Source organism: Silene latifolia, chromosome Y, assembly GCF_048544455.1.
Source record: "Silene latifolia isolate original U9 population chromosome Y, ASM4854445v1, whole genome shotgun sequence".
Taxonomy (NCBI): Eukaryota; Viridiplantae; Streptophyta; class Magnoliopsida; order Caryophyllales; family Caryophyllaceae; genus Silene; species Silene latifolia.
This window is the reverse complement of record NC_133538.1, coordinates 263,434,319-263,506,407: the sequence shown is the minus strand read 5'-3', so window position 1 is coordinate 263,506,407 and position 72,089 is coordinate 263,434,319.

Below are 72,089 nucleotides of genomic sequence, written 5' to 3'. Positions count from 1 at the left end.
ATTCCGGAGTTTCTTCAAGACGGTGCCATTCGGAAAGGCGTTCCGACGAAGACGGTGTTCTTGGGAGGCGTGCCACTTGAAGATTCAAGGGACCAAAGGAGTTGGTTTCCGAATTTGTAATAAATTATTTGATTTTCTATTTTAGGAAGGCTATACTAGAAATTTATTATTTGCTTTGCATTTCTTTTAATATGTTGCATGCATTGCCAAATCGCTATAACAACACATGCATATCATATCGAGTCTTTGACCGTGTCAATTATAATTATCGATAATTTGACTTTTAGCTCACTTAAAATTGATAGATGATAAATTGACAAGACCTTTGTAAAATATTGAGACTTAGCCTTACCAAATAGTAGGAGCCCGTGAATCTCAATTTCATAAGGGGTACAATACTTTTTTTCGGGGTGCTTCTATTGACGTTGGGTAAGTAGGGTAATAAGTAGTTATTACACTTCGAAAGTTTGGTTGATCTCAACAAAGGTATTTTGCGACCGTAGCCGCAATAGGTTCGGGCTAAAGACGAACTTAATGTAAATTCATCGACCGAGAGTTCTAATTGTAGAATCGGTTAAGCGGGTTATGTTAGAAATCTATATCTCATAATACTCAACATATTCTTATATGTTCCATTTAATTTAGTCATAAAATTAATTAGATATTATGCATGCAAATATAAGTAAATATAGTGAAGAAATCATCATTCTTACATTAGAAATTTCGGATTATTGGGCACAAGTGAGTTCTCCTACTCACTTGTTCTTGAGCTCTCCTAATATGGATGAACAAAGGACTCAAGTATAGAATCCCTCCCAAGGAATAATACCCAAGATACCTCTTAATAAAATTAATATTATTGATACTAGAACAATATTAATTCTGAATAAAATTGACCCAAAATATTGTTTTTGGTCTCTTAATTTTCGGTTTAAGAGAAGGGAGAATAAGAAGTAATTTATCTCTCTAAAACTCTATATTTTAGATGATGTTAGAATGAATGAATTAATTAATTCTTCTCAAGAGTAGTCTATGTACCAAAAGACAAACCCTTGGCTTGTGTAGGTTGGAAAAACGGGTAGGGGAGGGAGAAAAGACCAATGCATGAGCCTCTATTCTTCCCAAGAAAAGACTAGGCTTGCATGGCTAGGAGACTAGATTTAATTATTTTGTTTCCACTCAAATAATTTAACATAATTTAAACACCATACTCCCTCCTAATTTCGGTCCAAATGGGATAAAATGGATTCCATTTTATCTTTGTCAATTTGTCAATTTGTCACATGTTATAAGACATGTAAAGTTGTCATGTATTTTTAACATATTAAAAATCAACGTAGTAATAAAATACGTCATGTACAAAATCGACTTAGTAATTCACAATTACTTGTACCAAAACACTTTACCAATTATAAATTACAAAATCTTGTATTTATAATAAATTATTCATTCAGTTCAATTGTTTCCGTAAACAATAATTTTATCTAAGTAATAAAAAAATTCGATCACTTAGACAGTATCTTATTCAATCAAATTATAATGAGATACATAAATATTACTTCCAAAATCGTCCGTCAATTTTAAGTAATTTAATGAACCCGTATCGTCATACGATCAATTAAATAATCAATTAAGAGTGTTACCCTTTAGGTATGACCTAAGGGGATCAACTGATCACCACCGTCGCACGACAGTAATGTAAAACTCTAGTCAGCCAATCATTACCGATATGTGTGGACTAGTTGATAGTAAAAAATTACTTCCCACATGTATTCTTAAAATGAGACTTAAACATGTGATCATCATGATCGACAGTTGTGATCGCATTATTGTCGGACGACACATATTCCAACAATCTCCCACTTGTCCTCGACAAGTGTGCGTCACCAATTCTCTTGTCCTATTACTATCTCCTACTCAATGCAAGGTGTCTTTCAGGTCGTACTTGCAAGTGATCATATCAAGAGTGGTTTCCTCGATCTGGAGAATAACTGATTGACCGGAATTTATCCACCGTGGATACCTTCCGAGCGTGGCCACGCATTTCCAGTTCATTACTCCTCGAGTGGCCCTAAGATATTGTTATAACCCTGACAAGGGGTGGACAATTCCTATTGCACTTGTTCCCTTCGAGTAGCCACAACCATCATAACCCAAAATATGCCCATTTCACCCCATTTACGAAGGTCGTAGTAACACAAATCAAAGTTAATCTGAAACTGTGCCATCTTAGGCGAATAATCTTTAGTCAAAAGAATCGACTCATTTGAACACTATAGTAGCTCTCGCCACGACCGGGCTATATAAATTTGCCAGAACTCTATAAGCGGTCATAAGGCCTGACATAGTGTTCATAACAGTCTGCCTATGTGATCGACTAGTCATTCTCATATGACTCAATGGCATTTGAACTTGCCATCAATCGCATCACACTCTAGTCACTTTGAGACGTCACCTCATACAAGTGACTATGGGCGAATACTATGTTAATCCGTGTTCACTTTAATGGGGTTCAATTTTGTCACTACAACCCGTTTGGATATAAAAAGATAAAAGACAAATGTGATTATGAACATGAACAAAAACAACACTTTTACTTCATTTCAAAATCTAACATAAACTTGGTACACATTTAAGTCCCATGGACGCAACATGTCCATCATGCTTGGCCTGCGATAAAGTCTTGGTGAGCGGATCGGCTATGTTGTCATCCGTCCCAACCTTACATATCGCAATTTCCTTTCTTTCAATGAAATCTCTAATTACATGATATTTTCTAAGTACATGTCTAGATCTATTACTAGATTTAGGCTCTTTAGCTTGGAAGATCGTCCCACTATTATAACAATAGAGAGTAATGGGATCATTGGTGATAGGTACTACTCTTAAACCTTCCGTGAATTGCCTGATCCACACAACTTCCTTGGCAGCTTCTGATGCTGCAATGTACTCAGCCTCCGTTGTTGAATCCGCAGTCACAGCTTCCTTGAAGCTTCTCCAGCTAACGGCACCACCATTGAGCATGAAAACGAAACCAGCTTGTGATTTCATGTCATCTCTATCCGTTTGGAAACTTCAGTCCGTGTATCCATCAACACGGAGCTCGGTGTCTCCTCCAAACACCAAGATAGAATCCTAAGTTCTTCTCAAGTACATAAGGATGTTCTTGATGGCAATCTAGTTACTCTCACCTGGATTTCCTTGATATCTACTCTTCATGCTCAAGGCATACGAGGCATCAGGACGTGTGCATATCATGGCGTACATGATTGATCCAACAGCGGAAGCATAAGGGATCATCTTCATGCGTTCAACATCATGGGGTTCGGAGGGAGATTGAGACTTGCTCAATATAGTCCCAGTTATCATAGGTAGCAATCCCCTTTTAGATTTGTCCATGCTGAACCGTCGAAGAATCTTATCAACATAAGACTCATGACTTAGTGCCAATATCCTCTTGGATCTATCTCTATGGATCCGGATACCTAATATGCGTTGTGCCTCTCCTAAATCCTTCATTTGGAAGTGGTTACCTAACCACTTCTTAACAAAAGATAACATCGGAATATAATTTCCAATGAGTAGTATGTCATCGACATACAAGATTAGGAACACAACATTGCTCCCACTAAATTTCATGTATAAACATGGTTCCTCAACACTTCGAGTGAAACCATTCTCTTTTATAACATGATCGAATCGATGATTCCAACTTCTAGATGCTTGCTTAAGACTATAAATGGATCTCTTAAGTTTGCACACTTTGTTAGGATTCTTAGAATCAACAAAACCTTCGGGTTGTATCATGTACACTTCCTCTTCTAAGTGCCCATTTATAAAAGCGGTTTTGACATCCATTTGCCATATTTCATAATCATGAAATGCGGCAATCGCTAACAAAATCCGTATGGATCTCAGCATGGCTACGGGGGCGAAGGTCTCATTATAATGGAGACCTTGGACTTGGGTAAATCCTTTTGCCACTAGCCTAGCTTTGTAGACATCATCATGTCCTTCTATGCCATTCTTGACTTTGAAAATCCATTTTCATTGAAGAGGTCTTGCCCCTTTAGGCAAATCTACCAAGTTCCAAACTTGGTTTTCAAGCATAGAATCCATTTCGGACATCATGGCTTCAAGCCATAAGGAGGAATTAGGACTAAAGATTGCGGCCTTGTAGGTTGCGGGCTCTTCACTTTCTAAAAGCAACACATCGAGTGTTCCATCTTCTTCAATAAGTCCCACATTTCGATCGGGATGGCGAATAACTCGGCCCGTTTTTCTAAGAGGAGGAGGGACAACCGCGCTAGATGACGAAGGAACATCTTCTTGCGTCACTACTTCGGTTTGTGGCTCTTGAACTTCATCAAGTTCAAAATTTCTCCCACTCTGTCTCTTAGAAATAAATTATCTTTCTAAGAAGACAGCCTCACAAGACACAAACACTTTGTTTTCTTGAGGTTTGTAGAAGTAGTAACCTCGAGAGGTCGAGAGGTAACCTACAATGATGCTTTTTTCGGATCTTGGGGCAAGCTTGTTGTCGGTTTTTGCCTTGACGTTAGTATCACATCCCCAAATTTTCATGTAGGATATATATTAGGAACTCTTCCCTTCCACATCTCATATGGAGTCTTTTCGGTTGTCTTCGTGGGACTATTATTCAAAGATCTAATGGCAGTTTGAATCGCAAATCCCCAAAACGAGTTTGGTAGCTCGGTTTGAATCATCATTGATCGAACCATATCAAGTATGGTTCGATTTCTCCTTTCGGGAACACCATTGAGTTGTGGTGTTCCGGGTGGAGAAAGTTGTGATATAATACCACAACCTTTCAAGTGTGAATCGAATTCAAGGCTAAAATATTCTCCACCACGATCGGATCGTAGTGCCTTTATTCTTTTGTTCAATTGGTTCTCTACTTCGTTTTGAAACTCCTTGAATTTCTCAAAAGCTTCACTTTTATGTTTCATTAAATAGATATACCCATATCTACTCAAGTCATCGGTGAAGGTTACGAAGTAGTCATAATTTCCTCGAGCGGTGAAACTCATTGGTCCACATAGATCGGTATGTATGAGTCCCAATAGTTCACTTGCTCGAGTTCCTTTACCGCTAAAAGGATTACGAGTAATTTTGCCAAGAAGGCAATATTCGCATGTTCCATATGATTGATAATCAAATAGTGTAATCATATTACTTGAAATTAATCTTTTGATGCGATTCTCGTTTATGTGACCTAATCGACAATGCCAAATGAACGATTCATTTGGGTCACTTGATTTGAGATTCTTTGATTGAATGTTATAGATATCATTAGTCGGATTTGAGGTTTCTAAAATGTAAATGCCATTAATGGAAGAAGCTTGGCCTATAACCAAGTCGTTCCTAGAAATAGTACAACGATTGTTCTTAATGACAAAACAAAATCCGTCCATGTCTAACATAGCGATAGAAATAATGTTTTTAGAGAGTGTAGGCACATAAAAACAATTATGTAAATACACATCAAATCCATTAGGCAAACCTAATACATAAGTTCCTTTGGATTTGGCCGCTACTCGAGGTCCATTTCCAAGTCATAGATCCACATCTCCTTTGCTAAGCCTCTTCACGTCTCTTAAACCCTGTAAATGATTACAAAGGTGAGAACCACAACCGATATCCATTACCCATGTCGTAGTGGAAGTATAATTTATATCAATAACATAAATTTCCTTAGGAATTTTACCTTTTGGAACGATGATTCCTTCTCTTAAATTTCGCAAATATATGGGACAATTCCTATGCCAATGTCCCATGCCATAGCAATAATGGCACTCATCTTCAACTTGCTTGAAGTTTTTCCCTTTCTTTCCCTTCTTCTTGAAATTTTTGCCCTTTGAAGCGAGGACTTGATTGCTTGAGCTCCCACTAGTTTTGTCATCTTTATCTTCCAAAGACAAAGATCCTATAGATTTGATGAGGCGGTCTTCCTAAGACCGGCTCACAAGAAATCTTGTAGGAGGTTTAGAAGAAGTGATGAAGTTTAGGTTTCCATCCGAACCAATCCCAAAATGAAGTTCTCTAGTAGTGTCGAAATCATTGTTGAAGCAAACGTCGTCAAAAACATTGTGGCAAGACTCAATAGTTATCGGTGTAGTAGAGTTTGATGGATTCATTGTAATGAACTACAAGTATGGAGGAAAAGAAAATATTAACATTTGTCTTTTTAATATCATACTTGTAAATAAATTAACAAGATATGAGCATTTATATAGTGACCTCTACCCAACTATTATAAATGATTCCAAGATCCAAATTCATATTAACTTGGGCACGGTGTGGCCGATTCATCCCTTATCAATAAATCTCGGTGGATTAACGCTTTAATAGATTCTACTTTTAGAACTCTTGGTCGATAAAATTACATTAACATTTATCTTTAGCCCAAAACACACCCGACAAGGGCACGGTGTGGCCGATTCATCCCTTATCAATACTTTTGTTGAGTTCAACCCAAATTTCGAATAAATGTGTCCATGATCCAAATCCACATTAACTTGGGCACGGTGTAGCCGATGCATCCCTTATCAACATGAATTCGGTGGATAGACATTTATCACCCACTTCTCCTACGTAACAAGGTTTATACCCCGGTGTGGCCGAGTGCACTCCCTCACGAAATAGGTTTTCGTGGTTTCTACTCTTTGGTAAGGCTAAGTCTCAATTGTTTATTTTAGCGAGAGGTCATGTCAATTTATTATCTATCACGTTTTAAGTGAACTAAAGCGGTGAACTACGATAATTATAATTGACACGGTCGATAAACTCGATTTAATGATAATGCATGTTTTATTTATGGCGATTTAGCGATGCATGCGACATATAAATAAAATGCAAAGCAAAAATTAAATTCTAGTATGGCCTTCCTAAATTAGAAAATCTAATTTACTATTACATATTCGGAAACCAACTCCATTGGTCCCTTGAACTTCGGTTTTGGCACGCATCTCGAGGTAACACCGTCTTTAATGGATCGCCTTCTCGAGTGACACCGTTTTCAAGGATCTCCGGAATAAATAAATTACATAACAAATTACATAATTTCCTATTATACATTTGTAATTAAAATAAAAATAAATCTATTAAATTACAAAATGGTGATACGAGATCACAATAAATTACAACCGAATCGATATTCCCATACATTTCGGGTAATACCAATTAAAAACTAAGGCCATACTAAGTAAAAATTACATAATTCAAAAATTACATAAAATAAAATTATGACAATCATAAATAAAATGCAGAATTATAATATGTATGAACATGCCCAATTTTATGCTAAATCGCCTTTAAGGAGCCAATATCGTATATTAAACGGTTTTTACGGATTTGCGTGATTCAACCTTTTAAAATCACAATAAATTACATAAAATCATATTTATGCACAAGTTAATTACCCTAACCAACTTAGCACTCAAAATTAGTCCCCACTAACATATTGACAATAATTAACTTATATTTCTTAAAATTGTTCATTAATGGACTCAAAATTACAATAAAATGCCATAAACTCAAAATAAATCACAAAAATTTCAAATAAATTTGAAATTTGAAATTTTAAACTCATGAACATTCTGGAAAAATACCATGACACTCATAATGTTCAAAAACTTAGGTTAAAAAGTTTCGAAAATTATCGGAAAAAACAATGTTGCGGTTTATCGGATTTATCAATTATAATCATAAAAACATGAGAAAAATTATATTTATCAACTTTTCAATTTTAGATCTGAAATATGTAATCAAATTCAACATGTGACGTTTTTCCTTTTCAATTTATGTTATTTTTCATCAAAAATTCATAAATCATGCATAAAGACTTCATTATAGCCTATTATTTTACACACATCTTGTAAAATGTCATGTGACAACATACTAAATTTCTATGACCAGATTCGAAATATTTCTTATATTAACCTATTTTATCATTTAAATTCGATTTTATCATGAAAAATCCATATTTCGAGCATAAAAACTCATAAAATTATGAAACTTTACAGGTCATCTAAATATAATATATGTGATAACATATCCAAAAACCACTGGAAAAAATGTAGTTTAGCTAATTTTAGTCCGAAAATGACATTTTTAACATAAAATCACATTTTAATGTCATTATTACATAAAATGAACAATAAAAATCCATAAATTAACCAAAATATCCTAAATACATTTTAGGATCAGAAACTTTAACATGCATAATTGATTTCGTGATATATCATAATAAACACAAATTTATAAGTTTTATATGTTAATCGTATAACTAGGAAAAACTATAACCGATTTGCATGCAAACAACCTAAGGCTCTTGATACCGCTTGTTAGAAATCTATATCTCATAATACTCAATATATTCTTATATGTTCCATTTAATTTAGTCATAAAATTAATTAGATCTTATGCATGCAAACATAAGTAAATATAGTGAAGAAATCATCAGTCTTACATTGGAAATTTCGGATTATTGGGCACAAGTGAGTTCTCCTACTCACTTGTTCTTGAGCTCTCCTAATATGGATGAACAAAGGATTAAAGTATATAATCCCTCCCAAGGAATAATACCCAAGATAACCTCTTAATAAAATTAATATTATTGATACTAGAACAATATTAATTCTGAATAAAATTGACCCAAAATATTGTTTTTGGTCTCTTAATTTTCGGTTTAAGAGAAGGGAGAATAAGAAGTAATTTATCTCTCTAAAACTCTATATTTTAGATGATGTTAGAATGAATGAATTAATTAATTCTTCTCAAGAGTAGTGTATGTACCAAAAGACAAACCCTTGGCTTGTGTAGGTTGGAAAAACGGGTAGGGGAGGGAGAAAAGACCAATGCATGAGCCTCTATTCTTCCCAAGAAAAGACTAGGCTTGCATGGCTAGGAGACTAGGTTTAATTATTTTGTTTCCACTCAAATAATTTAACATAATTTAAACACCATACTCCCTCCTAATTTCGGTCCAAATGGGATAAAATGGATTCCATTTTATCTTTGTCAATTTGTCAATTTGTCACATGTTATACGACATGTAAAATTGTCATGTATTTTTAACATATTAAAAATCAACGTATTAATAAAATACGTCATGTACAAAATCGACTTAGTAATTCACAATTACTTGTACCAAAACACTTTACCAATTTTAAATTACAACATCTTGTATTTATAATAAATTATTCATTCAGTTCAATTGTTTCCGTAAACAATAATTTTATCTAAGTAATAAAATAATTCGATCACTTAGACCGTATCTTATTTAATCAAATTATAATGAGATACGTAAATATTACTTCCAAAATCGTCCGTCAATTTTAAGTAATTTAATTAACCCGTATCGTCATACGATCAATTAAATAATCGATTAAGAGTGTTACCCTTTAGGTATGACCTAAGGGGATCAACTGATCACCACCGTCGCACGACACTAATGTCAAACTCTAGTCAGCCAATCATTACTGATATGTGTGGACCAGTTGACAGTAAAAAATTACTTCCCACATGTATTCTTAAAATGAGACTTAAACATGTGATCATCATGATCTACAGTTGTGATCGCATTATTGTCGGAGGACACATATTCCAACAGGTTAACCCACCAAGTTATATTAGTAAAGGTGTAGAGGGCCCGTAGGCTCACATCCAAGTTAATATGAATTTTGGATCTCTGAATCATTTATTATAGTTGGGTAGAGGTCACTATCTAAATGTTATACTTGTATAAATATTTACAAGTATTATAACGATAAATGTTAATTAATTTCCTTCATATCCGTTTTGTAGTTATATTTTTCGCAATGGATTCATTCAACTCATTAACACCGATCACTATTGAATCATGTCACAAGCCGTTCGACGAAATTTGCTCTCTAAACAACCTTGATACGACTAGAGAAATTCATTTTGGCATTGGTTCCGATGGTAGTCTTAACTTCATTACTACTTCCTCACCTCCTATCACAACTAGCAACTTAGTGAATAAGTTTTGTGAAGACAACCTCACTAACACCATGGGATCTTTGTCTTTGGAAGCAAGGGGAAATGAGAAGGCTAGTGGTAGTTTTCGCAAAAGGTTTGACATTAAGAAGAGAAAGTTCAAGAAGAGGAAGAAAAGTAAGAGGTCTAATTCAAACCATAGGGATTTATTGACTAGTGGAAGGTATACCTTTATTGTCATGGATGGGCCATTGGGTGAGGAATTTCCCCATCTTTTTGGGAGATATCAATGATGGACTTGACGTTCCACTTGGTAATATTTCTTCCAAAATCTTTGTTATTGATATAAATTATACTTCCATCTCAACGTGGGTATTGGATACCGTTTGTTGTTCTCACCTTCGTAATCATTTACAGGGGCTTAGAAACGTGGAAAAGCTAAACAAGGGTGATGTAGATCTTAGACTAGGAAATGGAGCTAGGGTAGCCACCACTTCAAGAGGGACTTATGTACTTGTTTTAGCTAATGGCTTAGAGTTGAATCTACATAATTGTTATTTTGTACCTTCTTTATCAAAGAACATAGTCTCCGTTCCCATGTTGGACATGGAAGAATTTTCTTTTGCTATTAAGAATAATTGTTGTGAAATTTCTAGGAATAACTTGGCCATAGGCCAAGGCACTTCAATTAATGGCATTTATGTTCTTGAAACTTTTAACTCAAGCAAATATATCTATAACATACAATCTAATAGACTCAAAACAAGTGATCGAAATGAATCATACATTTGGCATTGTCGATTAGGTAACATAAATGAGAAACACATCAAAAGGCTAGTGTCGACTGGAATTATTTGACCATTTGATTTTCAATCATATGAAATATGCAAATCTTGTCTCTCTGGCAAAATGATTTGTGCTCCCTTTAGTGGTAAAGGGACACGAGCAAGTGATTTGTTGGGACTAATACATACCGATGTATGTGGTCCAATGAGTATCACCGCTAGGGGAAATTATGACTACTTCGTCACTTTTACTGATGATTTAAGTACATATGGGTCTCTTTACTTAATCAATATAAGAGTGAAGCATTTGAGAAGTTTAAATAATTTCAAAAGGAAGTAGAGAACCAATTGAACAAGAAGATTAAAGCACTACGATCCGATCGTGGTGGAGAATATCTTAGCAATGAATTTGATTCCCACTTAAAAGATTGCGGTATTGTATCACAACTCACTCCACCGAGCACACCTCAACTCAATGGTGTTTCCGAAAGGAGGAATTGAACCCTAGATATGGTTCGATCTATGATGAGTCAAACGGATCTACCAGATTCGTTTTGGGATTTTGCAATTCTGACGGCCATAAATTTTTTAAACCAATGTCCAACCAAAGCTGCAGATAAGACTCTGTATGAGATATGGAAGGGAAAAGTCCCAAACTTGTCATATATGAAAATTTGGGGTTGTGATGCTTATGTCAAGAATAAATCTACCGATAAGCTAGCACCCAAATATGATAAGTGTTACTTTGTAGGTTATCCAAAGAACATTCGTGGATATTACTTCTACAACCGTAATGAGAACAAAGTGTTTGTGGCTTATGAGGCTGTCTTTCAAGAATTGGATTATATTTCTATAAGACAGAGTGGAAGAAAATTTGAACTTGACAAAGTTCAAGAACCACAAACCGGAGAAGAGGTGCAAGAAGATGTTCCTTCATCGTCTAATCAAGTTATTGTTCCTTCCAAACCTAGGAGGTCAGGTAGGGTTAGTCGCTAAACCGATCAATATGTGGGCATCATCGAGTTGGACGATGAATTGGACATCTTACTTTTGGAAAGTGACGAACCCGCAACCTACAAAGCTGCAATTTCTAGTCCAAATTCAACTTTATGACAAGAGGCCATGCAATCCGAAATAAAATCTATGCATGAGAACCAAGTATGGGACTTGGTTGATTTGCCTAAAGGTGTGAGACCCCTTCAATTCAAATGGATCTTTAAGGTAAAGAATGGTATATAAGGGCATGATGATGTCTACAAGGCGAGGCTAGTTGCGAAAGGTTTCACCCAAGTTCATGGTTTACACTATAACTCAACCTTTGCCCCCGTAGCCATGCGTAGATCAATTCGGATTATGTTAGCAATTGCCGCATTTCATGATAATGAGATATGGCAAATGGATATCAAAACCGCCTTCCTAAATAAGTATTTAGAGGAGGAAGTTTATATGACACAACCTGAGGGTTTTGTACATCCTAAAAATCCTAACATGGTATGCAAACTTAAGAGATCCATCTATGGTCTTAAGCAAGCATCGAGAAGTTGGAATCATCGTTTTGATCATGTAATAAAAGAGAATGGTTTCACTCAAAGTGTCGAGGAACCATGTTTATACATGAAGTTTAGTGGGAGCAAAGTCATCTTTTTAATCTTGTATGTAGACGACATACTTCTCATTGGCAATGATATACCAATGCTTACCTCTGCTAAGGGGTGGCTAGAGAATCATTTCCAAATGAAAGATTTAGGAGAGGCACAACGCATAATGGGTATCCGGATCTATAGAGATAGATCTAAGAGGATATTGGCACTAAGTCAAGAGTCTTATATTCATAAGGTTCTTTGACATTTTAACAAGGACAACTACAAGAGGGGTTTTATTCTAATAGGTAGTGGGGTTACATTGAGCAAGTCTCAGTCACCCACAGACCCTGAAGATGTTGAACGCATGAAATTGATCCCTTATGCTTCCGCCGTTGGATTAATCATGTATGCCATGATATGCACTCGTCCTGATGTATCGTATGCTTTGAGCATGACAAGTAGATATCAAGCCAATCTAGGTGAGAGTCACTGGATAGCCGTCAAGAATAGACTTAAGTACGTGAGAAGAACTAAGGATTCATTCTTGGTGTTCGGAGGAGATTCTGAGCTAAGTGTGAAGGGTTACACTGACTCGAGCTTTCAAACTAATAGGGATGATTTGAAATCCCAGGCTGGCTTTGTTTTCATGATTAATGGTGGGGCGGTTAGTTGGAGGAGCTTCAAAGAGTCGGTCATTGTGGATTCTACGACGGAGGTTGAGAACATTGCAGTATCTGAAGCTGCCAAAGAACCCGTGTGGATTAGGCAATTTTTGGAGGGGCTAATGATAGTTCATACCGCCAAAGATCCTATGACGATCTTCTATGATAATAGTGGGGCTATCTTTCAAGCTAAAGAGCCCAAGTCTAGTAAAAAATCTAGACACGTACTTAGAAAATTTCATGAAATTAGAGATTTCATTGAAAGGAAGGAAATAGCGATTTGTAAGGTTGGAACGGATGATAAAATTGTTGATCCTTTAACCAAGCCTTTATCGTAGGCTAAGCATGACCAACATGTTATTTCCATGGGTTTGAAATGCATGCCAAGTTTGTATTAGATTATAAGATATGAAATGAAAAACTTTGTTTTTGGTTTATAGATGATAACCGCATTTATCGTTTGAGTTTCTTTATGCAAACTCATTTATTTATTACTTTGTTATATCCAAATAGGTTGTTGAGACAATTTTGAACCCTATTAAAGTGAACTGGATTAACATAGTATTCGAACCTAGTTACTTATAGGAGGTGACGTCTCGAAGTGACTAGAGTGTGATGCGATTGATGGCATGTTCAAGTGCCATAGGGTCATATGGGATGACTAGTCAATCACATAGACAGACTGTATGGGACACTCTGTCGGGCAGTGACCGCTTATAGAGTTCTGGAAATTCATAAAGCTTGGTCGTGGCAAGAGCAACTATAGTATTCTTATGAGTCAATTCTTTTGACTAGAGACTATTCGCCCAAGTTAGCACAAGTTTCTGAATGGCTTTGATTTTTACTCTCCGACTGTCGTAACTCAAGTCAAATGAGTATATTTTGGGTCATGATGACATGTGGCTATATAAAGGGAATAGTGCGATAGAAATTATCCACCCCTTGTCAGGGTTGTTTAAAATCTCGGGGCCACTTGAGGAGTAGTGAACTGAAAATGCGTGCCCACGCTCGGAAGGTATCTACGGTAGATAATTCCGGTCAGACATTTACTCTCCAGATCGAGGAAACCACTGAAGATATGATCAAATGCAAGTACAACCTGCAAGACACCTTGCATTGAGTGGGAGATTGTAATAGGACAAGATAATTGGTGACGCACACTTGTCTCGGACAAGTGGGAGATTGTTGGAGTATGTGTCCTCAACAATAGTGCCATCACATGTTTAAATCTCAAGATAAGAATACGTAAGGGTTGATTCATTTATATAGTCAACTGATCAACATTAATCAGTAATGATTGGCTAACTAAAGTTTGACATTACTATCGATTGACGGTGGTGATCAGTTGATCCCTTAAGGTCACACATATAGGACAATTCCCTTAACAGATAAGTTGATTAATTGTATATCGATACAAGTTAATCGATTCCTTAAAATTGAACAATTCTCTTGTGAGTGAGAATATTTATATCTTATTGTAGTTTGATAAAATGAGATTCATTTTAGTAATTAAAAGATTTTATTACTAAAATTCATTATTGATTATGAAACAATTGAGATATGAATGAATGGTTAATTATAATTACAAAATATTGTGAATTATATTAACATGTCCCATTTTATACCATGTAATTGTGAATGACTAGATAGTTTGTTATGTGTAATTTAATTAATATATATAATGAAATTTATTTGATAAATATGAATTAAATTAATTAATGACATGTTACATGTTACATGTGACATACTGTGTGACAAATGACAAATTGACAAAATAAAATGGAAGTCCATTTTATCCAAAGTGACCCAAAAAATGGAGGGTCTTATAGGTTAGTGGGTGTTTTATTTAATTGGAAAATAAAACACAATCATAACCTCTTTGAAGTAGCCTTGCATCTATATTTCTTGTGAAGAACAAAAGCAAAAGGGAGAAGGCCATGCATTGGCCTTCTAAGCCCCCTAAAACCGGCTCCCCCTCCTCATATAGAGAAATTGTTCTATATTTTTATTCATGCAATTATTCATTCACATTCTCACTTTATCTCTCTAAAATAAATTTAGAATCTCCAAAATTGTTCAACATTTATTCTAATATTAATATAAATATTATTACTAGTGCAGTAATATACATTATTAGAATCATTTTAAGGGTTACTAATATATCAATCTTGTTAATTTATATATTAGTTTTAAGAGAAAGTATTGCGTGCAATTTGTAAGGAGTATCTCTATATTTAAGGTTGGAGGATCATCCATACTTTTAAGCTCAAGAACCAATAAGGAAGGTGTCCTTGTTTGTGCCCTATTTTCGAACCATATATAATGTGAGGAACATTATTTTTCTTTTTATCTCTACTTTAGTTATGCATGCACTAGATCTTAAAAACTCATAATTACAAAATGTTAATTAGTTCATCATTAGAAAAGTCTAATAATAGGTATATGAACCTTACAGTTTTGTATCTTGTAGATAATGGATCCGATGTTTTTGAAGCTAACGGTGATGGGGATATAAATGCTGATGACTTATTTGAGAAGTTGAGTCAATCTGAAATGCCTTTATTTAATGGTTGTATGAAGTATACAAAATTGTCCGCTGTGGTGAAGTTATATAATTTGAATAGGTCATATGGATGGAGTGATAAGAGTTTTACCGATGTTCTAGTTTTGCTATGTGACATGCTTCCTGACGGTAACGTTCTTCCCTGTCGGACATATGAGGCTAAAAATATGATAAAAGAATTAGGCATTGAATATGAGAAAATACATGCTTGTCCCAATGACTGCAAATTGTAGAGCAAAGATTATGAGAAATTATTAAATTGTTCGCGCTGCTTTGTATGGCATTATAAGACTATGGAAGGGATCCAGCTAAAGTGTTGTGGTATTTTCCAATAATACCAAGAACCATAAGTATTTATTCTAATGTATAAGATGCAAGAATGATGGCTTGGGATAGTAGTGGAAAAATTCGAGATGCAAAGTTAAGACACCCAGCGGATAAATGGAAAGAGTTTGACGCTAAGTATCCTGATTTGGCCAATGAAGCAAGGAACTTGCGTCTAGCACTTTCCATAGATGGAATGAATCCTCGTGGAAACTAAGTACCTAATATAGTAATTGGCCAGTAGTGTTGGCCATTTATAATTTACCCCTATGGGTTTGCATGAAACAGAAGTATCTGATGTTGTCCTCGTTGATTTTTGGCCCTCGACAACCTGGGAATGACATAGATGTGTATTTGGAACAACTTCTAGATGATTTGAGAATTTTCTGGAATAGAGGGATACAAGTCTTTGATGGTTATAAAAAGGAAACTTTCAATCTGAGAGGAATGTTGTTGTGTACAATAACTGACTTTCCGTCATACGGCGATCTTTCTGGACATACTGTACATGGGAAAGAGGCTTGCCCATTGCGTGGAGAGTATATTGTATCATAATACTTGAAGCATTCTCTCAAGCATGTGTACATGGGAAATCGTAGGGGGTTACGCCGTCATCACCCTTATCGTAAGCTTCACAAGGCGTTTAATGGGTGCGCCGAGCATCGTGCGAGTCCTAAGATTTTGAATGGGCATGAAGTGTATGAGAAAGTAAAGATATTGAGACAGCATATGGGAAGAAGGGCTTTAAGTTGTCTTCTCGGGGTTATAAGAAAAAATCCGTATTTTTTAACTCACTTCCATACTGGCGTGACCTCCCGGTAAGATATTGTCTAGATTTTATGCACATAGAGAAGAACGTTTGTGACAATATAATCAATACTCTTTTGAATGTCCGGGTAGGACAAAAGACAACAAGGCAGCTAGGGATGATTTGGTAGAGATGGGTATTACGCCCGAGCTGGTAGCTCAAAAAGAAAAAGGAAATCAGACTTTTTTGCCACTAGCAGCTCATACTCTTTCAAGGAAGGAGAAAATAAAGTTTTGTGAATGCTTCCATGAATTAAACTTCCAGAAGGCTATTCCTCTAATATTAGAAGCCTTATATCAGTGCAAGACCTAAAAATTACTAGATTAAAGTCACATGACTGCCATACATTGATGCAACAAATATTAGACGTGACCATTCGTTCTATTCTACCTAAAAAGGTTCGATAAGCAATAACTAGATTTTGCATCTTCTTCCAATCAATAAGTAGCAAAGCCGTCGTCACCAGTCTTTTTCAATTTAAAATGTATTTTCCTCCATATTTCACTATCATGGTTCATTTCACTGTCCACCTAGTCCGAGAGATTTTGTATCTCGGCCAAGTGTATTTGAGATACCAGTATCCATTTAAGAGATTGATGAAAGTTTACAAGGATTACACATCTAATAGGTATCGTACAGAAGGGTGTATTGCTGAGCGAGCTATTATTTATGAAGGTCTTTAAATTTATTACGCGCACCTCTCCTTGGACGAGTTAGATGGAGCTCCTAAGACTCGTCATTGTGATTGGATAAAGGAAAAGGTGTCCGAGGTCGTGTTTATAAAGATATGTCACTTGACATGTGGCATAGAGCTCATACATACGTTCTTTTCAACGATGACCAGGTCCAACCACTCATTATGGAACACCAGCATTACCTTAAGGGAAAACAGCCTCATAAGAGCGAAATGTGGTATACAAAAGAGCATAACAAGCGTTTTTAAGAGTGGTTAAAGGATTTTATTTATGATGATGAGAACCGATATTATGATTAATCACCAAGATTACGACATCTCGCTTTCGGTCCTAATGCTCGTGCAAGCTTTTATAGCGGGCATGGGACCAATGGGTACACTTTCTACACCCGCGATCAAGATGAGTTGAGCACAACACAAAATAGCGTAGTTTGCTTAGAATCTGAGGTAATGTACTTTGCTAGTTTAAAGGATAAAAATTTTGTTTTGGGTACAATGCAATATTATGGAGTTATTCTTAAAATATTTGTTTTAGATTACATGGATTTTGAGATACCTATATTTCGGTGCAAGTGGATTGACAACAATAGTGATGTTAAAAAGGATTATTTAGGCTTCACATTAGTAAATTTTGATAAGGTTGGCAACAGGGAGGATCTTTTCATATTAGCTTCATAAGAAAAACAAGTGTTTTATGTTACGGATCCTATGGATAAGAAATGGTCAGTTGTTCTATCTTGCCGTCGCCGAATTCCAAATGATTAATATGTCGAATTTTAAGGATTTTATCATAGTGTTATATCGCAATTTGATAAGGAGGTTGAAAATGTTAACATTCCAACAATGCATACACGAAATGATCATGATGAAGGTAGTTAGATTAATGAAGAGACTGAGAAATCCAAAAAACGTTCCCGGCAGCAGTGACATTGCATTTTTATTGCATATTTTGGATTGCAGTATATAATTTACTTCATCTTCTAATTATTTTATTTTTCTTTTTAAATACATTTACCAAATTGGCCTGGGTTTATGCAATAGATTATAATAATATTGTTTGTATTGCTGGAAATGTGATTTGCTGTTGTATACTTTTCAGCTGGCGGGAAAGAAACACTGATGTTTGTATATTTATTCAAAAAAAATGAATTCAGGAAAGACAACGGTTATAGATGAACCGTTGTTCGTGTTGTAAAATGAAAACGGCTCCATCCGTTGTTAAATACTTTTGGAAACGGTTTTTAGTTATCCGTTTTTAATTTATAATATTAAAACTACGGTTTGTTTGTGCCCGTGTTTAATATTTTTTTCATATAATCTTCCAACCAACAAACACATGCAAGTCCATTATTTGAGACACATAAACTCAACCACATAAAAACCTCAAACACTAAGCTTCCCCTCACCCACAAACCTCCGTCATCGATGTCGTTGTCGCCGTTGCCATTCCCATCCCCATCCCCATCCCCATCCCCATCCCCATCCCCATATCCATCGTCATCGCGATTGCCTTCGCCGCCGCTGCCGTGTTTTTATCTTAACTTCTCGACTTCTCGTCTTTAATAAAGAAGCAAGTAAACCCTACTCCTTCGTCCTCTAAAATTACTGTCTTTGTTTCTTTTTTTAGTTGTAAACTCTTTTTTATGTTAGTTGTGATCTAAACGACACCTAAAATTCTACTTTGTTAATTAGTTATGATAATGCTTAAAGCTTAAAGTTTTTTGTTCTTTTAAAGACGGTGTTGTTGCTATGTCGACTCATGCTTAAAGCTTGTTGTTATTTTTGCGATAATTTGACTTTATCTTGATAATTTAAAACAGTGTTGTTGCTAATAATGCTATAATGTTGGTTTGTCCTCTATTAATTTAGTGTTTTATGTGGTTTTTGTGTTTGTGGCTTTAGATATGGGTGGAAAGCGGAAAATAAATGATGGAAACGTGTCTAGCGATGAATCAGATGAGGATTTGGATAATTTGGATACCGTTAAGGGGCGACAGCGTCATAAGGTTTCCCTAATAGCTAGATCACAACCTAATGCTCTTCAATGGGATAGCAAAACGGGGCTGCCATGTGGTCAATATGCTGGCTTTTTTGCGAGTTGGATTGGTGGTGTTGTAAGACAGTGCGTTCCTCTACATTAGAAGCATTTCGATAGGTTGAGTGAAGCGCGGAGTGAAGGTTTAATGAGAAGAATAAGGGTATGTATATATAATAATAAATGTTGAGCTATGAAATTACATAAATATTGTACAAGTGCTATTAGCCGAAACTAACCAAATATGCTCATGTAGGCAACTTACATTGTCCCCGAAGAGAATGAGAAGTATGTCACGAAAAAAGCAGGCGACTCCTACAGATCATGGAAAGCAAAGGTTGCTCGGAAGCACATGATCAACAAGGTGACTGGGGAGACTAACAAGGAACCACCAAAGAATTATGCGTATGTCACACAGAAACAATGGGATAAGTATATCGCGTATAGGCAGACGCCCAAGTTTAAGGTAATGACATGCACATTAGGTTCACTTGATTAATTAGTACTTCCACTTATATTTAAAGAAATATACTTAATTTAGTGTTTGCTCATTCTTACGTTACTCGATACAATTCATTTGAAGGCTATGAGTAAGAAGAACAAGGAGAACATTTCAAAGAAAAAGACCGTCTTTTACGGCTCCCGAGGTGGTTATAGATTGATTAATCAAAAACTTGTAAGTAGTTAATTATTATATTAGCTGTGTGACACCCCCATACTCCAAGTGCCTTACCAGGACCACTCAGGTATAAGAACGCCACCATCTTGGTTTCCCAAGGCAATGATAATCAAATGACAATAAAGAAACGCAATTTAAATAGCCAAACTGTTTAAAGTGATTACAAGTCCAAAACTAAACTTATAAAAGGTATAATACATGTTCTCAAAAACCAAAGGTCTAAACAACTAAAGTATGACAGCGGAAGTCTCTAATCGGCTCGTGGTGACACATCCCAACTAACCCAAAAGCCTCTTGTCAAACCTGCTCAATAACTGCTCACCATCCCCGAATGGATCACCACAGTTATTAAAACAATTAAACGGGGTCAGTACTAATTACACAAAACAAGATACAATACACCAATTACCAAACAGCACAATCGTCACATCAAACCCCGGTCTCCATAAACAATCTCCACGTAACTGACTACATACTAAAGTGTGTAGCCGTGCCAGAGTACCCATCGCAACAGATACTCCACACCGCCAGTGGGGGACCGCAGCCGTACCCACCAAATCCCCGCTCATCTCCATCGAGCGATAAACCCAAGTCCATTAATGTGCACATCCCTTCTGTGGCGGGTTCCACAGAAGGCGAATCATGGGCGTGAAGCCACTCCCGCAAGTGACTCCACTCAGCCAGGGACACGCCCCGAAGAACACAGACAGAGAAACAGCAATCACAATACAACCTCAACAAACGTCTGAAACAATCAACAATACTAACTACAACACAATACACCACACATATCATGTAACTAATACTGAGTAGGCAAAACCCTACCTGAAATGCAATCACATGCAGCAGGCGATCTAACAGCTGTCTCAAAAACGCTCTTCTACGAATCCTCCTCCTATTCACATAATCATATAATTACTAACAATCACAATTAACCATCAAAACCCCCAATACCCCAAATTTGGGTTTAAACAAAGTTCATTAAATGCTATAAAATTGGTACGTAAATCTTACCCTGGACGCAAGGATCACAAGGACACAAAGAATGATGAAATCCGACCTCTCAAGCTCCGGGATTTGCCAATAACACGGATGATGCGAATAACTTAGTCTCAATCTCCTTTTTAAGATTATTAGGTTTGTAAAAGTGTTTAATAAAGATGACGGTATGAATTATATACTAATCCGCGTTATTAACAAAACCCGTCAAAATAATACACGTTAACCGACCTACTCGATCGAGTAACTAACGTACTCGATCGAGTGCCACTTACTCGATCGAGTACAAAGGATACTCGATGGAGTACCCTACAGACAGACTACTGTTTCAAAAATCAAAACACCCTTACTCGACAGAGTAAGGCTCACTCGATAGAGTACCCAAAGACTCATAAAACCGTAGTATTACAGTCTTCCCTCCTTAAAAAGGACTTCGTCCCCGAAGTTCAAACCACAACAAAATAAATACATACTACCACACTCCCGACACTACAACCAAAACAAAACTCAACACAAAAACTCCTACACATGTTACCAACCCAAACTCAACCCGACACAACTCATTACTAACTATACCAAAAACAACATAAATGATGCAAAAAGTCTTCGCGATCATCTCCTACCCCCCTAAAAGAAACAAGGTTACGTCCCAGTAACCATACATACCTGATCAAAAAGAAACGGATAGCTCTCTCTCATAGACTCCTCTGCCTCCCATGTAGCCTCCTCAACCTCATGATTCGACCAAAGAATCTTAAGCAAGACCGTCTCACTATTTCTAGTCTTCCTAACCTTCCGGTCAATAATCTGCTTAGGCACCTCAAGGTAAGACAAGGACTCATCTAGCTCTATGTTCTCTGCCTTTAACACATGTGACGGATCACTCACATACTTCCGCAGCTGAGATACATAAAACACATTAGGCACCCTATCCAAAGAAGACGGTAAAGCCAAACGGTAAGCAACCTCTCCAACCCGGTCTAAGATCTCATATGGTCCTATGAACTTCTGGCTCAGCTTGCCTTTCTTCCCAAATATCATGACCCCACGCATAGGAGACACTTTCAGAAGAACCTTGTCCCTAACCTGAAACTCTATATCCCGGTGATGTAGATCTGCATAACTCTTTTGCCTATCCTGAGCTTCTCTCATTCTTTCCCTGATCATCTTAATCTGCTCAACCATCTCATGTACCATCTCTGGTCCCAAAACCACTGCCTCAGCACTGTCGTCCCAACAAATCGGACTCCTACATCTCCTCCCATATAAGGCCTCAAATGGCGCCACGCGAATACTAGTGTGATAGCTATTGTTGTAGGAAAACTCGATCAAATCTAACCTTTGTTCCCAACTACCACCAAAATCCATCACACAAGCTCGTAACATATCCTCAAGAGTCTTGATTGTTCTCTCTGTCTAACCATCTGTTGCAGGATGAAAAGCTGTACTCATCTTCAATGTCGTTCCCAAAGACTCCTGCAACTCTTTCCAAAACCGTGAGATAAAACTCGCATCTCTGTCAGATACTATGTCTTTAGGAACCCTATGTAACCTTAGCACATTCTTCCGATAAGCCATAGCTAATTGTGCCTTATTCCATGTATCTTTCATTGGCACAAAATGAGCTGACTTGGTCAGTCGATCCACTATAACCCATATCATGTTGCTACCCTGCTGGCTCTTTGGCAAACCCACGATAAAATCTATGGAAATGGATTCCCACTTCCACTCAGGTACCTCTAAAGACTGAATCTTACCTTGTGGTCGTTGGTGCTCCCCTTTAACTCTCTAACATGTCAAACAACGGGCCATAAACTCGGCTATTTCTTTCTTCATCCCAGGCCACCAGAAAGTCTTCTTTAAATCCTTGTACATCTTATCACCACATGGATGTACCGAATATGGTGTACAATGTGCCTCTATCATGATTGTCCTTTTCAGCTCCACATCATTAGGGACACACCACCTCCCATCAAACCTCAAACTACCGTCTGTATGAATAGAGAATCTAGACGTTGTCCCTTTCTCTACTCCAGCTCTCCACTCCACCATCTTGGGATCTAACACCTGTTTGCCTCGAATATCATAATATAGATCATGCTACACTGTCAAATCTCCCATGGCATCCCCTTTCTGGATCATATGTATCCCAAACTTCCCAACCTCATCTCTCAACCTCATCAAGGATATAGCTGTGCACAAAGAATGTACACTCTTCCTGCTCAAAGCATCTGCAACTACATTGGCTTTCCCTTCATGTTAGATAATATCCATGTCATAATCGCCAATCAACTCCATCCACCTCCTCTGTCACATGTTCAACTCCTTTTGAGTGAAGTTGTACTTGAGACTCTTGTTATCAGAAAATACCTTAAAGGTCGCCCCATAAAGGTAATGTCTACAAAATCTTGAGAGCGAACACAACTGCACCCAACTCCAGATCGTGTGTAGGATAATTCTCCTCATAACGCTTCAATTGCCTAGAAGCATAGGCAATCACTATACCGTTCTGCATCAACACACATCCCAACCCGTTCTTTGAGGCATCTGTATAAACCTCAAAGTTCCCACTACCTTCAGGCAATGCTAAGATTGGAGCCGTGGTCAAACGCTCCTTTAATGTCTGGAACACCATCTCACAACTCTCATCCCAACGAAACCTGTTCTCTTTCCTCATCAAAGCTGTCATAGGTTTAGCAATCTTGGAGAAATCTTTCACGAACCGTCTGTAATATCCTGCTAAACCCAAGAAACTCCTGATCTCAGCTACATTCTTTGGTGCTTCCGACTTGGTAACTGCCTCAATTTTTGCAGGATCCACAGCTACCCCTTCCTTTGAAATCACATGCCCCAGAAAGGCAACTTTCTCTAACCAGAACTCACACTTGGACAACTTGGCATACAACTCATGTTCCCTCAAGGTCTGCAACACAATCCTGAGATGCTCCTTATGCTCCTCCTTAGTCTTAGGGTAGACCAAGATGTCATCGATGAAAACCACTACTAACTTCTCCAAAAACTGACTGAAGACTCTGTTCATCAAATCCATAAACACATAAGGTGTATTAGATAACCCAAAAGGCATCACCACATACTCATAATGGCCATACCTCGACGTGAAAGCTGTCTATGGCATGTCCTCCTCTCTAATCTTCACCTGATGGTACCCCGACCTCAAATCAATCTTGGAAAAGACTGATGCACCACTCAACTGATCAAACAGGTCATCTATCCTTGGAAAAGGATACTTGTTTTTCACCGTCACTCGGTTCAACTCCCGGTAATCTATGCACACCCTCAGGCTCCCATCTTTCTTCTTCACAAAAAGAACTGGTGCTCCCCACGGTGATACACTAGGTCTAATGTATCCCCTCTCTATCAGATCATCTAGCTGCTTCCTGAGCTCCTCCAACTCCTTAGGACCCATCTGGTACGTTGCCTTAGAGATTGGCCCCGTCCCCGGTTTCAGCTCGACACTGAAATATATCTCCCTCTTCCATGGCAACCCCGAAATCTCATCTGGAAAAACATCTGGAAACTCCCCCACAATTGGTATCTGCTCAACTGTCGGGCTCTCCATCCTCTCATCTCTCACATGGCACAAGATCATCGGGCACCCCTTCCTCATATAAGACTTCAAGGTCACAGCTGCAATCAACTTAACTTTGGGTTTGACAACAAGCCCACGATAAGACACACTAATGCCCTTAGGACCTCTCAGAGACACCTTCTTTTGATAACAGTCTATCTTAGCTTTGTACTTTCCTAACCAATCAATCCCGAATATCATCTCAAAACCGTCTAAAGGGAACTTTAGCAAGTCTATAGGTAGATCAACTTGCCCAACTATCATGGATACATCTCTATACAACCTCCAACACGATACAGACTCATCCGAAGCTATAAAAACTTCCTCTCTTACAGACTCATACTCTCTCAGACCTAACTGTTTAACATGACTCGAAGATACAAACGACTGTGATGCCCCCGAATCAAACAAAACGAAGGTATAAACACCGTTAACAAGAAAAGTACCAGTGATAACATGAGCGTCGTCCTCACCTGCTTTCTTCTCCATCATGAACAGCTTGCCACTGGTCTTCCCCCCACCTCCCTGGACAGTACTAGTTGAAGTAGCCAGTTTAGCACCCGACCCCACCGTTGTTGCTCTGACCTCCCCTATTGTTCCATGACCCAGCTGGTATGTTGCTCGCATAACTCTGTGTGGGACCCTGAGAAAAGCTCCCTTGTCTCGGCCTTTGAAAACTTCCACTCACCACACTGGTGCACTCATGTCTCTTGTAGCCCATACCGCCACAGTTGTAGCAGGTCATACCCAAGCTACCACCACTACTACCACGGCCTCTCCCGAAAGAAGCCTCGGCACTAAACCTCAAGCCCGATGAATAATCTCTCGCCTGAGTGTGGTTACCCTTCTTATAGTTGGATTGGCCACCTCCCTCACTCTCAGCCTCTCTTTTCTCAGCACCTCTCTCTCGGGCCATCTCCACTAGTCGCTCAGCCCTCCCAGCTCTCTCATAAGCTTCCTTAACATCCGTAAGGACTCCCACAGGTAACTTCTCCATGATCTTGGGGGTCAACCCCTTCTCAAACCTCAGAGCTAGGTTCTCATCACTCAATCCCATATCCTCAGCATACCTAGCCTTCTCATTAAACTGTGGGTAGTACTCAGCCACCGTCATATCAGATGCCATCTTAAACCCATCGAACTCCTCTCTCAGCTTACTCCTGACATGCTCCGGCACGAACTCTCGCCTTATAGCCTTTCTAAACTCTTCCCAAGGGATAGCAGGTAACCCCTGCCTCGCATACATATCCCTAGCATTGACCTTTACCTTGTCCCACCACTCACCTGCCGCCTCCCTCAAGTAGAACGCAGCTTGTTCCACATTCATCTCATCCGGGCAGTGCACCAAATCCAGGATGTTCTCCATCTCTCTGTGCTAATTATCCAGAAGAATTGGCTCCCCGGTCCCCTTGTACTCTTTTGGGTTAAACCTTGCTATGTAGAGACTAATCTTTGAATGATAAACATCTTTATCCTTCCCCACTCTCTTTAAAGCTTCCGTAAGAGCATCTTGGTGCTCCAACATCTTAAGTATGTCATTGGTGGTCATGCTCTCAGCTCTAGCATAAAGGGCGTTTCTCTTTTGCCGCATCTTGTAACTATATAAGAAAAGGTAGATATAAACATGCATACTATAACCCAAAACACGTATACAACCTGCACAGACCCCACTCGATCGAGTACCAGAACCCACTCGATCGAGTGCTCAACCTACTCGATCAAGTGCCTCGACGCCAGAACCTAATCAGACTCCTGCCAAAAAACATACTCGAGCGAGCTGACAAGACACTCGATCGAGTGCCTCCTACTCGGTCGAGTGCCCCTATGTACTCGATCGTGTACCCAAAAACACAGTTCTATCCAGAAACATAAAACTACCTTCTCGACCGAATCACACCCACTCGATCGAGTGCTCCCACTTGATCGAGTCATGCGGACTCGTATAAACTACCCCCATGTTCATCTCACTTTCCCAACATAATATACAAGTTTTATAAGTTGAACAAAATAAACATAACTACGCATGCAATTACGCGCAACTCCTTATATAATCATCAAAATGATCTATTCCTGTTATCAAAATGCCACATTATAATTACGCAACATACTTTTCATTCAATTCAACATGCAAACACGTCTCCTTCAACATTTATCCATACTTACAATTCGCCACATCCAACAGTTCACAACACATGCTATTAGGTACATATACAGAACAAAAGACAACACTTACGACCCTGACAGGTACCCCCATGTGACCGGTTCAAATTGCAGGCCGAGTTCGCGACTTTAGGACGTCTCCCAAGCCTTTGCATTAGCTCCTACAACTTTTACCCCGGGTTCATTTTAATTGACTCCCTATGTTCATTAGATTCATTGGTTACAGGTTTCAGAATCGTTGCTCTGATACCACTTTGTGATACCCCCATACTCCAAGTGCCTTACCAGGACCACTTAGGTATAAGAACGTCACCATCTCGGTTTCCCGAGGCAATGATAATCAAATGACAATAAAGAAACGTAATTTAAATAGCCAAACTGTTTAAAGTGATTACAAGTCCAAAACCAAACTGATAAAAGGTACAATACATGTTCTCAAAAACCAAAGGTCTAAACAACTAAAGTATGACAGCGGAAGACTCTAATCGGCTCGTGGTGACACATCCCAGCTAGCCCAAAACCCTCTAGTTAAACCTGCTCAATAACTGCTCACCATCCCCGAATGGATCACCAAAGTTTTAAAAACAATTAAACGGGGTCAGTACTAGTTACACAAAACAAGATACAATACAACAATTACCAAACAGCACAATCGTCAAATAAAACCCCGGTCTCCATAAACAATCTCCACGTAACTGACTACACACTAAAGTGCGTAGCCCTGCCAGAGTACCTATCGCAGCAGATTCTCCTCACCGCCAGTGGGGGACCGCAGCCGTACCCACCAAATCCCCGCTCATCTCCATCGAGCGATAAATCCAAGTCCATTAATGTGCACATCCCTTCTATGGCGGGTTCCACAGAAGGCGAATCATGGGCGTGAAGCCACTCCCGCAAGTGACTCCACTCAGCCAGGGACACGCCCCGAAGAACACAGGCAGATAAACAACAATCACAATACAACCTCAACAACCGTCTGAAACAATCAACAATACTAACTACAGCACAATATACCACACATATCATGTAACTAATACTGAGTAGGGAAAACCCTACCTGAAATGCAATCACAAGCAGCAGACGATCTAATAGCTGTCTCAAAAACGCTCTTCTACGAATCCTCCTCCTATTCACATAATCATATAATCACTAACAATCACAATTAACCATCAAAACCCTCAATCCCCCAAATTAGGGTTTAAACAAAGTTCATTAAATGCTATAAAATTGGTACATAGATCTTACCCTCGACGCAAGGATCACAAGGACACAAAGAATGATGAAATCCGACCTCTCAAGTTCCGGGATTTGCCAATAACACGGATGATGCGAATAACTTAGTCTCAATCTCCTTTTTAAGATTATTAGGTTTGTAAAAGTGTTTAATAAAGATGACGGTATGAATTATATACTAATCCGTGTTATTAACAAAACCCGTCAAAATAATACCCGTTAACCGACCTACTCGATCGAGTAACTAACGTACTCGATCGAGTGCCACTTACTCGATCGAGTACCAAGGCTAGTCGATCAAGTACCCTACAGACAGACTACTGTTTCGAAAATCAAAACACCCTTACTCGACAGAGTAAGGCCCACTCGATAGAATATCAAGAGACTCATAAAACCGTAGTATTACAAGCTATTTTATTATAATGTTAAAATATGTTCATACTAGTGCGAAAATTTTTTTAAGAGGATATATAACATTGTGATGAATGAATAATAGAAGGAAGAGCGTGGAAAGTTCCATCGTCACGACGCTTGGTTGGCCGGTCACACGCCTAAGACTGGTCGGACAGAATCTGAATATGATAAAGCTGTCAAAAGGAACAATGTCAGTTTAAATTAACTTATATTAGTAAATATATCACTCGTAGCAGTTGGTTAGAATCTCAATATTAGCTGCATTTATTATTGGTGTATTATATTTGATGTAGAGCCGGTATGAGAAAAAGGCTAAGGAGGAAAATTGAAGCCTAAAGGACGCGATGACATTCTTGTTAGGGCAATTGGCAAACCAGAGCATCCAGGTCGTGTGAGAGGAGTATCGACGTATGTTGGAATCACCAAATATTTTTGGAACACTCAAACAAAGAAGGTGGATGGTGATGATTTCGAGAAGGTATATATATAAATATATGGGGGCGGGGTCCTGTGTGAACTAAAGTACAGTGCGAACTATGCGAACTTATTGAGAGCCATTAGATTAAGTCAAATAAAAGGTCCAGATCACATTTAAAATAAATCCTCAAAGCCCAAATTGTTGGAATAAGTGTCATCCGACAATAATGCGATCACAACTGTCGATCATGATGATCACATGTTTAAATCTCATTTTAAGAATACATAAGGGATGTAATATTTTACAGTCAACTGGTCCACACATATCGGTAATGATTGGCTGACTAGAGTTTGACATTACTGTCGTGCGACGGTGGTGATCAGTTGATCCCCTTAGGTGATACCTATAGGGTGACGCTCTTAATTGATTATTTAATTAATCGTATGCCGATACGAGTTAATTAAATTGCTTAAAATTGACGGATAATTTTGTGAGTAAAGTTAACGTGTCTTATTGTAATTTGATTAAATGAGATACGGTCTAAGTAATCGAATTGTTTTGTTTCTTAGATAAAATTATTGTTTACGAAACAATTAAAATTGAATGAATAATTTATTATATATACAAGACGTTGTAATTTATAGTTTGATAAACCGTTTTGGTACAAGTAATTACGAATTACTAGTCGACTTTGTATATGACATATTTTATGAGTATGTTGATTTTTGTTATGTTAAAAATACATTACAATTTCACATGTCAAGTAACATGTCACATATGTCACAATTGACAAATGACAAAATAAAATGGACTACCCATTTTATCTCAAGTATGTCGAAATATTGGAGGAGTTAAGGTTTATATTGTGTTTTTATTTTTAATTGGAAACATGATGATTAAAGCCTAATGTCTAGCATTTTATGCCTAGTCTTATCTTGAGAAGAACAAGACCATGCATTGGCTCTCCAATAAGACCCCTCCCAACGGTTTTCTATGTAGAGAAAACAAAAATGGTTTTCCTCTAATTTTTATTCACTATTTCATCATATTTTTCTAGTGTAAGAAAATAAGATTACTCTCTACTTTTGTGAAAATTCTAGAGAAACATAAGCTCATAAATTCCTCTCCTCTTAACCGAAATAGAGGAGAACAAAATAAATATTTTGGGTCAATTTTAAGCTAGATTAATAATATTACTAGTTCATAATATTATTAATTATTAAGAGTAACACCTTGGGTATATGCTTTTGGGAGAGGTTCTAATTTGAACCTTGTTCATTCATAATAAGGAAAGCTCAAGAACTAACCAGAAGGAGATCTTGTTGGTGCCCAAATAGCCGAAAATTAGATGGTGAGAAATAGATTTTTCCATCTCTTTTATTAAAATTTGCATGCATAAGATCTAGTTTAATTTTATGAATATATTAAAATATCACATATATGAATATGTTAATTAATGAGATTAATAAATCTAACAAGTGGTATCAGAGCCTTAGGTTGTTTGCATGCAAATCGGTTTTTAGTTTTTCCGGGTTATATGATTAACATACAAAACTAATTAATTTGGTTTCATGAAGATAAACCTGAAAATAACTTTGAATGTTAAAAGTTTCTTGTCCTAAGTGATTTTTAGGATATTGTGGTTTATTTATGGATTTTATTGTTCATTTTATATAATATTGGCATTAAAATGTGATTTTTATGATAAAAATGTCATTTTTGGACGAAAAATAGCTAAGCTTCGAATTTCTCAGTGGTTTTTGGATATGTTTTCACATATATTATCTAATGATGGCCTGTAAATTGTCATGATAAAATGAGTTGTATTGCTCGAAATATGGATTTTTCAAGTTTAAATCGTATTTAAATGGATAAATAGGTTAATATGAGCTATATTTTGAATCTGGTCATGAAAATTTAGTATGTTGTCACATGCAATTTTACAAGAGTTTTGTAAAATATTTTGCTATAATGAAGTCTTTATGCATGATTTATGAATTTTTGATGAAAAATCACATAAATAGTGACTACAATTAGTAATAATGCTAAAACATACTTCATGAATAAAGGAAAAAACGTCACATGTTGCATTTTATCATATATTTCAGATCTAAAAGTTAAAAAGTTGATAAAAATAATTTTTCTCATATTTTTATGGTCATAATTGTTAAAACCGATAAACCGCAACATTGTTTTTCTCGATAAATTTTCGAAATTTTTAACCTAAGTTTTGAACATTATGAGTGTCATGGTATTTTTCCAGAATGTTCATGAGTTTAAATTTCAAATTTCAAATTTATTTGAAATTTTTATAATTTAATTTGAAGTTTATAGCATAAATTTTGTATTTTTGGGTCCATTTATGAACAATATTAAGAAATCAAGTTCAATTATTGTCAAATATTAGTGGAGACTAATTTTGAGTCCTAAGATGGTTAGGGTAATTAACTTGTACATAAATATGAATTTATGTAATTATTGTGATTTTAAAAGGTTAAATCACGCAAATCCGTAAAAATCGATTAATATACGATATTGGCTCCTTAAAGGCGATTTAGCATAAAATTGAGCATGTTTATACATACTATAATGCTGCATTTTATTTATGATTGTCATATTTTAATTTTATGTAATTTTACTTAGTATGGCCTTAGTTTTAATTGGTATTACCCGAAATGTATTGGAATATCGATTCGGTTGTAATTATTGTGATCTCGTATCACCGTTTTGTAATTTAATAGATTTATTTTTATTTTAATTACAAATGTATAATAGGAAATTATGTAATTCATTTTGTAATTTATTTATTCCGGAGTACCCTGAAGACGGTGCCACTCGAGAAGGCGATCCATCAAAGAAAGGGTTGCCTTGAAATGCGTGCCAAGACCGATGTTCAAGGGACCAAAGGAGTTGGTTTCCGAATTTGTAATAGTTTATTAGATTTACTATTTTAGGAAGGCCATACCAGGATTTTATTTTATGCTTTGCATTTTGTTTATATGTTGCATGCATCGCTAAATCGCCATAACTAAACATGCATTTTAAATCGAGTTTATCGACCGCGTCAATTACAATTATCGTAGTTCACCGCTTTAGTTCACTTAAAATGTGATAGATAATAAATTGACATGACCTCTCGCTAAAATAAACAATTGAGACTTAGCCTTACCAAAAAGTAGAAACCATGAAAACCTGTTTCATGAGGGAGTGCACTCGGTCCTACCGGGGTACAAATCTTGTTACGTAGGGGAAGTGGGTGATAAATGTCTACCCACCGAATTTATAAAGATATGGGTTGTATTCGGCTTTACCGATGCCCAAGTTGATGTAAATTTGGATCATGGACACATTTATTTGAAATTTGGTTTGAACTCAACGAAAGTATTCTCGACGGTTGTCGGATGTGTTTCGGGCTAAAGATAAATATTAATGTAATTTTATCGACCAAGAGTTCTAAAACTAGAATCGATTAAAGAGTTAATCCACCGAGTTATATTAATGAGGGTTGTATTCGGCTTTACCGATGCCCAAGTTAATATGAATTTGGATCTTGGAATCATTTATCATAGTTGGGTAGAGGTCACTATGAAAATGCTTTACTTGTTATTTACAAGTATTAATAAAACGATAAATGTTAAGTTTTCCACCATTCCGTTATCATATTGTTCTATTTCTTTACCACAATTCATATACGATATCATTTTGATTTTAGTTCAAATCTACATTAAAACATTGTAACTAAAGACAAAATTTAAATTTTCTCCTAAAAACCTCGTATTATCCATTGTAAGGATCTCTTGTGAAGAGTATAGATAAAAGTTATTAGTGATCAAAAGGGTTTTTGATTCTTGACTAACATATCTACTTACAATGAATTGTTTCTCATATGCTTAATTGAGTTAAGTAATTTGAAACGTTACATCATTTTGGTAACTAGATTTGTTGGAAATCAAAATTGACCAAAATACCGCAACCACTTCAATGAAAATTTTAAGACTAAACAAACGAATGAAGAGCAGTCTTTATGAATTTCAATTTTGCTTCTCTTAGCAAAGACTCATTGAAATGAGTGGGAGCATTCTCTTAAACCGTTAAGAAAAGGGTGAGGTTTAAAGAAGTAAAATTAGAATGGAATTGATACAAGGTAATGTTAAAAGTAAAGTTATTGAGAATAACGATACTAAACCTATCAATCCCGACTGATAAAGTTTTCATTGTCTTAATTGTTGGACACCAGAAAGGAAACTACCCCAAATTATTGAAGAATCAGCAAGTTAGTTGTGGGACATCTAATGGGACATTCTTCTTTAAATGTTTATTTGATTAACATAAATTTTGCTAGTACTACTTCCTCAATATTAGAAACCAGTGGAGGTTTTCATCATTGTATTCGATACATAAGATGATTATAATATGACGAATAGCATCAAATAATGTCGAGAGATAGAGTCATTGTATAATCAATCTAGTTTAGGGTTTATAATTGTACTTAATTATGACTATTAAGTGCATAAACTCTAAATAAGAATATAAACTTGTTAAGATACAAAAGAGGTTTCACTTTTGTGACCCTATACACCATAATTTGATGTATGGCTAGCTCATTATCAAGGTAATTATATTGTAAACCAATCAAGAATGACATATCATGTAGATGATACAAGACTCAAATTGGTAACCCAATATTAAACCTTAAATTATGGAATGATGAACGCAAAGAGTTATCGAGTACTCTTGGAACCATTAGATTGTTAATCTTATGGTATATGCGTATCTTGTATTCAAAGCAAGATGTCTCGTGCCTTTTGGTTGAAAAGGAGATCGAGATTGTAAATCATTGATCCAAAATAGGTTGATCATTGTTTTTTACCAACGATTTAGGTTGACACTAATGTGTTCACTTAATAAGGTAAATAGAGAAGGTTTTGAAGAAGTTCAAAGAGTTCCAGGAATCACGATTTAGTCGTGATGGGATTATCAAAGTGAAGACTTTGATATAAGCCAAATAAAATGTGATATAGTATCACAAATTAATCTCTCTTACACGCATTATGGGATACTGTGTGGTTGGATATAGAAATCAAACGCTATTCGATATGGTTTGGACTTCAATCAAGTTACTTTGAGTTACTTGATCTTTTGGGGATTTTATCATTTTGTCTAAATTATTTTTCCACTAAATCTAAAACGAATCGTATGAGATATTAAATGGTAGGGTACCATGTTTGTAAGTTTTCAAAAGAAACAAATGCTTATTTTTCCTTACTATAATCACGAGTACGACGGGTTTGTGACTCGTGAAGCTGTCTTTCTAAAATACAAGTTTAATTCTAGAAGACAGAGTGGGAGAATTATTCAAGAGCCACAAAGAATGTTAAAGAATGTTATGTCGCAAGAAACTGTTTTTCTTGGCTACATGAGACGTTTTGTGTAAGACGTTGTTTCTTCAAAACCTAGGAGGTTAAGGTCATCACTTGTTGTAGATGATGAATTCATGTTACTTTTAATCTAAGTAAAGAGCTTACAACTTACAAAGAAATTGTTTGATTCAAGTTAATTACTTCTGGAAAGTAATAAACATATGACTTACATGAGAGTGTTTAAGTCACAACTCAATACAAGGCTTAGAGCCATGAAATCCGAAATAAATTCCAAGTGAATTGTTAGACATCAAAGCTTGATTGGTGGCAAAGGGTTTTGCACTAGTTGAAATGCTTAAGTCTATTTGGATCTTCTGAGGAATTGTGTCTCATTATGAGATATATAGCGAGTGAATCTAAAACCCACTTCTTCAATTAGAAGGAATGTATTCAATACATGTCTTGAGTTTTGTAGATTCTTGCAATCCTACGTTAATGTGAAACTTAAGAGAGGGTCTTAAGTAGGACATAAATGAGTTGGAATCAATGTTTTCATCATGTTATAAAACTTTTCTCGATAAGTCGAGAAGTTGTGTTTATACATGGAGTTTAGTGGGAGTTACGGAAATTTTAATTAGTCTAATATATATGGATGACATATTGATCATTGGGAATGATTTAAGACTTGGAGTAATATAGTACATCTTTAATATCTAGATTTATGTAGATAAATCCACATGATATTAATGTCAAATAAGGAGTCTTATGTTGATAAGATTCATGACTAGTTCAATCGAGTTGAACATATTTAATTGATTCCATTTGCTTCCGCTGCCGAATCAATTAAATAGGAAATGATGTATAACACGTCATATACCTTGAGTGTGATGAATTATTTCAAATCGAATTTAAGTAATAGTTACCAAGTAAGCCATAAAGATTACCCTTAAGTGCTTGCAGAAGCATTAAGGATGTAAAGCAAAGTGTTTTTGATGCAATTTTGTGTAAGGGTGTTACACAAATGACAATTGACAATTGAGATTGCGCATGGTTTCAGACAAAACCATAATCAAAACAAATTAGGATGGTTAAGATACCATTGTGGCTATGTTATTTAAGAAATAGATTTTCTAGAATCGTTCTAGGCAATAAAGAACAATGAGAAATATTTACAACGGAAATTGAGTACACTTGCAATCATGGGATGTGCAAGAGGGACGAGTTCCGCACACTGTGAAAATAGTGGAAGCTATTTTAAGGCAAGAAAGCCTATGTCTAGATTGGATCTAGACACATACTCAGAAAGTTTTGTAATGCAAATGTATACATTACGAAAGGAAAAAAAGTATGTAGCAAGGTTGAGCAGGGAGTTGCTAAGACCTACTTACAATGCCTATTCATAGGCTTAACATGATGAGTCATGTCATTTCAATTGGATTGAGATGATCAACTACATACAAGATCAAATTAGATTATAGAATATGAAATAATAATCAGGCATTGACTAGTCATATGTGATAATCGCATTTGTCGTTCGAGTTTTACTTTAAAACTCTTTTATTATACTTTGTTACATCCAAACGGGTTGTATGACGATATTGAACCCCGTTAAAGTGAACCCGGATTAACATAGTATTCGCCCATAGTCACTTGTATGAGGTGACGTCTCGAAGTGACTAGAATGTGATACGATTGATGGCAAGTTCAGTGCCATATAGTCATGTGAGATGACTAGTCGATCACATAGGCAGACTGTTAGGAACACTTTGTCGGGCAGTGACCGCTTATAGAGTTATGGCAAATTTATATAGGCTGGTCGTGGCGAGAGCTACTATAGTATTCTAATGAGTTGATTCTTTTGACTAAAGACTGTTCGCCTAAGGTGGCATAGTTTCAAATTAACTTTGATTTATGTTACTACGACCTTCGTAAATGGGGTCAAATGGGCATATTTTGGGTTATGATGGTTGTGGCTAGTCGAAGGAAATAGTGCGATAGGAATTGTCCACCCCCTTGTCAGGGTTAAAACAATATCTCAGGGCCACTCGAGGAGTAATGAATTGGGAATGCGTGGCCACACTCGGAAGGTATCTATGATAGATGATTTCGGTCAATCAGTTATTCTCCAGATCGAGGAAACCACTCTCGATATGATCACTTGCAAGTACGACCTGAAAGACACCTTGCATTGAGTGGGAGATAGTAATAGGACAAGAGAATTGGTGACGCACACTTGTCGAGGACAAGTGGGAGATTGTTGGAATAAGTGTCCTCCGACAATAATGCGATCACAACTGTCGATCATGATGATCACATGTTTAAATCTCATTTTAAGAATACATAAGGGATGAAATATTTTACAGTCAAATGGTCCACACATATCGGTAATGATTGGCTGACTAGAGTTTGACATTACTGTCGTGCGACGGTGGTGATCAGTTGATCCCTTAGGTCATACCTATAGGGTGACGCTCTTAATTGATTATTTAATTAATCGTATGCCGATACGAGTTAATTAAATTGCTTAAAATTGCCGGATAATTTTGTGAGTAAAGTTAACGTGTCTTATTGTAATTTGATTAAATGAGATACGGTCTAAGTAATCGAAATGTTTTATTACTTAGATAAAATTATTGTTTACGAAACAATTGAAATTGAATGAATAATTTATTATAAATACAAGACGTTGTAATTTATAATTTGATAAACCGTTTTGGTACAAGTAATTACGAATTACTAGTCGACTATGTATATGACATATTTTATGAGTATGTTGATTTTTAATATGTTAAAAATACATTACAATTTCACATGTCAAGTAACATGTCACATATGTCACAATTGACAAATGACAAAATAAAATGGACTACCCATTTTATCTCAAGTGTGACGAAATATTTGAGGGGTTAAGGTTTATATTGTGTTTTTATTTTTAGTTGGAAACATGATGATTAAAGCCTAATGTCTTGCATTGCATGCCTAATCTTATCTTGAGAAGAACAAGACCATGTATTGGCTCTCCAATAAGACCCCTCCCACCGGTTTTCTATGTAGAGAAAACAAAAATGGTTTTCCTCTAATTTTTATTCACTACTTCATCATATTTTTCTAGTTTAAGAAAATAAGATTACTCTCTACTTTTGTGAAATTCTAGAGAAACATAAGCTCACAAATTCCTCTCCTCTTAACCGAAATAGAGGAGAACAAAATAAATATTTTGGGTCAATTTTAAGCTAGATTAATAATATTACTAGTTCATACTATTATTAATTATTAAGAGTAACACTTTGGGTATATGCTTTTGGGAGAGGTTCTAATTTGAACCTTGTTCATCCATAATAAGGAAAGCTCAAGAACTAACAAGAAAGAGATCTTGTTGGTGCCCAAATAGCCGAAAATTAGATGGTGAGAAATAGATTTTTCCATCTCTTTTATTAAAATTTGCATGCATAAGATCTAGTTTAATTTTATGACCAAATTAAAATGTCACATATATGAATATGTTAATTAATGAGATTAATAAATCTAACACAAATTAAACCTGAAACCCCATTCTCCTATCTCATTCGACAATACTTCAGATCTGACCTCCATCCACCCTCTGTATCACGACACATCCTCACCTGTTGTCGCCTCCGACTATCAATGACGCCTGCATATCACTAACTACAAACTGAGCTGCCGATGCAGATCCAGCTACCATTCCTTTCATTATCTCCTCTTCAGTGCGTATCTGTCGCGTGGGATACCATCTAGATTTGCTCGTCTGTTAGTGAGGTCAATGACTTAAGGGTCACATCTAGAAGGAGAGGAGGCTGCGTATGGAGGGGAGTGTTGGTGGAGCAAGAAGTTCGACACAAAGACATGATAGGTGTGGATTGGGGTTGTTTGGAGTAGCGGTTGAAGTCGTCGACGATTTCGGAGGTAACAAGTGACGTTGACAGCGATTTATGGGGTGCTGGTGGGATGGTTGGTACAGAATCGAAGGCGAAGGTGATAGGTGGTCGTTATGGTGGTCACAGTAGTAAGTGGTAGCGGCGGAGTTGGGGAAATGTGTCGATGACAAGGGGAAATAAGAATGATGATGGGTTGATTTGGGTGTCACTGGTGAGCGTGAGTGCGTGACATTGGTGGTTGGCGTTACGTCACCTGATTGTCGGCATTAGAGGTGGTGGAGATGAGGTGGGTATGGCGGGGGTTAGTTGCATTGATGCTCGCTTGTTTGTCGAAAAACATCTCATCTTGGTGATTAATTAATCATCTTGTCTCGAGTCTGGTCACCCGTGTTCATATGTGCAAATTTGAGCCTTACTGAACTTGTGTAGAATTAGTATCGAAATTCTTGTGCAACTTCTAAATATGTAGAAGCCAATTTTCTATAGCTCGGATTTGTTGCTAGCTTTAATGATATCTTTTTTTTTATGTTCAAATTCATGGTAGTCACAGTTCGCTTAAAATTTTTGGAGCTGCATTTTTACACTCTGTTTGATGGAAGGGGAATCAGAAATTCACAATTATCACAATGATAGAATGGAAATTGTAGGAACCCGAATTTAGGTTATAATCAATTGAGCGTCATTCTCATAACTTTATAAATTAAGTTAGTCTTTATGTGAATGTATGTTAACTTAATGTCTCATAAAATTAATCATGTTAAAGTGTGTTTAGTATAAGTTAAATACATACCTTTAGCTAGATAGATACACTTCTCTAAGTAACAAGATACATGTCTTTAGCTAGATAGATGCACTTCTTTAAGTTACTAGATACATGTCTTTAGCTTGCTAGATACATTCCTTTAAGTTATTAGATACATATATTTAGCTTGCTAGATACATTTTCTTAAGTTATTAGATACATATATTAGAGGTATGTATCTAACAACTTAAAAGAGTGTATCTAGCTAATTAGAGGTATGTATCTAGTAACTTAAACAAGTAAAGCTAGCATCGTAATGAGATCAAACCGTTTCTCGTCTTACTAAGAAGATCGTTTCTCTACTAGGTACGTTTTAAAAGGTCCTAGGTTCGTTTAAATAAGTGTATCTAACTTACGAGAGATGTGTATCTAGCAAGGTACAAGAGTGTATCTAGCAAGGTACAAGAGTGTATCTAATTTACAAGAGATGTGTATCTAGTAAGGTAAAGTAGTGTATCTAGCTTGTCAGAGATGTGTATTTAGCGAGTTAAAAGAGATTATACATGTTTACGTATTTTTTACCGAATTGATTGATACGGGTCAATGCGGTCTTACTCGTTGGGTAATTGTATGAGCGTTAGTATGATTATGTCTAAATAAGGAAATAAAGTACGAAATATAAATTGACACGTAAGATTTGGTGACGCGGAAAACTCAATGTGGGAACAACCGCGGGAGGGACGGTACCCTGCCAAATATTGCACTATTCTTGAATGGGAGGATGATTATAATTAAGACGTAATGCTAATGTTGCTGGCGTGAGGTATCGAGCTCGTAAGATCTTGGATGATTGTATGCGTGTGTATGTGGATGAGTTGATATCTTGATGAGAATCCGGATGCGTGAATGAATGTATGAGTGTATAAAAGTATGAATGTCCTCCTTTGATTGCTTCTTTGGGTATTTATAGTGTAAGAACCCTAGGCATGTCCTACCTCGATTATGGAAAGGGAATATTACTTCCATGACAACTCTTTCCATACTCAGTCGTCTCCCTTAATTCTCCCTCCTCTCCCTGACATCTCCTTGACTCCCCCTTTCCTAATTCCAGACGCCTCCTCTGACGGGCTTCTGTCTTCTCCTGCGTGCATGCCGGCCCAATGCTTTATTCAATCACGGGCTCTTTTCCGCTTATCACTCTTCCCATGATCCATTATATTATCAAGTGGGCCTTCTCTTTATTGTGCTATTTTTAGCCCAAACAGTTTGCCCCAAATTTCTTGTGAAGTACGCTTTGTGGTGTCGAACAAGGAATTTACGTAATTGAATGTTAAAACCCTATGCCATCATTTACACTCCTTTTCATGCAACCCCATCACGTCAGCCGCCCACCTCCTCTTTTCTCGCACCCTACTCCCTCTCTCCTCTTTATAACCCCAACCCCCACCTTTCACCTCCATTGACTCCAAATCATTTCTAAAAACTCTCACTTTCCCTAAACCCTCGACTTCCCTCTCCTCTCACCTCGCTGGCTCTGCTATTCCATCTTCCACCGTCTCTTTCACCAGGTATTCTCCCCCTTTTCTCCTTTAATTTCCATTTTCTCTTTCTTCATCATGGGTAAAACCCGACAATCTTCATCAACCCCTGCACCCGTTGACCGCAATCCTGACCCAACCTTTCCTTCCCGGGGAATCTTCACTTATCCCCACGACTGCGACTCTGCCTTGACTTCCGCTGACATTCCCACGATCAAGGGCATGCTTGGTCTTGGTGACGGGGTGGATATTGCCATCCCTGAACCGGGTCAGAAAGCTGATGCCCTTCGTCCCGAATGGGTTTGTTTTTATCTGTACCCGTTTAAATATGGTCTCCGTTTTCCTTTTCCCAAACTCATCCAAGATTTCATCTTTACGAATAATTTCGCCATGGCACAAATTTATGCCACTGTTTGGAGGGTTCCCCTCTACTCCCTGGCCGCTGGTCAGAACACTGGTAATTCCATCTCCCTGGGCGATTTGGCCCATATGTACAACATCAGGTCCCTGGGTAGGGGCCAATTCTCACTCCGGGGACGTGGAGAGGCTCCCTTCAGGAACGTGTCCAAATCCCGAGATAAGAAATGGTTTGAGGACTTCTTCTTTGTGAGGAAGGACTCCATTCAGCCTCCTGTTGATTACATCTTCGAAATGGGTAATAACTTCGAGTAAGTAGCCTTCATGTCACCTAGTTTATTTATCTTGCTGCTTACTAGCTTACTTCATCGTCTTCGTGCAGGCCCCTGTGACATGACTCGTATTGGTGCCAAGATCCCTGCCTGCTGCAAGTTGTTCTGTATCTCTGAATCCGAGAGAAAGTTTCCTGACCTGCTTCCTAGTTTTTCACCTGCTTCCTCCTCCAACCCTCTTCAGTCATCTCACAGCATGTCTTCTGGTAAGCTTCCCATAATTGTTTCAACTTGTATACATCTTCCCCTGATGCTTTAGGTATCCTGACGCCTGAGGTGATGCCTGCTCACAAGTTCCAAGGCTGATCCTCTGGAAATCATCCTTCAAAGTGCAAAAAGAAAGAGATCCTCTACCAGTCCTGACGTGGCATCCGCCTCTAAGAGGAGTGCTCCTGCTGCCTCATTCCAGACTCCTACGTATTCCATTTCTGCTGTACCTGAGCCCTTAGAGGTTGACCCATTGTCTCGCCATCCGCCTACTCCTCCTGCCAGACCTCGTGCCTCGGCTAGCGGAGGCACTATTGTTCACTTCCCAGAAGGTTTTGGGAATGTGGACAAGGTACCATACTGGCCAGAGATCGACCATCTGCTCTTCCCTCCTCTCAGAGTTCTCTCCAGAAGAGATGGCTGAGAATGACGTTCACAACGCCTTTATGGTGAATGCTCTTCATCTTCTACCTATTTGTTTTTTTTTTTAGATTCTACCCTTTGACTTCCCTTGCTGACTTCTGACTTTTCTTGCCCCAGACCCTCCAGTCTGCACGCTACAATAGGAAGATGATCAACATAGTGCAGACCACAAGTCGTGCCACCAATGCCAAAAACTAAGAGCTGAAGGGGACAATTGCTGACTTGGCGCAGCAGCGATCTGATCTGAAGGAACGTGTGGTGGAGTTGAAGGCTGAGCTTGCTGTCACCAAGAAGAAGCTGAAGGAAGGGGCTGATCAGCTGGCCCACACTCGAGAGGTGTGCAGCACTTTCTCCGACTCCCTCAAGCGTTCTGATGAGAAGATCAGTGAGCTGATCCCCCTGGCCACCAATGTTGTTGCCTATGCCACCTGGCGGGGAAAAATCAGCGGGATGCATGCTGCTCTTGAGGAGGCTCCCACCTAGCAAGCTATATAGGAGGAGGAAAAACAGCTGGAGATGCTCTACCCCACCCAACCTGATCTGAGTGCGCTGATGCCTGAAGTTGGGGAGGTGAATTCTCTTGCGCTGGCTGAGCAAGCTACTGGGGGAGATGCTGAAGCTACTGGGGGAGATGCTGGAATGTCCCAGGATGCTGCTGACGGAGCTTAGGAAGCCATGGCAGATGAGGATGTGCAAGCTGGTGCGGTACCTGAATCAGGGGGTCAGCAGGCAGAGGAGGTGCCAGAGGTGGAGGTCATTAATGTGACCGATAGTTAAGTATTTTTTTTAATGAATTTTTTTGGCAGTCTGGCCCAGAGGTGGCAGACTTGTAAGTTTTCAAATTATTTCTTGGTTGTTCCGCCAGGGTGGCGGTTGAACTCAGGGGTCGTATTTTGGCCATGTTTTGGAATGCCCCATGCCTTAATTTTTGGCAAGTTTCAACTTATATTTTGTGTGCTCGTTTTTAGGTTTCCTTAGTTTAGGAGGTTGCCGTGTCAGCCTGCTGGCCGATTTAGGCGAGTCTTGTCATCCTGAAAAGGCTGACTTTCTGACTCAGCTAGCTGCCGTTTCAGCCTGATGGCTGATTTAGGCATATGCCGTAATGTAAGGAGGAGTGGCCGTGTCAACCTAAGAGGCTTATTTAGACCAGTCTGGTCAGCCTGAAGAGGCTGGACCAGACCAAGCTAGCTGCCGTGTCAGCCTGATCGATGATTTAGGCGTATGCCGCAGTTTTGGACTACTTAACCTTGTTCATGACGCAAGGTGTGTTCATCACGCTTAAAGCCAACAGGGGCGTAATTTAGGCAAGTTTATCGTCATTCTAGGACCAATGAGACGCTGCAGGATTCTGGTAGCGCAGAGATCCCTACGTTCCATATATGTGCATGCATACTGGGGCCCTGATTAATTACGATTAGTGCGAGCTACGTCCAAGGGGTGGTATCAGGGGTAGCTGGGTAAGCGTGTTTAGCTGTCAAGCAGGCTCCCTTTCGTATTTTTCATAGTCCGCCTGGTGAGGGTGCTCCTTGTGGAGAAAATAGGTTAGGCATGTTGGAGTGCCATGTGCCTTGTCACCCCGCGTTGGCAGTTGACAGTCCTGCTAGATACCCTTTCAATCTACCATAGACACTAGGATTCAAAGTGATGTACCTAGAGAAGCCTGAAAACGGGAAAATCTACTAAAATGATGTGAAGTACCTGTCGCCATCTCATGGGGTACCGGAGCAATTATGGTCCCAGAACGCTGCCAGACTACACCATCTAGTAGCAGTTTAAAATTTAAAATAGTTAGAGACACCGGAAATAGGAGTGAAATTGGCAGTATGCCTACTACCGGATTTTTATTTTATATTCAAAATGATTTGTCTTTTCATAGTACATCATTCTGAAGGTTAAAGTCTACTTATTATTAAAAGTAATATCTCTTCAGGTGAAGTATGTTCCATGGGCGTGTGATATTGTATCATGGACTCACGGACTCAAAAAGATAGGGTGGACTCATGTGATCCTAATTCTATATATATATATATATATATATATATATATATATATATATATATATATATATACACACACACACTATATTTTATTCAACATAATTTGAAACTGACACCGTTATTAATTTAGATTACGTAAATCATTGTAATTTCTACGTACTATGTACGCTTGCAGTTAGAGAAAACGGCGAGGTTGATAATGAGAATGGTGGAAAAGGGGGAGCAGCCATCTAAAGAAGAGTCGGTTATGTTTCGTGACGTCATATAAAAAGCAGAGGAGAAGGTAAATGAGGACATGAGAAGTGATGATGATGAGGTGTTACATGTCGAGAAGGAAACCGAGAAGGACATGGAAAAGGATCAAAATCAGGTAGTTGAGGAAGATCAGGTAGTTGAGGAGGAAGTAGTTCATGTAGTTGAGGAGAAAGCCCTGGAGGTCATGACAAAGGAGCTGACACTGGAGGAGGAAGCCAGGTCAAAGAAGACAAAGGAGACGGAGTTAGTTGATGAAACCACATTGTTTTCATCGCCAGTAAAGAGAATTCCCGCTTGTGGCGAGGTGAGGTAGCTCCTAGTTTATATTTATTCAAATTATACACTACCCATTATATATTCTAATTCTAATTCTAATTAATTAAAAATAATGTATGTAGGATAAGGGCGTTACCAGCAAGCAGCAGCCTTGTATACTTTCCCTCTATCTCAAAAAGGAAGAGAAATTTCTTAAAGTTAAAGTTGCCCAAGGATACGTGTTACATAACGACTAGTTTGAACATGTTAAGTTTCATGGCATAGCCCTGCGTGACAAATGTAATAAAGTGGAAGTGCTAAACTTATACAACAACAAGTTTGCTAAACTAGCAGTTCCAATTCCTAATGACGAAGTCGCTACTCTGGGACAAGCCGTACGCTCGCTTGTGCAATGGCCAGAAGAAAACATTCATGTTCCCATTGATGAGATAGATATGCTAAAGTTGAAAAATTTGTAATAATGAATGCTTTTAAATTTATTAGGGTACGAATATTAACCTATAGTAGGCCATTAATTTTTGCATTAGGAGGATTTACACAAAACAATAAATAATGCTAGGACTTCTATGTCAACACCCAAAGAGGTAATAGTAATTTGGAATAATCGATTTTTATTTTTTCTAGTTCAATTATATATGACGTCTCGTGTAATTCTTTTTTTTTTTCGTTTCTCAACTTGTAACCCCAGACAAAATCAACCGGCTTCAATTATAAGCCAGATGATTTTTATGTTGCACCTCATAATTATAACAATCCGATCCACCACCGTCGTAACACAATCCCAATAAGAAGGGATGTGCACTTTTGGGCCATTATTTGTCCTCACTTAAGCCCAAAAGCACAAGGCCTTGTTACTAAGTGATGGGTGGAATCCTTTATAAACATATCACAAGCTCCATATTTTCCCGATGTGGGACAAATTTCCTCTCAATCTCTTGGGGTGTTACAAACTCCCCTACTTAAAGAACATAACGTCCTCATTGTGCCTTGAAACTGACCGCAACCAAGCCTAGAATCCTCCCCCGCTAGGTGGGTGACCTAAGTACTCCTGGCCACAGGATCACCACATTATCGTAGGGTTGCGATGATACCATTTATAACAACCCGATCCACCACCGTCGTAACACGATCCCAATAAGATGGGATGTGCACTTTTGGGCCATTATTTGTCCTCACTTAAGCCGAAAAGCACAAGGCCTTGTGACTAAGTGGTGGGTGGAATCCTTTACAAACATATCACAAGCTCCATATTTTCCCGATGTGGGACAAATTTCCTCTCAATCTCTTGGGGTGTTCAAATTTATAACAACCCGACCCACCACCGTCGTAACACAATCCCAATAAGATGAGAGCCGTACCTTTGGGCCCATTATTTATCCTCACTTAAGCACAACGCTTTGTTACTAAGTGGTGGGTGGAAACCTTTATAAACATATCACAATCCTCGTATTTTCCATATGTGGGACAACTCAATCTCATAACCTCATGGGGTGTTATAAACTCCCCCACTTAAAGAACACAACATCCTCGTTGTGTCTTGAACTTGACCGTAGCCAAGCCCAGAATCCTCCCCCGCTAGGTGGGTGACCCGAGTACTCCTGACTACAGGCTCACCACACGGTCGCAGGATTGCTCTAATACCATTTATAATAACCCGACGCACCACCATCGTAACACTATCCCAATAACATGAGAGGTGTACCTTTGGGCCCGTTATTTATCCTCACTTAAGCCCAAAAGCACAAGGCCTTGTTACTAAATGTAGATAGAAGCCTTTATAAACATATCATAATCCTCATATTTTCCCAATATGGGACAACTCAATCTCATAACCTCATGGGGTGTTACAATAATCCTCACGATGCTTATGATAAGGGATATGATTCTTTAAATTATAAGGCTAAATTACGTCGTCTTGGCTAAAAAATCTGCATGACCTAGCTGTAAGCAAAGCAGTCACCGCAGACATAATCTGGGTTCAATTGGAAGAGGATATTTTGGGCAAACGTGCTGATCTGGCTGTACTTGAGGTGAAGCCTCTGTTTGAATTTATCGACCTTGACGAGTTAAATGCATCTCACATTTTAGTTTGGATGATGTAAGTTTATTAATAAATCTAGTCATTTGGTTTTACGAATAACGAAGTCTATTTAAGCCATAAATGAAATTAACATTCGTTCCATGTGACGTAATGTAGGTACCTGTATAACCACATCATTAATGAAAACAACATGTATGGACCTACCAGCTACGGATTTGCGTGTCCTTACATGTTCTCTTTGAGGGCGCCTTTTACTAAACAGCAAGAGCAGATCCAGTATGTCGCTCGTCGGCTGTTAAAGACCACAAAACTCTTGCTTGCCCCTTACAATGAGAATGTGTATGTGTAGTACGTATTATAATGAACCACGATTCTATTAATTTATTAACACGATTTTATGTATACGAATTAACAACTGAATTTTCGAAACTCCATAGGAAGCATTGGGTGCTAGTGGCAATCAATACGACAACAAAAACAGTCTACTGGATTGACTATTGCGGTGGCAAACCGTCTGAATGTTTGTATCGATGATAGCTACGTAAGTTTAATTACAACCTTTAATAATGTCATTTGTTATTGTATGACCTTTGAATTCTAGAATCATTTTAATGTCACCTCAATATTATTGACCCATATCTGGAGTATATGTTAATTATAATTTCGTGTATGAATTAGTGTTTTTGATGAAAAAAGAAATCATGTCTCCACTTGAGCAAATTGACAGCAACACCCCTCCAAACATTGTCGTGGTAAAAGTACGTATCTTCTTAATAATTACTGGTATCATTTAATAATTTATGTATATACGACAGGGTGATCTAATTTAGCTTATTTTTGTGTGGTTTATATGTAACAGTCTCCTTTACAGCCATACGATAAACAATGCGCATTTTTCCTTTGTCGGTCCATGTTAGAGATTGTTCGCGATAATTATTACACCTTTAAATGCTAAGGTTAGTGTGTTTTAATAAATATTATGACATTACGTAACTTGCTTAGGTTTAATTCTGTATATTTCCATTTATTCTATATATCTTGATTTCTAGCAGTTTCTAGTAAAAGTCGGTCAACAAGTGCCGAACTACACGAGCAAAGACATCAACTATATTAGAGATCAGTGGGCAATGTATTTTCTTTCACTTTTTCAACAGCCAGATCCCTAGTTCGCTCATTATGTATGTGTATATATATTGAACCAGAGTTATTGAGTTTTGATCGCCCATGTCGTATTATTTTGATGCTGGGTTGAATTGATCATTCTGTGTATTATTTTGATGCTGGATTAAAATTTTGATGTGCAGTGCGTAGCTGCTGAAATGCTACTGGAAAAATAGCATATTCAGCAGTTGTTGGCACCTGATGAAATCAGATTTTTTTAAAAAAATATATACAACAAAACGATAACGGGTCAGATCAAACCGTTATTGTTATTAATGTACACTGACAACGGTTTTTCTAAATACCAAATCGTTGACAATATTTCTCCAATGCTATTTGCCGCAAAAAAAAAAAAAAAAAAAAAAAAAAACGAAACAGAACCGTTGTGAGATGTACTGAATCTACAACGGTTTTATAGTAAGAAAACTGTTGTCAGATTTTTCCCTCCATTCGAGTATGATAACGAAAGTCAACCGTTGTCAAATGAATTATTTAACAACGGTTGCGATCCGTTGTCAAAATATCACTAATATGAAGGAAGATAACGAAGAAAAGTCGTTAACTATGAAAATTAACAACGGTTTTGCTACACTAGAACCATTTTCAATATCAGGTTAGGAAACGGATATGGAACCGTTCTTAAATTTTAACGTTTTCTTACTATAAAGCCGTTATCAGTTTAATAATTGACAACGGTTGTCGACCGTTGTAATGCATATTTACTACGGTTATTGGATCCGGTGTCAGAGTTTGACAACGGTTCCGTGTTTTATAACAACCGTTTTCAATATTTAACAACGGTAGGTTTTAAAACAGTTCCGCTTTCGTATTTAAAACGATATTGACCATATTTACCCGTTATTAGAGTACTCAATTGGCGTAGTATCGTAATCGTACTTACAACTTCTTCCAAGTTCCATCTATATATTACCCAACAAAGATTGTCATAAAGTTGCAAAATAAAACAAACTTGAAAACAATAATATCAATCTAAATGAAAATCAAAATGGTGGATACGTCTCCATGCAAATGCTTTGCACTCATCATCATTATCTTTTTGGGAAACTTCTCTAAATAAACCTAATAAAATTACCCAACAGGAATCCACCGCCTACCAAAAACCGCCGTCTCTCGCCGGCGAACAACATCAAATTCCCCTTGGTCGCCGGCGAGAGTTTCCATCTTCTATTTTAAGGGTATGTTCTGGTTTTCTACTTTGTAGCGTTTTCCAGGCTGATTTGCAGTGAGTTTTGTCAGTGCTTTCGGTGGATACTGGTTTTCGTAGGGCATTTTCTTTGCTTCTTTGGGGGAAGTTTTCTCCTTTCAATTTCGTTTTGTTTCCCATGCTACTTTCTCTGCCTTACCTTTATTTTGTTTGCTTTTTCCCTAAATTTTCGGCTATATCATTCTTTTAACTATGTCTTCCATATCTGATGCCAAGTTTCTTGAATACTTTGTTTTTGTCTATGGTAGTGAGGGGTTGTCGGATGATGATACTGAATTTCGATATATTCTTAACCAATTGGATTATTCCCTTCTTTCTAAAGTTCAAGCTATTAAAGATTTTGGTAATACTCTTTTTCGTCAACGTCTGGCGACTGCTACGATAAGGCATGTCGTCGTTTGTGTTCCATTCTCAAGAATACAATCAATCTTGATTTAAACTCAAACTCAACGCTTGCTGTCTCTTTATGTTTGAATTTAGCTGCTTGTGCTAATAAACTTCATGAATTTGAGGAAGCTATTATCTTTTGTCTATGGTTTTAAATTTCTTTCCTAGAAACGCTAAAGTTCTCTTTCGTAAGGCAGTTACGCATAAAAATTTGAATAGGTTCTCAGGGGTTATTACTACTTTGGAGGAGGCGAGTTTAATAGAGCCTCATAATAGAGAAATCTGTCCAGAATTGGAGGAACTTAGGAAGTCTCTTGTTATTAATCAAAATGGTAAAAGGGTTGTAAACTCTATGGACGCAAACGATGTTCGAGCGGAGAAATTTTGTTTCTGTACTCCAAACTCATGAAGCATGTACAGTGTAGAAGATGACTGTGGATGCCCTTTGTTCATTGTCGCAGTTGAGTTCTAGTGACGATCTTACACCGTCTTCACATTCTATTGATTTGGGTGCTAGAAAATATGTTAGTAATGATGCTTCGTCTGACAATGACATGAGTGTTAACCATAATCCTAGCTTTGATCAAGGTCATGGTGATCAATTTCTCAATTTCAGGAAGAATAGCAGAGGCTATTCCCTCCTAAGAATAGATGCAGTTTCTTATAAAAAAACTCCTTCAAGGTAAAGAGATACAGGTAAAGAGATACAGGTGCATAAGCATAAGCTTCTAACCACAATGATAGTTCGTGTTCACAACCTTTCACATAAGGAAGCCCAGACGGAAACATCCCATGAAGAGTCTTCAAGGGAAGCAGTTGTTCCCACTTTTAGTCCTCCTTCTAATACATTGCCTGAGACACGTGAGCAGATCTTTGATCTTGCGTCTACAGAGAGAGCTGAGTTGGTTGCTGAGGAGTTTATTGTTCAAATTGTTAAGAAAAAGCGCTTAACTTTGGACTCATCTTCTGTTAGCAAGATTTCCTTGGATAAGTTCCATGTCAAAACCGTTAGGCAACATTCGAGCAAGATACGTAGCTGCAAGTTGGCTTATTTCAAGGCAAGGTCGAATGGCGCGGGTTGATGATAATTTGAAGACCAAATCTTTGGTTTCTGTGAAGCATTTACCTTTTGTTTTCACATACACTAAGACGGTCGAAGTGGTCAGCAGGTATAAAAGAAAGGATCCCCGCATGATCCAATTTGACACCCATTATCATCCACCATTCAAGAAATATCGACTTTAATCTACCGTTTGGTCCTTTTATAAGTGTAGTCCGTTTTGTTGGTTTGCAAGTAGTTGTGTGGTTAGTGATGCCCCCCGGTGTGTAATGTGGTTAGTTACGTTATATCAAACACTATGTAATCTTGTTTTATTCAATTTATACCAGTTCATTGTTGTCAAAAAAAATTATCTTCTTGGTTTACTTAATCTCTTCTCAAACTAGAGGTGGTTATACATATTGCGTTTCCCTCCTTTAGTATTTTTACATTGACGCGTGTTGTAGTATTAGAGTAATAGTGTATTATACTTATATACTCACATGGAGCGTATATGGTGGAGTGAAAAATATTAATAACAAATTTGAAGAATTAATCCAACAAAATTGGCTGAAGATTATCTTAAATTATCTGTATTCTCTCCGTCATATTTATTTGTTTATCTTTTTCATTGAAATATATTTAATTAAAAGTAATATAAACAAATTATTGAGAAAGAAGTACTCTCCAATGCGAATTTACTCCCTCCGTCCTATTTATTTGTTTGCATATTCCATTTTGAGGAGTTTATGTCATTTGTTTGACCTTCTATTTTAGTAATGTCTTTGATGGACAATTGAATCCCTTACATTCAATTTGATCCACTTATCATATAAAAATTGACTCTCCTGTCTTTTCCCGATCTTTGTGTTAAAATTAAAGGTAAATAAAAAACTGGGATGGAAGGAATATTTACTTAGCTTGAGTTTTTTTTACAACAATAAAGCGATATTTATATATATATATAGATATGTAAATTACAAGAGTACCAATACGTGAGCATTACATTCAGTACATAGTTGCTAGTTTGTAAGCAATACTACCGTCAGAGTTGTTACAAAGGTGAAAACAACACTTATTAAATATGTAGCTGTACGCCTTAATTTTGTCTATCGTATTGCAAAAGTGCACTGGAATATTAATACCATGATTGAGAGCCTGAACAAGTTGTTTCGAAGGTATAAGAAAGGTAGCTTCCAAAATGTTGCATTCTACTACCCATTGCATAGCCATGAGTAATGATATTGATAGCGCATAAATGGGGGAAGATGACCTCGCTATTTTTCCATGAATTATTCCAGTGCCTTCAGAAAGCCAAGCTAGTCCTGAAATGTCATGTTGCTTACCTCGAGTTCCTGCAACTTGTATTCGGTGGCCATTATTATTTGTGGAGTTGATTCTGGACCCGTTATCTGATGTTTGCGTATGTATCCTCTTGATGTTAAATAATAAAAGTTGCTGATGCGTAAGCTCCTTACTTCGAATTAACACTTGGAGTGGAGTAACATCCTTTTTCCGGAACTCCATATCACTCTTAGCTAACCAAATAGCCCATAATGTAGAACAGAATACATACACAGAATTGAGCTCCCTCACAATCGTTCTTTACAAAATAAGCGACAAAATATGGCATCCATTGTTGTAAAGCTATTTGTCGATTCATAGACGAACGAAGTCCTAACTCTCAACTTCTCCATATTCCTTGCATTATTTCACAATGGCGAAATAAGTGATTAGCTATTTCAGGAAATCTTTTGCAAAAAATACAATACGGTGGTAATGGTAAGCCTTTCTTTATTAGTAGGTCTTTTGTTGGTAGAACATTGTGCATCAGTTTCCAAATAAAAAGTTTGCAGCATGTGTGTAACTTATGCTTCTATAAATGGCACCAGAACTACATAGGGATGTTTTCATTTATTTTCACTTGATCAGAGATAAGAGTCTTGTAAGCAGAGTTGACTTTATATCGTACATCACTAGTGTATTTCTAATAAATGAAATCATTTGTACTGACATTTGGTGGTTCCATGTTGATGATACGCTGGATTGTAGAATCCTGAAAATGGTGTCTGAGAGTTGCCATATTCGAGCTGCCATCATTGTTAACAAGCGCATGTACTGAAAGTGATGCTTCTTGGGGGACCTGATTGCTGAGAATGGTTTACTACCATTGATCCAAGGATCTGATAGTAAATTAATTTTTAGACCATTACCAAGCTTCCACGCAAATCCATCTTGCAATTTGTGAGCTGCTTTCAATATACTTTTCCATCCCCATGAAGGTATATAATGGTTTTTTATTAGTGGCGGTATAGCACCACAATCTTTGAAGTAATTTTCTTTGAATACCTTAGAGAGAAGTAGTTGTGGGTTGCTCATAATTTTGTGATAGTTCTTAGCCAACAAAGCTTGATTCATCACTTGTATATTCCTTAATTGTAAACCACCAGACTGTTTTGGCAGATGCAAAACTTTGCTTGAGATCCAGAGTATAGTTCTCTTTTTACATGAAGATGCCCACCAAAATGCGAGAATTGCTGCTTCACTCTTTGCAGTGATTCCTTGAGGTAATTTGAATATTGACATTACATGATTTAGGGATGAAATAAGAACTCCATTGATCAATACTAGTTTAGCCGACTACGAAAAATTAAGAGTATTCCATGAGGTTAGCTTATTTGTCACCCTGTCCAGCAGACAACCAAACGGAGCTACTTTGTTGCGTTCAATGTCTGCTGGTACTCCCGGGTATACTCAAAAGTCGCCTTTGTATTGCATAGTCAGTAACTTGTTTAGGTACTGTTCGAAATCAGGAGGAGCATTAGGACTATACTTGAGATAAGATTTAGCGTAACTAACCATCTGTCCCAATACTTTTTCAAAATCTGCAATGATCTGTTTTACTAGGACGCAACTTGAGGGTGTAGCCTTAAAATAAAGGAATGAGTCGTCTGCATATAACAAATGTGTAATTGGGATACTATATCGTGATAGCTTTATACCTTGGACTTCATTGTTTATTTGCGCCTTGTCAAGCATGAGAGATAAATAATTCATGCAGATAATAAATAAATAAGGAGAGACTGGATCTCTATGGCGAATTCCACATTTAGGGATAAAACTGTCCGTCGTTCGCTATTTATAAGAGTACGATTAGAAACAGTGGTGACCGTTTCCATAATAAGTTGTTGCCATGTGAGGGTGAAACCATGCCTCTGAAGAAGATAAAGGAAAAATTGCCATGAAACTCTGTCAAATGCTTTGTTCATATCGAGCTTCATTGCCATATAACAGTTTGTTCCACTTGTCTGCCGATTGATATATATCAAAATTTCATGAGCAATCAAACAATTGTCGTATATAAGTCTTCCTTTGATGAAAGCATTTTGGGATTCAGGAATGATATCCGGCAACAAGCTTCTGAGTCTCTTGGCTAAACATTTGAATGCAATTTTGTATAAGACGTTGCATAGGCTAATAGGTCTAAGTTGGGAGACCGTTTTAGGGTTAGCTATTTTCGGGACTAAGGTGATGAGTGTTTGATTCCATTCTTTTAAAATATGCCCTGAATTAAGAAATTTTAATACCGCAATAGTGACTTGCTTCTCCACTGTGTGCCAAAAACGCTTAAAGAAAGCAGAGGTGAATCCATCTATTCCAGGAGATTTATTATCACCAATTGAGAAAGCTGCATCCCTAACCTTTTCTGTTGTGAACGGACGATCCAACCACTGGCTTTGATCAACTGTAAGGGACTTTAATGACAAAGATTCTAGTGCACTGAATTATTGTTGTGCTGCTGGTGCCAAGTTTGTATTCATTTGGTAAAGAGACTTAAAATGCTTTATAATAAGGTTCCTAATCTGAGATTCGTTATAACAGCAGCAAATACCTTCATTATCTTTAAATGCACCAATGCTATTTCGCTTTGTTGGGTTCTTGCTTTCTGAAACAAATATTTGGTGGGAGCATGACCTTCTTGTGCATGCTGGATTTTCGCTCTTTGAAGCCAATAATCATGAGTAATTTCAGCTTCCCTTTTTAAACAATTCTTCAGTTGATTAAAGTTGGCCGCTCTCTGCAAATCTGTGATATTTACAGCTAAGTTCATGAGGTCAAAGCTTATATTCCTCTAGTTATGCCATACAGTTTCCTGTGTTGGAGTACCCAATTCATAATTTTGAATCTAATATCTGCTATTTTCCTTGACAGTGAATACATATAAGACCCACCAAAAGGTAATTGTCAGTTTGTATTAACCAAGTCCTCAATATCCTTATGTTGTAAACACCAGTTATCTATTCTACACGGAGTCCCTTTCCTTATTTTAGCAGGGCTTGCGTCTAACATGATAACAGCATGATCAGAAACAGCAATTGGATAATGCCATAGACGAGCCTCCGGAAAAAGACAACACCAAGAGTTAGATTCGTAAGCTGTGTCAAGTCTTTCAAGAATTAACTCATCACCTTCCCTATTGTTGGTCCATGTAAATTGACCACCTTGATAGGGTAGCTCATGCAAATTTGACATTATTCTCTACGAGATGATATCCTGCCATCCTTGTATATCAATAGATCCTCCAATCTTATCTACTGAGTATTGAACTTGGTTGAAGTCGCCTATTATAAGGATCTCAGAGTACGTATGTGTGACACCCCCATACTCCAAGTGCCTTACCAAGGCCACTCAAGTATAAGAACGTCACCATCTCGGTTTCCCGAGACAATGATAATCAAATGACAATAAAGAAACATAATTTAAATAGCCAAACTGTTTAAAGTGATTACAATTCAAAACCAAACTGACAAAAGGTACAATACATGTTCTCACAATCCAAAGGTCTAAACAACTAAAGTATGACAGCGAAAGACTCTAATTAGCTCGTGGTGACACATCCCAGCTAGCCCAAATGCTTCTAGTCAAACCTGCTCAATAACTGCTCACAATCCCCGAATGAATCACAACAGTTTTTAAAACAATTAAACTGGGTCAGTACTAATTACACAAAACAAAGTACAATACAACAATTACCAAACAGCTTAATCGTCACATCAAACCCCGGTCTCCATGAACAATCACCACGTAACTGACTACACACTAAAGTGTGTAGCCCTGCCAGAGTACCCATCGCAACAGATACTCCACACCGCCAGTGGGGGACCGCAGTCGTACCCACCAAATCCCCGCTCATCTCCATCGAGCGATAAACCCACGTTCATTAATGTGCACATCCCTTTTGTGGCGGGTTCCACAGAAGGCGAATCATGGGCGTGAAGCCACTCCCGCAAGTGACTCCACTCAGCCAGGGATACGCCCTGAAGAACACAGACAGATAATCAGCAATCACAACACAAACTCGACAACCGTCTGAAACAATCAACAATACTAACTACAACACAAATCACCACACATATCATGTAACTAAAACTGAGTAGGGAAAACCCTACCTGAAATGCAATCACAAGCAGCAGACGATCTAACAGCTGTCTCAAAAACGCTCTTCTACGAATCCTCCTCCTATTCACATAATCATATAATTACTAACAAACACAATTAACCATCAAAAGCCCCAATCCCCCAAATTAGGGTTTAAACAAAGTTCATTAAAAGCTATAAAATTGGTATGTAGATCTTACCCTCGACGCAAGGATCACAAGGACACAAAGAATGATGAAATCCGACCTCTCGAGCTCCGGGATTTGCCAATAACACGGATGATGCGAATAACGTAGTCTCAATCTCCTTTTTAAGATTATTGGGTTTGTAAAAGTGTTTAACAAAGATGACAGTATGAATTATATACTAATCCGTGTGATTAACAAAACCCGTCAAAATAATGCCTGTTAACCGACCTACTCGATCGAGTACCAAGGCTACTCGATCGAGTACTCTACAGACAGACTACTGTTTCGTAACACAAAACACCCTTACTTGACAGAGTACGGCCCACTCGATAGACTACCTAGAGACTCATCAAACCGTAGTATTACAGTCTTCCCTCCTTAAAAAGAACTTCATTCCCGAAGTTCACACCACAACAAAATAAAAACATACTACCATACTCCCGGCACTACAAACAAAACAAAACTCAACACAAAACTCCGACACATGCTACCAATCCAAAATCAACCCGACACAACTCACTAATAACTATACACACAAAAAATATAAAAAGATTCAAAAACTCTTCGCGATCATCTCCTACCCCCTTAAAAGAAACAAGGTTATGTCCCCGTAACCATACATACCTGATAAAAAAGAAACGGATAGCGCTCTCAATCTGCTTAGGCACCTCAAGGTAAGACAAGGACTCATCTAGCTCTATGTTCTCTGCCTCTAACAAATGTGACAGATCACTCACATACTTCCGCAGCTGAGATTCATGAAACACATTATGCACCCTATCCAAAGAGGACGGTAAAGCCAAACGGTAAGCAACCTCTCCAACTCGGTCTAACATCTCATATGCTCCTATGAACTTCTTACTCAGATTGCATTTCATCCCAAATCGCATGACCCCACGCATAGGAGACACTTTCAGAAGAACCTTGTCCCCAACCTAAAACTCTATATCCTGGCGATGTAGATCTGCATAACTCTTTTGCCTATCCTGAGCTGCTCTCATCCTTTCCCTGATCATCTTAATTTGCTCAACCATCTCATGTACCATCTCTGGTCCCGAAACCAATGCCTCAGCACCGACGTCCCAGCAAATCGGACTCCTACATCTCCTCCCATATAAAGCCTCAAATGGCGCCATGCCAATACTAGTGTGATAGCTGTTGTTGTAGGAAAACTCAATCAAATCTAACCTCTGCTCCTAGCTACCACCAAAATCCATCACACAAGCTCAGAACATATCCTCAAGAGTCTTGATTGTTCTCTCTGTCTGACCGTCCGTCGCAGGATGGAAGGCTGTACTCATCTTCAATGTCATAATGTTACCCTGCTGGCTCTTGGGCAAACCCACGATAACCCATATCATATTGTTACCCTGCTGGCTCTTGGGCAAACCCACGATAAAATCCATGGAAATGAATTCCCACTTTCAGTCAGGTACCTCTAAAGACTGAATCTTACCTTGTGATCGTCGCTGCTCCCCTTTAATTCTCTGACATGTTAAACAACGGGCCACAAACTCAGTTGTTTCTTTCTTCATCCCAGGCCACCGGAAAGTCTTCTTTAAATCCTTGTACAGCTTATCACCACCTGGATGTACCGAATATGATGTACAATATGCCTCTGTCATGATTGTCTTTTTCAGCTCTTCATCATTAGGGACACACCACCTCCCATCAAACCTCAAACTACCGTCTGTATGAATAGAGAATCTAGACGCTGTCCCTTTTTATACTCCATCTCTCCACTCCACCATCTTGGGATATAACACCTGTTTACCTCGAATATCATCATATAGATCAGGCTGCACTGTCAAATCTCCTATGGCATCCCTTTTCCGGATCATATGTATCCCAAACTTCCCAACCTCATCTCTCAACCTCATTAAGGATATAGCTGTGCACAAAGAATGTACACTCTTCCTGCTCAAAGCATCTACAACCACATTGGCTTTCCCTTCATGGTAGATAATGATACGTGCATTTTATATAGTCTTTTTAGGTCTTTTCATGCACGTATTTCTATGCTTTTATCGTAGTTTTATGCTACGAAATGCCCTGAATATGCTACTTTGGGTTATTTTGTCTTATTTGCAGGAATTAACCAGAAAGTAGTGAAATCAAGCTTTTTATCGTCTGTTTTGCATGCATTTGGAGGAATAGTGAATTTGGAGCGGAAATATAGCTGTCTTGGGATGCGTGAAGTCATTTTGGGAGCTAAAAGGACAAGTCAAAGCTTCACTAATGAGAACAAGTAGCTGTTGAAGTTAGTTTTCACTCGATCGAGTGCTTTTCTAGTCGATCGAGTGGTTTTAGGTCATATAATAAGTCGATCGAGCACTTTATATGGTCGATCGACCAGTTGCCATTTAGTGTTTAGTCGATCGAGTAAGATTTTTGGTCGATCGAACAGTTTAGGCTCTGGTTTACTCGATCGAGTAGTTTAAAACCACTCGATCGAGTGGATTCTCTTACGGGCTTGGGCTTTTTAGTTTATTTCCATCATTAGGTTAAATAAATCCTATTTTCTTACAAATAGGAAGGTATTTCGTCATTTGTATGGGTGCTTTTGCTGAGGGGGAATCACACATTACTTTCCTCTGGTTACTGGTTTAATACTACTTTCTGTTCTGCCTCTTATTTTCCGGATCTATTTCAGTAACATTTCTACCCCTTTTCCTCTTTAATTTGATGTTTATTCCTCTTTCTCTCTTTATTTATGTTCTTTATTTAATTATGTCTAGCTAAATACCTCTTCTAGGATTAGGTGATTCAATAGACCAATGTTAGTTGCTAATTAGGTTATTAGATTTATCGTTGTAGTTATGTCTTTGTTGTTAATCGCTGCTTTAACTGTATCCTGCTAGTTGATTCGAAGCAATTAGCCTTTTAATATTGATAAACCTTGACCTGGACCGAAAGGTTGGATGGGGTGAGACCTGCAGTGATCAATAGGGTGCTTTAGTGAGGGCGAAAGTTAAGCTAATAGCGTTTTAGGGTGAATTGAGACCGAAAGGAGATATTCATTGCCCCTTAGACCGACACATCGACTGACCTATAATCTTAGTTGCAATTGTCTGGCGTTTATTGATGACCTGAAATCCTAGTTCCCTCTTCCTTCTGTTAATTTCTCTTATTCAATCCCCCCATCTTGTGACATTAGACAGACAGAATAGACAAGTAGATAGTAAACCGCCTCCTTGTGGAGATCGGCCCAACTTATCGCTAGCTTCTGTTAGTTAAATTTAGGTATTTATTTTTGGTACAGAAACGACCGTATCAAATTTTGGCGCCGTTGCCGGGGAGGCAACTATTTATTTATTTGTTTAATTCTGTCTGTTTTTAGCCTCAAGGGATTTTTCCCTTGAGGCCGTTCTAATCTTTTCCTTTAGTGCTGTTTTGATAGGCCTTACAGGTTCTACCTAGACAGTTCTAGGTGAAAGATTGTCAAAGGGAAGGCTTGAGTACCTTTGACCCGTCATCTATGTTCCATTATATGGCGCATCAGGTGATTTACTGTGGGAGATGTGGTGCTTCTGAGCACAATGCAGCCTTTTACATGGCAGAAAATGACGAAGTTTACGCGTTCCAGCAGCGCAGTCGAGCTAGTCGAGCAGCTGTAGTTGTGCCACCACATCCACCCTATCAATGAAGCTACCAAGAGCCTCCGTTTGTCTGGCCACCGCAACAAGATCCTCCTGATATTCGGGAAGAAGACATGGCGGAGCTGAAGTCTTTAATGAAGGCACTTGCATTCCAAGTTCAAGAAGGTGATAGAGACACTTTTTCGCGATTTGATAAGCTCGAGTCTGAAATAGCTCAGTTAGTTGCTGAGTCGGATAGTGGGCAACCAGAAGATGTATACTGTACCGAGATCGGTTTTCTCCATGATGAAATCGTGTTGCCCAATGCTAAGGATGATTTTTATGACTCGGATGACGAATTTCTATCATATTTCACTGCCTTACACGAGGATTTCAGCGCTGTGCAGGAAGAATCACTCAATCGAGTGACTTATATTAGTCGATCGAGTGAATTTCCAGAAAAGTTGTTCGATCGAGTGGTTCAAAGCACTCGATCGAGTGAAAATCAGGAGGGAAGTCCTCGATCGAGTAATAATTCTGCTCGATCGAGTGAGTTGGCCAGCGAGAGCAATGATTTGTTGCTTGGGTTCATTTTAGACGACAATTTTGATGATGATAATGGATACGGTGAGTCGCCCCTATTCAAGGCCGAGTTGGATGCACTTGAGGCTGCGATTTACAGGACAAAATCCACTGAGAAGGGAGACGAAAGGACAGCTGAGTCGGTAATTGCTCCTAGCACGGAAGAGGTAATAAATTCCTTTATCTATGATTCCATCGTTGAGAGCAGCCTACCTGAGGTAATTAGCGATAATTTTATTATTTTTAATATTCAAAGTACGCTACCTCGTTTGACTCGTGCTTTTAATGCTATACCCCCTCCCATGTGGACGTTTAATTTAACGAATTTTCACCGTCCTTGTCATATCAATCTTGTTAATCTAAAACGGGACCCCACTATATTGTCAATTGCTCCCGAGCTCCTCTATTTTGTGGACAAATTTAGGAGCTCTCATAGGAAATTTGTTAGACATAAATGTTTATATACTTTTATTTCCTATGCTTGTATTCCACTGTGGTGCTACTTACATTTTTGTGTAGCACATGCGCAGATGTACGATCTCATGCTGCGCGCTTTGAGCTGTTTTGATTATGACTAATTAGAGAGCCTCGAAGAAAAGAAGGTTGAGCTGGGACCTGACTGAAGCTAGCGCTACCCGGAAGGCAACCCAGAAATTTATTTTTAATTTTCTATTTCATTTCAGTTCTAATAAATGGTTTTCATACCATAAACTATCTCAGTTGAGCTTGTTTTGTTAGTTTGCGGGCTGTTTTTATTTGCGTTTTTGCAGTAATACACTGAGGATCACTCGATCGAGTACTTTTTGTACTCGATCGAGCACTTTTGCTGATAAATCCTCTTGATCGAGCAGTTTTTCTACTCGATCGAGCACCTGCAAAAGAGAGAACTACTCGATTGACCTAATTTCCTTTCGATCGAGCAGTTTTGGATGCCCAACCCACTCGATCGACCACTGTTCGAGTGCCATCGAGTGTTTTTGACTTGGATTAGCTTCGTGTGACGATATTCCGGGCCTTTAGCAACCTCCCATGATTCATGGTCGGTTTGGGGAGGTCCCTTATTCACGTATCTTGTAAGCTTTCCGTATTTACTCTCTTTCTCTTTTAGTTTGCATTTCCTTTCCATGTTTTGGTACAATGGGGGCATTGTACGGTTTGGTTTGGGGAGGTTATGCATCCATATCTGTGTCTGCATCTTGTTTTTTGCATTTCTGTTATCACGTTTAATTTCCGTATGCATTGTTGTTTATTTTTCATATAAAATTTAAAAATCTCATAAAAATTGAAAAATTCAAAAATTCAAAAATTTCACGTTTATTTTAGCATGTAGGTTGAGTCGGAACGGTTGATTTCAATGATGAAATTGCACTATAATTTGTATTTTTGCTTAAGCCTTGCATTGAACTATTATCTTTTTAGCATTGTCTTTTTGCATATCTACGAGTTTATGTTTAAATTTAGCTGAACGAATAGACTTGGCCTGAAATTTTGGCAAGCTACTTATAAATTCTAAGGATTAGAGCCATATAAACTGGTGTCATTTATGACCAGTTTCATGTAGGATTGTGACTAGTTACTCCTTGCATATCATGTATCATCAATTTGCACGTATATGAAATTCAATTGCTTTTTGCCTACATACATTCGGGTTAGTGGTTGGTGTCACATGCAGGGAGGTGCTTACAATTTTCCTTTCTTTCATTCTTACCCATTTAACTCCACATTAGCCAAATTTGCCTGTTGACCCTTAACTACATTCCAAATTTAGCCAGCCTTATCAAGCTAGTTAGTGTATGTTTTTGCGGTATATTTTTCATTGTGCCAAGTTTGGCTTGTATTTGATTATTCGGAGTTGGTAATCTATGAAGAAAGGGAGGATGTTGAAAAAAAAAACGTGAAAAAGAAAAAAAAAGACATGAAAAATGGAAAAAAAAAAGAATTTGAAAAAGGAATTCGGGAAAAGAAAAGAAAATAAGAAACCGAAAAAAATAGAAAGAAAAGATTTCGAAAAAAGATGTAGTTTGATGAGACGGTTTCACTCCTATGCTTTATCTATATCATTTGAGGAGTATTTTCAGTTCGGTTTGGTGAGTTTTGTGCCAAATGAAGGGCATTGTGCTTATCTCATAATTGCTTAAGAAATGGATGCTGTCATTTGGTTCTGTTTAGGTACTAGCTTGATCACCTATACCTCCACATTCCCATAAATGTTTTGCCTTTTCTTACCCATTGCCTCACTTTACCATATTTTTGTAAGCCCTCGGCTGTGACAGGACCTTGTTTGGTTGGAATGTGTGTACGGTAGCTAGAATTGTCTATCATATTAGTTGCATGCATGTTTATGTGGGTCGCAGTTTAGGTGAGCGACTATATTTCTTTCTCTCTTACATATACATGTTCACCCTTTGCTTCATGAGAGAAGAGTGACCCGTGAGAGTCCATTATTAAAGGTCTTGCAAGGTCGACGGTTCAGCTTTATTATAAACATCTTACAACTCGTTTGCATTTGACTGTTTGCTATAAGCGTTTGTTTGCTTGCATTAAATTGGTTTAAGTGGGCATTTCTAGCTAGCTCTGATTTATCTTTTCCATTCCATTAGTTTGCATTTAGTTTACTCGAGGACGAGTAAAGGTCTGGTTTGGGGAGATTTGATACGTGCATTTTATATAGTCTTTTTAGGCCTTTTCATGCACGTATTTCTATGCTTTTATCGTAGTTTTATGCTACGAAATGCCCCGAATATGCTACTTTGGGTTATTTTGTCTTATTTGCAGGAATGAACCAGAAAGTAGTGAAATCAAGCTTTTTATCGTCTGTTTTGCATGCATTTGGAGGAAGAGTGAATTTGGAGCGGAAATATAGCTGTCTTGGGATGCGTGAAGCCATTTCGGGAGCTAAAAGGACAAGTCAAAGCTTCACTAACGAGAACAAGTAGCTGCTAAAGTTAGTTTTCACTCGATCGAGTGCTTTTCTAGTCGATCGAGTGGTTTTAGGTCATATAATAAGTCGATCGAGCACTTTATATGGTCGATCGACCAGTTGCCATTTAGTGTTTAGTCGATCGAGTAAGATTTTTGGTCAATCGAACAGTTTAAGCTCTGGTTTACTCGATCGAGTAGTTTAAAACCACTCGATCGAGTGGATTCTCTTACGGGCTTGGGCTTTTTAGTTTATTTCCGTCATTAGGTTACATAAATCCTATTTTCTTATAAATAGGAAGGTATTTCGTCATTTGTATGGGTGCTTTTGCTGAAGGGGAATCACACATTACTTTCCTCTGGTTACTGTTTTAATACTACTTTCTGTTCTGCCTCTTATTTTCCGGATCTATTTCAGTAACATTTCTCCCCGTTTTCCTCTTTAATTTGATGTTTATTCCTCTTTCTCTATTTATTTATGTTCTTTATTTAATTATGTCTATCTAAATACCTCTTCTAGGATTATGTGATTCAATAGACCAATGTTAGTTGCTAATTAGGTTATTAGATTTGTCGTTGTAGTTATGTCTTTGTTGTTAATCGCTGCTTTAACTGTATCCTGCTAGTTGATTCGAAGCAATTTGCCTTTTAATATTGGTAAACCTTGACCTGGACCGAAAGGTTGGAAGGGGTGAGACCTGCAGTGATCAATAGGGTGCTTTAGTGAGGGCGAAAGTTAAGCTAATAGTATTTTAGGGGGAATTGAGACCGAAAGGAGATATTCATTGCCCCTTAGACCGACACATCGACTGAACTATAACCTTAGTTGCAATTGACTGACGTTTATTGATGACCCGAAATCCTAGTTCCCTCTTCCTTCTGTTAATTTCTCTTATTCATTCCTCTCTTGCCTTAGCCTCATTAGTTTAGTCAAAACATTTCAATCCCCCCATCTTGTGACATTAGACAGACAGAATAGACAAGTAGATATTAAACCGCCTCCCTGTGGAGATCGACCCTACTTATCGCTAGCTTCTGTTAGTTATATATAGGTATTTATTTTTGGTACAGAAACGGCGTATCAGATAATATCCATGTCATAATCGCCAATTAACTCCTTCCACCTCTTGTGTCTCATGTTCAACTCCTTTTGAATGAAGATGTACTTGAGACTCTTGTGATCAGAAAATACCTTAAAGGTCGCCCCATAAAGGTAATGTCTCCAAATCTTGAGAGCAAATACAACTGCACCCAACTCCAGATCGTGTGTAGGATAATTCTCCTCATAAGGCTTCAATTGCCTAGAAGCATAGGCAATCACTTTACCGTTCTGCATCAACACACATCCCAACCCATTCTTTGAGGCATCTGTATAAACATCAAAGTTCTCACTTCCTTCAGGCAATGCTAAGATTGGAGTTGTGGTCAAACGCTCCTTTAATGTTTGGAACGCCGTCTCACAACTTTCATCCCAACGAAACCTATTCTCTTTCCTCATCAAAGCTGTCATAGGTCTAGCAATCTTGGAGAAATCTTTCACGAACCGTCTGTAATATCCAGCTAAACCCAAGAAACTCCTGATCTCAGCTACATTCTTTGGTGCTTCCCACTTGGTAACTTCCTGAATCTTTGCAGGATCCACAACTACCCCTTCCTTTGAAATCACATGCCCCAGAAAGGCAACTTTCTCTAACCAGAACTCACACTTGGACAACTTCGCATACATCTCATGCTCCCTCAAAGTCTGCAACACAATCCTGAGATGCTCCTCATGTTCCTCCTTAGTCTTAGAATAGACTAAGATAGCATTGATGAAAACCACTACAAACTTGTCTAAAAACTGACTGAAAACTCTGTTCATCAAATCCATAAACACAACAGGTGCATTAGATAACCCAAAAGGCATCACCACATACTCATAATGGCCATACCTCGACGTGAAGGCTGTCTTTTGTATGTCCTCATCTCTAATCTTCACCTGATGGTACCCCGACCTCAAATTAATCTTGGAAAAGACTAATGCACCACTCAACTGATCAAACAGGTCATCTATCCTTGGCAAAGGATACTTGTTCTTCACCGTCACTCGGTTCAACTACCTGTAATCTATGCACAGCCTCAGGCTCCCATCTTTCGTCTTCACAAAAAGAATTGGTGCTCCCCACGGTGATACACTAGGTCTAATGTATCCTCTCTCTATCAGATCATCTAGTTATTTCCTAAGCTCCTCCAACTCCTTTGGACCCATCCGGTACGGTGCCTTAAAGATTGGCCCCGTCCCCGATTTCAGCTTAACACTGAAATCTATCTCCCTCTTCGGTGGCAACCCCGGCATCTCATCTGGAAAGACATCTGAAAACTCCACCACAATTGGTATCTGATCAACTGTCGGACTCTCCATCCTGTCATCTCTCATATGGCACAAGATCATCGGGCACCCCTTCCTTAGATAGGACTTCAAGGTCACAGCTGCAATCAACTTAACTTTGGGTTTGACAATAACCCATGATAAGACAACTAATGCCCTTAGTCGGGATGGATTGGTTAGGAAAGTACAAATATAAGATAGATTGTCATCAAAAGAAAGTGTCTCTGGCACAAGATTATTGGGCACCCCTTCCTTAGATAGGACTTCAAGGTCACATTTGCAATCAACTTAACTTTGGGTTTGACAACAACCCACGATAAGACACACTAATGCCCTTAGGACCTCTCAGAGACACTTTTTTTTTTTATGATAGTCTATCTTAGATTTGTACTTTCCTAACCAATCCATCCCGACTATAACCTAAAAACCGTCTAAAGGAAACTCTAGCAAATCTACAGGTAGATCAACTTGCCCAACTATCATGGATACATCTCTATACAACCTCCCACACGATACACACTCACCCGAAGGTTTAAAAACTTCATCTCTTACAGACTCATACCCTCTCAGACCCAGCCGTTTAACATGACTCGAAGATACAAACGACTGTGATGCCCCCGAATCAAACAAAACAAAGGTATAAACACCGTTAACAAGAAAAGTACCAGTGATAACATGAGCATCGTCCTCAGCTGCTTTCTTCTCCGTCATGAACAGCTTGCCACTGGTCTTCTGCCCACCTCCCTGGACAGTACTAGCTGAAGTAGCCGGTTTAGGACCCGACCCCTGGTTGTTGGTGTTTTAGCAGGTTTCTGATAAGAGTTACCGCCATTACGGTTGCCCCCACCGTTGTTGCTCTGACCTCCCCTATTGTTCCATGACCCAGCTGGTATGTTGCTCGCATAACTCTGTGCAGGACCCTGAGAAAATCTCCCCTGTCCCGGCTTCTGAAAACTTTCAATCACCCCACTGGTGCACTCATATCTCTTGTGGCCCGTACCTCCACAGTTGTAGAAGGTCATACCCCAGCTACCCCCACTACTACCACGGCCTCTCCCGAAAGAAGCCCCAGCACTAAACCCCGAGCGCGATGAATATGCTCTCGCCTGAGTGTGGTTACCCTTCTTATAGTTGGATTGGCCACCTCCCTCACTCACAGTAGTTCTTTTTCTCAAAGACTCTCTCTTGGGCCATCTCCACTAGTCGCTCAGCCCTCCCAGCTCTCTCATAAGCTTCCTTAACATCCGTAAGGACTCCCACAGGTAACTTCTCCATGATCTTGGGGGTCAACCCTTTCTCAAACCTCGGAGCTAGGTTCTCATCACTCAATCCCATATCCTCAGCATACCTAGCCTTCTCATTAAACGGTCGGTAGTACTCAACCACCGTCATGTCAGCTGTCATCTTAAACCCATCGAACTCGTCTCTCAGCTTACTCCTCACATGCTCTGGCACGAACTCTCGCCTAATAGCCTTTCTAAACTCTTCCCAAGTAATAGCAGGTAACCCCTGCCTCGCATACATATCCCTAGCGTTCACCATTACCTTATCCAACCACTCACCTGCCACCTCCCTCAAGTAGAACGCAGCTTGTTCCATTTTCATCTTATCCGGGCAGTGCACCAAATCCAGGATGTTCTCCATCTCTCTGCGCCAATTATCCAGAAGAATTGGCTCCCCGGTCCCCTTGTACTCTTTTGGGTTAAACCTCGCTATGTAGAGACTAATCTTTGAATGATCAACATCCTTATCCATCCCCACTCTCTTTAAAGCTTTCGTAAGAGCATCTTGGTGCTCCAACATCTTAACTATGTCATCGGTGGAATGCTCTCAGCTTTAGCATAAAGGGCGTTTCTCTTTGGCGGCATCTTGTAACTATATAAGAAAAGGTAGATATAAACACGCATACTATAACCCAAAACACGTATACAACCTGCACATACCCCACTTGATCGAGTACCGGAACCCACTCGATCGAGTTGAGGCCACTCGATTTAGTGCCCAACCTACTCGATCGAGTGCCTCGACTCCAGAACCTTATCAAACTCCTGCCCAAAAACATACTCGATCGAGCTGACAAGACACTCGATCGAGCGCCCCTACTCGATCGAGTGCCCCTATGTACTCGATCGAGTACCCAAAAACACGGTTCTGTCCAGAAAACATCAAACTACCTACTCAACCGAGTCACACCCACTCGATCGAGTGCCTCACCCACTCGATCGAGTGCCCCCCACTCGATCGAGTCATGCAGACTCGTATAAACTACCCGCATGTTCATCTCTCCTTCCCAACATAATATACAAGTTTTATAAGTTTAACAAAGTAATCGTAACTACGCATGCAAATACGCGCAACTCCCTATATAATCATTAAAATGATCTATTCATATTATCAAAATGCCACATTATAAACACGCAACATAATTTTCATTCAATTCAACATGCAAACACATCCCCTTCAACTTTTATTCATACTCCCAATTCTCCACATCCAACATCCAACAGTTCACAACACATGGTATTAGGTACACATATAGAATAAAAGACAACACGTACGACCCTGACACGTACCCCCATGTGACCGGTTCAAAATTGCAAGGCGAGTTCGCGACTTTAGGACGTCTCCCAAGCCTTTGCAATAGCTACTACAACCTTTACCCCGGGTTCATTTTAATTCACTCCCTATGTTCATTAGATTCATTGGTTACGGGTTTCAGGATCTTCGCTCTGATACCACTTTGTGACACCCCCATACTCCAAGTGCCTTACCAGGACCACTCAGGTAGAAGAACGTCACCATCTCGATTTCCCGAGGCAATGATAATCAATTGACAATAAAGAAACATAATTTAAATAGCCAAGCTGTTTAAAGTGATTACAATCCAAAACAAAACTGACAAAAGGTACAATAAATGTTCTCAAAATCCAAAGGTCTAAACAACTAAAGTATGATAGCGGAAGACTCTAATCAGCTCGTGGTGACACATCCCAGCTAGCCCAAATGCTTTTAGCCAAACCTGCTCAATAACTGCTAACCATCCCTGAATGGATCACACAGTTTTTAAAACAATTAAACGTGGTCAGTACTAATTACACAAAACAAAGTACAATACAACAATTACCAAACAGCACAATCGTCACATCAAACCCGGGTCTCCATGAACAATCACCACGTAACTGACTACACACTAAAGTGTGTAGCCCTGCCAACGTACCCATCGCAACAGATACTCTACACCGCCAGTGGGGGACCGCAGCCGTATCCACCAAATCCCCGCTCATCTCCATCGAGCGATAAACCCACGTCCATTAATGTGCACATCCCTTCTGTGGCGGGTTTCACAGAAGGTGAATCATGGGCGTGAAGCCACTCCCGCAAGTGACTCCACTCAGCCAGGGGCACGCCCCGAAGAACACAGACAGATAATCAGCAATCACAACACAAAATCAACAACCGTCTGAAACAATCAACAATACTAACTACAGCATAAATCACCACACATATCATGTAACTAATATTGAGTAGGGAAAACCCTACCTGAAATACAATCACAAGCAACAGACGATCTATCAGCTGTCTCAAAAACGCTCTTCTACGAATCCTCTTCATATTCACATAATCATATAATTTTTAACAAACAGAATTAACCATCAAAACCCCCGATCCCCCAAATTAGGGTTTAAAAAAAGTTCATTAAAAGCTATAAAATCGGTATGTAGATCTTACCCTCGATACAAGGATCACAAGGACACAAAGAATGATGAAATCCGACCTCTCGAGCTCCGGGATTTGCCAATGACATGGATGATGCGAATAACGTAGTCTCAATCTCCTTTTTAAGATTATTAGGTTTGTAAAAGTGTACAACAAAGATGACGGTATGAATTATATACTAATCCGTGTTATTAACAAAACTCGTTAAAATAATGCCCGTTAACCGACCTACTCGATCGAGTAACTAACGTACTAGATCGAGTGCCACTTACTCGATCGAGTACCCTACAGATAGACTACTTTTTCGTAACACAAAACACCCTTACTCGACAGAGTAAGGCCCACTCGATAGAGTACCGAGAGGCTCATAAAACCGTAGTATTACAGTATGTATATATGACAGTAAGGTATTCCAAACTCTTTGTCGATCCGAAAAATTAGACGCCCCATAAAGGAAGATTATGTTGTATCGATTGCCTCCATGGTTACATATTTACAAAAAATAAAGTACGTGTCAGTAGCTATGGGGAAAAGATTGATTTGTGAATTCCATAGGAGTAGCAGCCCTCCACTACGACCTTGTGAACCTTGTGAATCGACCTCACAAAATTGAGGAAACTTGAGATGATGAGTCTTATTTACAGCTATAGTAAAAGAGGTTTTTGTTTCTTGTAAAAAAACTATACCAGGATGATTTGAGTGGACAAACCATGATAAATACGGAATTGTCAAGGAGTCCACCCTGCCTAGTCCTTGACAATTCCAACACAAAAGCTTCATTGATTCTGTGGTGGCCGTTGATGGGTCGCCACACCACCCTGTCTTAGAACATCGGTATTACTACATAAATGTAATTGACCGCCCTCCAATTTCAAAGCTTTGTGATATCGGGATGCAAATTCTCTTTCCCCTGATTTGGACATATCCTCTATCTTTCTCTTAAGTTTAGGGGACACTGAGCTTTTCATACTGATCTTCGATTGTGTTATATATGACGGGGCAGAAGAATCAGAATCCATAAGTGGGTTAAAAGCAAAGTGCTTTAACCGGTTTCATGACAGAATTAAAGTTTAGAAATTTCTTTTCTTCAAGGTCTTAGTTCTACTCCTTATCCTTTTAGTGACTGAAAAAGGTAAGAAGTGTGTTTTGTTTATAGAAGATCTAGGTTTTAGTTTCTTATTGTCATCTCCCAGATTTTTAACAAAGCATACCTTCCTCCTTTTAGCCTCTTTAGTAGTATTATAATTCAGACTAGTAATATCAGTTGCAAATGAAAACGAAATTGGAAATAGAGGCAGTATAAGAGATGGATTGCGCACCTCTGGAGAATTGCTTAAGCTAGCTCCTTCCTGAACAAGTACTCGTTGTTTAGGTAGCGTGTACTTATCTATAGTCTTCGAGTCTCCGGGCTGCTCTGCAGCTGGTTGTAAAACCTCCATATCAGCAGTTTGGGGTGTATTGATTTTGACATTAATGAGAGTAGCTCTCTTATGGCTGTAAAAAGACAATTGCTTTCCACTTTTCAAATTGTGATAGTCTGCTTTTGATATATATACTACTTGATCGAGGCTTCTATCCAAGAGTTGATACATACTTCTGTTTTCTGCAGCTTGTCCAGCAGTGGAGCTCATATTCAAACTTATCACGGTAAGTTTCCAATTTTTGATCGTCTCCGGCAAGCTTTCCGATCAATTTCTGGGTTGAACAAGTAATCAAAGGGGAAATTAATGTTGCTTTTAGGTCGACCTTCTTTCAATTGAGAAACCCGTTTACCTTTCTACTTTCTCGGGCAACTTGATTTGATGTATTGCTGTTGTCGGATGAGTTCGAGAAATTGGGGTTCTTCAGTTGATTTTGGGGATTTTTTTTTTCCGGCCGTTCTTTTAGAACATCATCTGTCGCAAAGAAATGTCCCTTTACTTAGCTTGAGTTTTTTATTTAGAAACGAGATCTACTCACCTTCCTCCCTTTCCCACTTATGCTATGAGTATCTTACTTTTTTGGTCTTTAAGAAGTCATAATAATGATATCAGCTAATATAAATGGTAAAGTTATGTGTAATAGTATTTAAAACGTGCCTATCACCCACAAATTTACCCTTATGGTTCATTTCCCTTTTAAAAAAAAGAAGTCATAATGATCATACCTTGTAGTCCCTCCATTTTCTTATTTTCACCTCATTTTAATAAAATATATCTCACATATAATAGAGAAATGAGGTGAAAATAGAAAAATGGAGTATATTATTAAGGGAGGTATTCAAATCTGTAACGTAATTACTCCGCATAAATTACTCCTTTTATCAATCACTTAATTATCTTTTTTATTCTGTGGTAGAGTATAGTATACTAACTTAAGACATTCAGTTGCTGTGAGTTCATGAGTATCTTATAAGACACCATTTTTTTAGTCTATATTAAAATGTGTGCATAGTAAGATGTACTTCTAATAGGCCAGATTCCCGTATCATATCATTCCGATATTATTATGATATGATACGGCTCATATTGATATTATTGTTTCCGATATTTTAGCAACGGTTTCCTAATTATTAGGATACCGTAATCTTCTTATGATCTTGTAACCCTTATAAAAGGGACTTTGGTTTACTGAATTAATCAATTAAGCCTTCACACACTACATACTTTATGTCTCTTAACATGGTATCAGGTTCTAAGTTACGTTTCCGCGCCAAACCTTAATTTTTTTTCTCTGTTCTTTCTTTCTCTCTGTTTCGTCTTCTTTCGTCATCTTCCTCATAAAACAATGACGATTGGCGGCGACTCAACTGCTTCTACTACCACTAAAACTACGACCATTGATGCCTTGTCTCCGTTTTATCTTGGTAACAGTGATATCCCCGGTCTAGCCATTTCTCATGTTAAACTTCGTAGTGATAACTATGAGGAATGGAGCTGATCTACCAAAATGACTCTTAAATCCCAAAGAAAGTTTGGTTTTTGTGACGGTACTATCGAAAAACCGTCTGACAAATTGCTCTTGGAACAATGGGACGTTATCCACGCAACTATTGTTCAATGGATAATGCATTCCATTGATTCCTCAATAAAACATAGCATCTCTTATTTTGAAGACGCGCGTCTTCTTTGGGCTGATTTGGCCGAACGTTTCTCG